At 43.4% G+C, this 72,089-nt stretch overlaps 3 protein-coding genes across 4 annotated transcripts; 2 read left to right on the top strand and 1 right to left on the bottom strand.

Moving 5' to 3' along the window:
* Positions 1-17,713: 17,713 nt before the first annotated feature.
* LOC103716361 (T-complex protein 1 subunit theta-like) lies at positions 17,714-21,006 on the top strand. 2 transcript variants are annotated; one of them, XR_605510.4, is made up of 3 exons: positions 17,715-17,993; positions 19,571-19,609; positions 19,713-21,006. XR_605510.4 is itself a non-coding variant. In XM_008804323.4 (2 exons), exons 1-2 carry the CDS (start codon positions 17,876-17,878, stop codon positions 19,061-19,063), a joined length of 330 nt encoding a protein of 109 aa, XP_008802545.1. In that variant the 5' UTR covers positions 17,714-17,875; the 3' UTR covers positions 19,064-19,706. The 2 variants fall into 2 exon arrangements, 1 of the variants encoding a protein (XP_008802545.1); XM_008804323.4 differs by lacking the exon at positions 19,713-21,006 and having other exon boundaries at positions 17,714-17,993; positions 18,852-19,706.
* A 2,630-nt stretch (positions 21,007-23,636) lies between these two features.
* On the top strand, positions 23,637-45,435 carry LOC103716373 (beta-carotene isomerase D27, chloroplastic-like). Its single transcript, XM_026808192.2, has 7 exons — positions 23,637-24,226; positions 24,977-25,116; positions 27,763-27,855; positions 28,984-29,045; positions 29,474-29,580; positions 44,860-44,949; positions 45,038-45,435. Exons 1-7 carry the CDS (start codon positions 23,965-23,967, stop codon positions 45,076-45,078), a joined length of 795 nt encoding a protein of 264 aa, XP_026663993.1. The 5' UTR covers positions 23,637-23,964; the 3' UTR covers positions 45,079-45,435.
* Positions 45,436-61,237: 15,802 nt separating this feature from the next.
* On the bottom strand, positions 61,238-64,783 carry LOC103716362 (protein LONGIFOLIA 1-like). Its single transcript, XM_008804324.4, has 4 exons — positions 64,448-64,783; positions 62,997-64,358; positions 62,713-62,917; positions 61,238-62,171 (listed from the first exon to the last, which is right to left on the bottom strand). The coding sequence occupies exons 1-4, from the start codon at positions 64,595-64,597 to the stop codon at positions 61,576-61,578; spliced, it is 2,313 nt and encodes a 770-aa protein (XP_008802546.2). The 5' UTR covers positions 64,598-64,783; the 3' UTR covers positions 61,238-61,575.
* Between the last annotated feature and the right edge of the window lie 7,306 nt (positions 64,784-72,089).

Below are 72,089 nucleotides of genomic sequence, written 5' to 3'. Positions count from 1 at the left end.
CTCCGCAGCCCGACCCCGGGTCGGCTGCCCTATGATCCAGCACTCCGACTCCGAGTCGGACCTCCTCGGCTCCGCAGCCCGACCCCGGGTCGGCTGCCCTATGATCCAGCACTCCGACCCCGAGTCGGACCTCCTCGGCTTCGCAGCCCGACCCCGGGTCGGCTGCCCTATGATCCAGCATTCCGACCCCGAGTCGGAGATCTTTTGATAACGACAGGCTATTCTCCAGAGGCACGCCGCGGCCTCCTGCTCCACTACTCCCTGCAACGGCTGTACCCGATGCTGCCCACGATCTCCTGTATCAACCGTACAAAGCGGAGCTCCACTACGCCCTGCCATGACCGTACCCAGCGCTGCTCCACGACGCCCCGTAACGGCCATGTCAGTGGCCATTCTATCGTGCCCCACGACGACAAACCCCCTGAGAGACCTCCCAGCCAGGTATATATGCGGCTGGGGGGAGAAGGGGGGGGGTAAGCAATACCTCCCAGAGCACTCTCTCCCACTTGTGATTATCATCTCTCCTCCTCCAATCTCCTCTGACTTGACCGTCGGAGGGCCATCACCACCCTGGTGGTGGTGCAAGGCTTGTTTGCAGGTTCCTTGGCGGAAGGTGGAGCGCAACCAGCACCAACCAAGACAACTCAGGCGGAACCCCGTTCACACCGTCGTGTCAATCGTTCTCGGTTTGGACCACCAGCAACAGTTGGCGCTAGAGGAAGGGCCCGAATCTCAGAACGATCGTAATGGCACGGCGAGGTGGTCGCGGAGCTTCCAATGCTTCCGGTCGCGGAGCCTCTCGCGCCTCTGGCCGGGAGGCTGCTGCGTCCCCAACACACTCTCAGCAGCATTCCACCGCTTCTCCTCCCATTCAGACGGTCGAACCTGCTCAGTTCGACCAGCTAGCCCAGCAGGTTCGCACCCTCGCGGAGGCAGTGCAGAATCTGCAGGGTGTGATCTCTCGGGTGCCGCAGCGGGCTCAGGAGCCGCTGCTCCCCGAGCCCTCGCCTCTTCCTCACAACCCGCGCTCCTTCCTCTCCCATGGAGAGGAGCGCCGGCGCGGGAAGGATTCTCGAGTGCGGTCCATTCTGCCAGGACCTTCTCATCGGAGCTGCGCGGGGTACGAGAGGCGGACCCGGGCGCGTTCTCAGACACCCCAGTCCTCGAGGGGCCCGCACTCCAGTCGGTCCCCCTCGCGCCGCTCCTTGTCTCCCACCCACCGGTCGCGCTCCCTGGACCGGCGGGTGGACGATATCCACAGACAGCTCCAGGTCCTGAAGGGCCACTCCAAAGATCCCTTCGCCGACTTGGAAATCTCCTCCCAGCCGGCGCTTGCCTCAAGGATCCTGCGAACCCTAAACCCGCCGGGGTTCAAAATGCCGGCGATCGAACCCTACGACGGGGCGGCGGACCCACGGGACCACGTGGAGAGTTTCAGGACTCTTATGCTCCTCCATGGAGCATCGGATCCTCTCCTCTGCAAGGCCTTCCCGGCGACCCTCCGCGGCCCGGCAAGGGCGTGGTTCGCCGGCCTGGAGGCTAATTCCATCCAGTCCTTCCACCAGTTCACCCGTCTCTTCATCAGCCATTTCGCCGTCAGTAGCCGGCGAAGACTGGTCTCCGACTCCCTCTTCGATGTCCGGCAGAACGAGGGAGAGAGCCTGCGGGATTATCTCACCCGCTTCAACAAGGCAACACTGGAGGTCCGGAATTTGAGCCAGGAGGTGGCTCTCTCAGCCCTGAAGCGAGGCTTCCGGAAGGGCAGACTCACCTTCTCCCTGGACAAACGCCTGCCGCGGAGCTTCCCGGAGCTGTTGTCTCGGGCAAACCAGTATGCAGACGCCGAGGAGGCAGCCTCCCACCGGAACAGGGAGGCCGCCGAGGCCCCTCTAAAGCCCGGGAAGAAAAGGCGAAAAGAGGCACCCCAGAGGAGGAGCCCGACGCCTCAACGCCGGCGCAGAAGCCCGTCACCAGCAAGAAACCACGGCGCCACACGCCCTCGTTCTCCGCACCGACGCTTCAACCGGTACACCCCACTCCTGGCCCCCCGGGCCCAGATCCTCATGGAGGTCAAGGGGCGGGAGGACCTCCCGGTCCCGAGGCAGATGAAGAAGATCCCTGGGAGGAAGCCTTCTCGGGCGTACTGTGAGTACCACCGAGACCACGGCCACGATACCGAAGACTGCTTCCAGCTTCGGGACGAGATCGAGGCTCTCATTCGCCGAGGGCGTCTCGGTCGATATGTAAACGACCGACGTCCCCCCGCAGACCCGCGTCCAGCCGACCCGGCCCCTCAGGAGCCTCGGGAGCAGAATCGACCCGTTGCGGGAGTGATCCACACCATCACTGGGGGCTGCTCTCGGCCCGTGAGGAACGCAGGGGGCTCGGCGGAAGTATCAGGAGTGGCCGTCGCGAAGAGGCAGCGGGTCGGAAATGTAATCACTTTTTGTGATGAAGATGTAAAGGGGGTTCAGACTCCCCACGATGATGCCATGGTGATCTCTCTCACTATGGCGGACTATGATGTAAGGCGTGTTCTTGTGGATAGTGGAAGCTCAGCTGATATTTTGTATTACGAGGCCTTCCAAAAGATGGGCTTTTCCCGACAATTGTTGCACAAAACATCCACCCCCCTCATAGGATTCACTGGAGACGCTATCTCGGCCGAAGGTGTCATCGAGCTGCCTGTGACTGCGGGCATTGCACCCGCAGAAGCCACGATGCGGCTCGGGTTCTTGGTCGTCCGTGTCCCCTCGGCCTACAACGCTATCCTCGGACGACCCGGACTGAACGCCCTTCGCGCGGTGGTTTCTACCTACCATTTGCTCATGCGGTTCCCCACAGCGGCCGGGATTGGAGAGGTCCGAGGTGACCAGCCGACCGCACGGCAGTGTTTCCTAGCAACTCTCAAAGGGAAGAAGCCCATGGAGGCCCTAAGCGTCGAGTCACTTGACGCCAGAGACGAAGTGGCCTTGCGGCACGGGGAGCCGGCCGAGGGCGTAATCGAAGTTCCCCTCGAAGAAGGCCGCCCGGACCGCACGGTCCGGGTCGGTGCCAACCTCGACTTGGAAGCTCGGCTCCGGTTAGTGGAATTCCTCCGAGCCAATGCAGATGTGTTTGCCTGGTCGGCGGCCGATGTACCTGGGATCGATCCGGAGGTCGTTTCTCACGCCCTCAACGTCGACCCGACCCACCGACCAGTAAAGCAAAAGAAGAGACACTGTGCCCCGGATCGGATCCGGGTGGTCGACCAGGAGGTAGACAAACTCTTGGAGGCAGGTTTCATAAGAGAGGTGAGCTACCCCGAGTGGCTGGCAAACGTCGTACTTGTCCGGAAGGCGAGCGGGAAGTGGAGGATGTGCGTCGACTACACCGACCTGAACAAGGCGTGCCCCAAGGATAGCTTTCCGCTTCCACGGATAGACCAACTGGTCGACGCGACTTCCGGATATCAGCTACTGTCTTTTATGGACGCCTTCTCCGGCTACAACCAAATAATGATGGCTCCACAGGATGAGGAGAAAACTGCCTTCATAACAGACCGGGGGCTGTACTGTTACAAGGTAATGCCCTTCGGTCTGAAGAACGCTGGCGCCACTTACCAGCGCCTCGTCAATAAAATCTTCAAGGAGCAGATCGGCCGGAATATGGAGGTGTACGTGGACGATATGCTGGTAAAAAGCCGCCATGCAGACCAGCACATTGCAGATCTGGAGGAGACTTTCACCACCTTGCGAAAGTTTCGCATGAAGCTAAACCCAGCGAAGTGCGCTTTTGGTGCTTCGGCCGGGAGGTTCCTCGGTTTCATTGTCAACCAGCGCGGGATCGAGGCCAACCCGGACAAGATCAAAGCCATCCAAGATATGTCCCCTCCGACCAAAGTGAAGGAGGTTCAGGAGCTCGCTGGAAGGGTCGCCGCGCTCGGACGATTTGTGGCAAAGTCGGCCGAACGCTGCCAACCATTCTTCAAGGTGTTGAAGCGCCCAAAAGACTTCCTCTGGACGGCCGAATGTCATGCGGCGTTCGACCAGCTCAAGGAGTACATGGCGTCTCCTCCCCTGCTGTCCAAGCCGCAAGAGGGGGAGATGCTCTACCTTTACCTGGCGGTCTCCCCAACCGCAGTCAGCGCAGTACTGGTTCGGGAAGAGGCAAGACTTCAGAAGCCTGTATACTACATCAGCCGAGTCCTCCGGGATGCCGAGACGCGGTACACGAAGGCTGAGAAGATCGCCTTCGCGCTGCTGACTGCGACCAGGAGGCTTCGCCCCTATTTCCAGGCTCATTCTGTCACCCTTTTGACCGATCAACCACTGCGGCAGATTCTCAGCAATCCAGAGAATGCGGGACGGCTGGTGAAGTGGGCAGTAGAACTTGGTGAGTTCGACATCCGCTACCAGCCCCGACCAGCCATCAAGGCCCAGGTGCTCGCGGACTTTCTCGCTGAGTGCACTGTGCAGGAGGCGGAACCTAAGCCGCCGGAGACACCCAGCCTCGATCTCCTGATCTGGACGCTCCACATTGACGGGTCGTCGAACCCTGAAGGTGGAGGGGCTGGGCTGGTCCTCACCAATCCCGATGGAGTGATAGCCGAGTATGCCTTGAGGTTCGGATTTCCAGTGACCAACAATGAGGCGGAGTACGAGGCCCTAGTCGCGGGACTCAAACTCGCCAAGGAGCTCGGCATCCGGCGTCTGAAAGTCTTCACCGACTCCCAGCTGGTGGTCGGGCAGGTTCGAGGGGAGTTCGAGGCGCGGAGCCCGACCATGCAGAGCTACGTCCGGAAGGTGCAAACACTCATTCCCGACCTCGGCAGTGTTGACATTCAGCAGGTCCCGAGGAGCGAAAATGCCAGGGCCGACAGGTTGTCCCGCCTAGTGGACGCAGACGCGCACAACTTGTCGAGGGCAATCTACCTGGAGACCCTGGATGCCCCGAGCATTGACGGGGCTGGAGCGGTGATGGCAATTGATCCGGAGCCGTCTTGGATGGACCCGCTCGTCGCCTACCTCGCCGAAGGAATCCTCCCTGAAGACGAAGATCAGGCCCGGCGGCTTGTAAAGAAGTCCGCCCACTACGTACTTTATGAAGGGAGGCTGTATCGGACCTCGTTTACCGCCCCCCTCTTAAGGTGCCTCCGCCCCGCGGAAGCGGCCTACGCCCTCGGCGAAGTCCACGAAGGCATCTGCGGATCGCACTTGGGGGCTAGGTCCTTGGCGCATAAGATCATGAGGCAAGGCTACTATTAGCCGACCTTGTTGGAGGACTCGAAGGACCACGTGCGGAAATGCGACGCCTGCCAGCGCCACGCCAACGTCCAGAGAGTCCCCTCTGTCCCCTTGGCGCCAATCACCGCGCCCTGGCCCTTCGCACAGTGGGAAATGGATATCCTCGGACCATTCCCCGTCGCTTCGGCCCAGCGGAAATTTTTGATTGTCGCCATCGACTACTTCACCAAGTGGGTGGAGGCAGAGCCACTGGCCACCATCACGGAGGCACAAGTCCGGAAGTTCGTGAAGAAGAACATCATTGTCCGATTTGGAGTACCTCGGGTCCTCATCTCGGATAACGGTCGACAGTTTGATAACAAGCACTTCCGGGACTTCTGCGAGGAATTCGGGATCGAGCATCGGTTCACATCCGTGTCGCATCCCCAAACCAACGGCGAGGCCGAGGTCACAAATCGGACAATCCTCCAAGGTATCAAAGCGCGGATCGGCCGGACGGGGCAAGCTTGGGTCGAGGAACTCGAGAATGTCCTTTGGGCGTATCGGACCACACAACGGACTCCTACTGGAGAGACGCCTTTCAGCCTAACCTATGGCACGGAAGCCGTTGCCCCCGTGGAGCTCGGACTCCCCTCGCCTCGGGTGGCCGCGCACCGACCCGAGGCCAATTCAGAGCAACTCCGAGGGAACTTGGATCTCTTGGAAGAGGCAAGGGAAATGGCTCAGGTACGGATGGCAATGTATCAGCAGAGGGTGGCCCGATATTACAATTCCAAAGTCCGACCGAAGCTTTTCAGAATTGGAGATCTGGTGCTGAGGCGAGCTAAGGCATCTCAACCTACGGAAGGTGGGAAGCTAGCGCCAAATTGGGAAGGCCCGTATAAAGTTCGTTGGGTAAACCGACCTGGCTCCTACCAGTTGGAAGCCCTAGATGGCCGAGGAATTCCAAGGGGCTGGAATTCCGCTAACCTGCGGATGTATTACCAGTAGAACAACAAGGCCAGAAAGACAATTTAAAAAGGACGATCCGGGTGACGTATACCCCTAGGTCCACGTGTCTCCGCTTGCGCCCAGGCCGCATCCTCCTCGAAGAACCCGCGTATCGCGGCCGCTCAACTAACACTCCTCACCAGCAGCAGCTGGCGATCCGATTTCCCAGGTAACGCATTAATTAGCGTTTAATACCCTTCTCGTGTTCCCCCCAGGCAACGCTTGGAGGAGAGGAGAAACACGGTCGCGGCTGGGCACAGAGAAACCCCGATGGGCGGCGAGCGACAAGTGGCCGACCAACGAGTGGAATGTCCCGAGGCTCGGCCCTCGGATGCCTGGCTAACCCGATGATCATCCCGGGAGCAGACTAGCCGGAAGCCCCGACCGGTCGCCTCGGCTTGCGCCAGCCTAGGCCGACCAACGAGTGGAATGTCCCGAGGCTCAGCCCTCGGATGCCTGGCTAACCCGATGATCATCCCGGGAGCAGACTAGCCGGAAGCCCCGACCGGTCGCCTCGGCTTGCGCCAGCCTTGGCCGACCAACGAGCGGAATTTTCCTGAGGCTTGACAACCCTCAGATGCCTGGCTAACCCGATGATCATCCCGGGAGCAGACTAGCCGGAAGCCCCGACCGGTCGCCTCGGCTTGCGCCAGCCTTGGCCGACCAACGAGCGGAATTTCCCTGAGGCTTGACAACCCTCAGATGCCTGGCTAACCCGATGATCATCCCGGGAGCAGACTAGCCGGAAGCCCCGACCGGTCGCCTCGGCTTGCGCCAGCCTTGGCCGACCAACGAGCGGAATTTCCCTGAGGCTTGACAACCCTCAGATGCCTGGCTAACCCGATGATCATCCCGGGAGCAGACTAGCCGGAAGCCCCGACCGGTCGCCTCGGCTTGCGCCAGCCTAGGCCGACCAACGAGTGGAATCTCCCGAGGCTCGGCCCTCGGATGCCTGGCTAACCCGATGATCATCCCGGGAGCAGACTAGCCGGAAGCCCCGACCGATCGCCTCGGCTTGCGCCAGCCTAGGCCGACCAACGAGTGGAATCTCCCGAGGCTCGGCCCTCGGATGCCTGGCTAACCCGATGATCATCCCGGGAGCAGACTAGCCGGAAGCCCCGACCGGTCGCCTCGGCTTGCGCCAGCCTTGGCCGACCAACGAGCGGAATTTCCCTGAGGCTTGACAACCCTCAGATGCCTGGCTAACCCGATGATCATCCCGGGAGCAGACTAGCCGGAAGCCCCGACCGGTCGCCTCGGCTTGCGCCAGCCTTGGCCGACCAACGAGCGGAATTTCCCTGAGGCTTGACAACCCTCAGATGCCTGGCTAACCCGATGATCATCCCGGGAGCAGACTAGCCGGAAGCCCCGACCGGTCGCCTCGGCTTGCGCCAGCCTTGGCCGACCAACGAGCGGAATTTCCCTGAGGCTTGACAACCCTCAGATGCCTGGCTAACCCGATGATCATCCCGGGAGCAGACTAGCCGGAAGCCCCGACCGGTCGCCTCGGCTTGCGCCAGCCTAGGCCGACCAACGAGTGGAATCTCCCGAGGCTCGGCCCTCGGATGCCTGGCTAACCCGATGATCATCCCGGGAGCAGACTAGCCGGAAGCCCCGACCGGTCGCCTCGGCTTGCGCCAGCCTAGGCCGACCAACGAGTGGAATCTCCCGAGGCTCGGCCCTCGGATGCCTGGCTAACCCGATGATCATCCCGGGAGCAGACTAGCCGGAAGCCCCGACCGGTCGCCTCGGCTTGCGCCAGCCTTGGCCGACCAACGAGCGGAATTTCCCTGAGGCTTGACAACCCTCAGATGCCTGGCTAACCCGATGATCATCCCGGGAGCAGACTAGCCGGAAGCCCCGACCGGTCGCCTCGGCTCGCGCCAGCCTAGGCCGACCAACGAGTGGAATCTCCCGAGGCCTGACAACCCTCAGATGCCTGGCTAACCCGATGATCATCCCGGGAGCAGACTAGCCGGAAGCCCCGACCGGTCGCTTCGGCTTGCGCCAGCCTTGGCCGACCAGCGAGCGGAAGAGTTTCCTGAGGCCTAACCCTCGGATGCCTGGCCTAGCGCCGGAAGAGTTTCCTGAGGCCTAACCCTCGGATGCCTGGCTCAGCGCCGGAAGAGTTTCCTGAGGCCTAACCCTCGGATGCCTGGCTTAGCGCCGGAAGAATTTCCTGAGGCCTAACCCTCGGATGCCTGGCTTAGCGCCGGAAGAGTTTCCTGAGGCCTAACCCTCGGATGCCTGGCTCAGCGCCGGAAGAGTTTCCTGAGGCCTAACCCTCGGATGCCTGGCTTAGCGCCGGAAGAATTTCCTGAGGCCTAACCCTCGGATGCCTGGCTTAGCGCCGGAAGAATTTCCTGAGGCCTAACCCTCGGATGCCTGGCTTAGCGCCGGAAGAGTTTCCTGAGGCCTAACCCTCGGATGCCTGGCCTAGCGCCGGAAGAGTTTCCTGAGGCCTAACCCTCGGATGCCTGGCTCAGCGCCGGAAGAGTTTCCTGAGGCCTAACCCTCGGATGCCTGGCTTAGCGCCGGAAGAATTTCCTGAGGCCTAACCCTCGGATGCCTGGCTTAGCGCCGGAAGAATTTCCTGAGGCCTAACCCTCGGATGCCTGGCTTAGCGCCGGAAGAGTTTCCTGAGGTTTAACCCTCGGATGCCTGGCCTAGCGCCGGAAGAACTTCGGGAATCAAAAGTCAGCAAGAAGCAACCAAGAGCTAAAAAAAAAAAAAAAGAGGAAGAAGGAACGAAAGAGAAGAAAAGAGCTAAAGAAACGATGGCGGACTCACGGTCGGTGGGGACCGAGCTCAAACCGACGTTCACCAAGGTATCCTCAGAAATAAGGCGGCCCACCGGGGGAAGCTGGCCCTCGGCGACCAATCCCTTCAAGGCGGCGACGCCCTCGGATTCCTCCCTCGACAACTTCGACAGGCCAATTGGGGACTTCACCGGCGTCCCCCAGATTGCCCTGATTTCCCAGGAGGGGTCTGCATCAACGAAAAAGAAGCGCTCCTTCCAGTGGTGAATGGAGGTAGGACCCTCCTTGACAAGGCCGCACCCTCGCCGCGCTGCGAAGCACCACCACCCTTTGTCCTGGGGGTGGCCGCTCAGGCCGTAGAGCTCCCAGAAAACGTTCAAGGTGGCGGGAATCGCATGCAAGCGACAGAGAACCTGGAAGACCGTCAGAGCACGCCACGAGTTCGGCACCAGTTGCGTCGGTGCCATTCCTAAACCCCGGAGCACCTGTAAGACTAGGTCTGAAGGGGGAAAGCGGAACCCGGCCTGGAGGATGCCCTCATTGATGGCGATCTTCCCTCGAGGAGGATGAGACATCCTCTCCTCAGGCCCTGGGAGCGTGACATTGCAGGCCTCGGGAAGGTGGTACCGAGCCACAAATCCGTCTAAGTCCTCGGCGACCAGTTTTGACTTGATGCTATCTGCTCCCACTTCGCCCATCCCTAATGGCCAATCTACGGTCAGGACGGGGTCAAGAAGGAGGGAAAGGCCGGAACGACTGGGGTGCACTAGTACAAAAAGAAAAAGTATGAAGAGCTCAAAGTAGAAGAGTGGGAAACTCACTTGAAGAGGAGGAAGAACGGCTCCGAGAGCGTCAAAGGAAAAGCAAGCGAACGTTTCGGCGGCAACAATGGTAGCGCAAAGGAGAAACTCGAAAATGTCCGTAAAGAAGAAGACGGACGGGGGAGGGCCCCCGATTAAATAGGCGAAAGGGCAAGTGACACCTCGATGACGCCAGAAGACGCCTGGCCGCCGAAGGGTCGCTCGCACCCCAAAGGCGAATCGACACCATTAAGGAAGGATGTCCGCCGAAATCCTCAGGTTGCCAGGTCAGCAGCAACCGCCATACGCCATAAAGAAGGCGGGAAGCTTGAAGCGCGCGCGCCTCTCCGAAGGATGGCGGCAATCTCGAAACATCACTCCCTTCACCTGTTCCCCTTCTGGTTCCAGGCTCGGAAGTGGGGGGCTACTGTTATGGGGGAATTGAGCCGCCATGCCCCACGTGATCGGCACGCGTATCCAGGAAAGCTACAGCTGCCCTATGATCCAGCACTCCGACCCCGAGTCGGACCTCCTCGGCTCCGCAGCCCGACCCCGGGTCGGCTGCCCTATGATCCAGCACTCCGACTCCGAGTCGGACCTCCTCGGCTCCGCAGCCCGACCCCGGGTCGGCTGCCCTATGATCCAGCACTCCGACCCCGAGTCGGACCTCCTCGGCTTCGCAGCCCGACCCCGGGTCGGCTGCCCTATGATCCAGCATTCCGACCCCGAGTCGGAGATCTTTTGATAACGACAGGCTATTCTCCAGAGGCACGCCGCGGCCTCCTGCTCCACTACTCCCTGCAACGGCTGTACCCGATGCTGCCCACGATCTCCTGTATCAACCGTACAAAGCGGAGCTCCACTACGCCCTGCCATGACCGTACCCAGCGCTGCTCCACGACGCCCCGTAACGGCCATGTCAGTGGCCATTCTATCGTGCCCCACGACGACAAACCCCCCTGAGAGACCTCCCAGCCAGGTATATATGCGGCTGGGGGGAGAAGGGGGGGGGGTAAGCAATACCTCCCAGAGCACTCTCTCCCACTTGTGATTATCATCTCTCCTCCTCCAATCTCCTCTGACTTGACCGTCGGAGGGCCATCACCACCCTGGTGGTGGTGCAAGGCTTGTTTGCAGGTTCCTTGGCGGAAGGTGGAGCGCAACCAGCACCAACCAAGACAACTCAGGCGGAACCCCGTTCACACCGTCGTGTCAATCGTTCTCGGTTTGGACCACCAGCAACAATTACAATTTACCCACATTTTGGAAATCTCCAAAACATGGTGAGGTTGCTGAACTGGATGTTTTGAAAATTTAAAGTAAATTGTTGGTTTGTTAATTAATCAATTGTCCGATCTTTATAATAAAAGAAGGAATGCAATATTTTTCTTGTTCAAAAACTATGTAGAGACTATTGCATGGTAGAAGCACTATATAAGATAATTTTATAGATAAATGGCATTCTTTAGCAGTAATAGCTCATTCAAGCTCACATTAGCAGTAATGTTCATCCTAAAGATCTTGATCAGAAAGACGTAATAGTACTCACTAACCTGTTCGACTTATGGAGATTTGATGGGACTTCATGTGGTAGAAGATGTTAATAGAGGCATAAAAGTCAAGTATAGTTGGGGGGCAGCCATCTTACCATAAAATATTTTTTCTATATAATTTTGAGTAATCCTAATCATGTTGTAGATTTAGATAGTGGGCTCTTCTTCATCTGACCCAATATAGAAACACTTATGCCATTGTTGGAGTTAGATTAGAGGGCTCGACCCTTGTTTACATTGATGGCATGGTTGATGCTGCTTCTCCTTAGGTTGTAGCCTTATCGCTATCAAATGCCTTTGGAGCACTGATAATGCTCATGCGAAAAGACGGTCATAGCTACCATCTTTTGATCCATTGATCACATGGTTGTTCTGTCGATTAAGGCATGAAGAAGGATCCAAAGGACTAACCATTCATCAATTACCAAGAATTCTCAATTATGATTTTTCTTTAATATATATATATATCAGGATGCTTTGCCCTAATCCTAATTAAAACGTAGATCGTAGCTGCAACTTGAGAATATCTGTTCAGGCTTAATTATAAGCCCTATTTAAAATTTTGGAAAATGCAGGTCATGCAAGAACAACTATATATAGCGTTTAATTTAAAAGTCAAAACCACGACATTGCATTTAAAAACAAAATCTCATGGATTATGCTTAAAATAGAAGCTCAAAGATGACTATAATTTAACAAATGATTATAAGCTCGAAGAGGGAAAAAATGCATCGAGTAACTCAAAAATGATTATAGGCCTTGAAAAGCTCAAATGTTTATTAATTTAACAAATAACTGATAATTTTTCTCAAAGAAAACATATGGTCATAGGAGTTATTTCAACAAAATAGATTGTACCGACCAATTCACTTGAATTGCTCTAAGGTTTTGACACCTTAAACTGTGTTATGAAGTGTGGTTTCCCCATTGTGTTGCAATGCGCAAGCACAAGGAGTCAGCATAGAAAAACAACCCTTACGAGAGACATGCATATCATGCATATTGGACTTGTAAATGTATATGTGAATATTTTGAAAGGATAATACTGGATGTCTCTCCTGTCTCCTGCAAGTAAAGGAAGCCGTGCTTATCAGGCCTTATTTTCCACTTTTCTGGTAGATTGTCACAGAATCCAGCGTGCTTGATGACATTCATACCTACATACATATATACAGACACAAACCTAACACATATACATACATACCTACATACGTATATATCTACATATATGCATACATACATGTGTGTATGTATCCTATGTATGTGTAGCAATCCTTTCTTTAGCATATGTGGATACTTATTACATTGTTGCTATGCCAATAAGAAACAACCTACCTATTGGAAAAGTCTTCCATTTTCATCTGAAGTTCCAAATAGCACTAGATCATTCTGAAATCATTTTATTGTGCCTGTAATTCATGTTTCTCTTAACATGATGTGGTCCATGTTTCTGAAATCATTCGGACCATCTTCTGACACAGGAATTCAAATTGAACGGTCAACTACATCTTCTGATGTGACTCAATGTGATAAAAATGTGGGACTGGTTGTGCGGGAGCCTCATGAACCAGGAGCAACTGCAGGGTTTTATCCTGAGGTCCCAGAAAATGCTTGTCAACAGGATGAACCGTTTCAGAAAGTTGCATCTACAGCATGTCGGGTGGTGGTATTCTTCCTCCATGGTGACTAGTTTCACTTGCAGCAATATTTATATGCTCATTTGATGCATGATGTCTCTCATTACATCCATTACTCATTATCAGTGGAGTAACATAGTATACTCCAGGTGGAATCTCCAATTCCCAGATTTGTTCGACTTCATATTCCCCCGAGGTTGTTGGAGTGCATGATACATCATGGAGCTCCATGCAAGGAAAGGAAGCAAATGTTACATCACTTGAGTCTTTTAACATGGACCAAACAGTTTCCGATCGGAACCATGAACCAGGAGAACCAGAGTATGTCTCGCCCAAAACCATCCTGTTTCTGAGAAGCAACTGGATGGTTTTGTTGAGGATTCTCAGAAAACAGATGCTGTTAATGTGAAGAATGAGGATCATTAAAATTCCCAGGTAATTGATTCTATGGAGGATGGTGGAGCTTGCCAGGAACTTAGTATAACTGAAGCAGAGGATGGAGATTGTGATGACAATGCTGTTACTGAAGCAGAGAGTGGGTTCTGCGGTGGTCCTTGCGGTGATCCCAACCGTGCATGATCTCCTTACTCGCGCAACGGTTAAAACATGTGTCAAGTTTATCCTACCAAAAGAAGCACTCTCTGATAACAAGTGTAGGTCTTTTATTCTTCTCATGATTAGGAAAGATTTCCTACATTAATTACTAATTCTCTTTCCGAACAGAACTAGGACTCCTTCTCACCCTCTCTATATATATTAGACCGGCCTCGAGGCCTTTTCTTCCTATCAATCTCTCTTGATTCCCTTCATCTGAGTTCTGCCTCCCTTTCTTTGTTCCGTTCGTTCTTCCACCGTGCAAGAAGCAAGAAAGCGTCCAAAGATGACGAAATCCAAGGGGAAGAAGGCCGATGAAACCCATCTCCCACGGATGATTCCTGCATGGGTTCTGGAGTTGGCGCAGAAGGGAAAGGGCACGGAGCCATGCTTCATCATGGCCAAGACCCTGGCCAAGACCGACCTCCGCGCCGGGCAGAACCGCCTCCTCATCCCCGCCGCCTTCGTGAAAGCCCACCTCATCCCTTTCCTCTCCGACGAGGAGAGGGCCGCCGCCAACCTTCTGGACCGCGAGCGGAAGCGCAAGAGGCCGAGCACCGAAGACGGAGACATCGAAGGACGCAAGACCAAGAAGATGAAGCTGGCCGAGTCCGGCGGGGGCGTTCTTCAAGAACCAGGCGAAGGAGAGGCCTCCGAGGACAAGAAGAACGAGAAGACGAGCAAGAAGAAGAGGAAGGAGGCAGGGAGGAAGCACGGCGGGCTGCATGTGCCGGTGTACGTGGGAGCCAACAAGTGGAAGGCGTACGTGATCATCACCCGTTGGGACTCCACCAATGGCACCGTCCTCAAGGGCGGCGAGTACTCGACGCATCTGGCCCGGTGGAGCGGCGTCAAGGTGGGCGACAAGGTGGAGTTGTGGGGTTTTCGGGAAGGAGAGATGGGGAGGCCGTGCTTCATTCTCCACAGGATTACGGAGGGTGTAACCGAGTGCGTTCAGGGTGGAGGAGTTCGGGTTTGATCTCAGGGGAGCAGAGCTGCAGAGGAATTCTTGATTCTTTCCAACCAACGGTTGGCTTGTCATTATAATTCTTATTCTTGATTTTTTTGTCTCAAGAGGAAACGTGTGCTTTGTATGTGAAAGAGTGGGAACATATTGTGTTTAAATCTCAGATTCTTTTATTAGGATTTGTTCAATGTATTTAGGAGAAGACAATGTATTTATGATGAATATTGGACAAATAATATTATCACACCATCATGTGTTTCAATCAGCATTAATATTGTACAAATGCCATATATTGTTGCGGTTAGATTTGCTATACGACATTTTTAGTGATGCTTATGATTTATATTATATGTTTAATCTTATCTGCAAACATTTTCTTTCATTACCAAAAGGTCTGGAAAAAAAGAAGCTAGAAGGTTGTGATGTGACCAGTACGGGTGTTGTTGTTGTTGTTTTTGCTATCATCATTATTATTTATTTTTTTAATATCATCCTTCTTCAAATTTGGACTAAACTGCTTCCTTTTTGCTTAATATGGATATTCATTTATTACTTCTCCTGTTTATATGGAACTTCATTGAAATCGAGATTATTTCTGGTGGTACATGATTGCAGATATTTGAAGCACAAGATTGAACCTAATGAGATGCATAGGTTCCATTTCTCCATCTTCTTCCCTCCTCCTCCGCCTCGTGTTCTTGTTCTGCTATTTCTTCTTCCCCTAGTTTTATCCTGTTTAGAGTTGCTAGTCTAAGTGCTTTCTCCTACCATTACATTGTTAAGGGTGAGTTTGGTCTGAGTACGTAATGGTGTAAACAGCTCTGATTTTGGTCAGTCTCTACAAAGATCCAAATAGAAATCCAATATGGGTAATTCAAGATCCAAATAATGATGCATTTTTTCTGTATTTGATTTTGGTAAACATGAATATCTTCAAGTTGAAGTACAGGTTCAATGAAAACCATCGAGTAATTGAGAACAGATTGAGAGGTTCAACGATTCTTGTATGCATTTCTTGTGATGTATTCGGTCATGTTATGCAATTTATTTTCGATATGGTAATAGGAACCAATGATTTTAGTAGGCTTCTAATATTGCTTTTATGGAGAAAGTATATCTGCATGAGACTTTTTATGTTTCTGCTTATCGAACATGGTTTTCTATATCCTGCTATGAAAAATAAAAACAACAATGACCACCAAACTTGTATGTTTTGTCAGAAATTTAAAGACATAAAAAATGATAACGATGCCAAACACAAGCTTAGTTTCTAACATCCTACTTTTGAAAATTGAGCAATTATTTTGCTTCAAGTATGCATATTGCCATTGGATGCGACAATTGCATTATAATGATGGTGGATAAGTGATCTCTATTGATGATGGTGGATAATGAGTAATGGATGTTATTGTTACTTTTTTCACAAAATATAATCAATTACATAATTACAATTTACCCACATTTTGGAAATCTCCAAAATATGGTGAGGTTGCTGAACTGGATGTTTTGAAAATTTAAAGTAAATTGTTGGTTTGTTAATTAATCAATTGTCCGATCTTTATAATAAAAGAAGGAATGCAATATTTTTCTTGTTCAAAAACTATGTAGAGACTATTGCATGGTAGAAGCACTATATAAGATAATTTTATAGATAAAGGGCATTCTTTAGCAGCAATAGCTCATTCAAGCTCATATTAGTAGTAATGTTCATCCTAAAGATCTTGATCAGAAAGACGTAATGGTACTCACTAACCTATTCGACTTATGGAGATTTGATGGGACTTCATGTGGTAGAAGATGTTAATAGAGGCATAAAAATCAAGTATAGTTGGGGGGCAGCCATCTTACCGTAAATTATTTTTTCTATATATCTTTGAGTAATCCTAATCATGCTGTAGATTTAGATAGTTGGCTTTTCTTCATCTGACCCAATCTGGAAATGCTTATGCCATTGTTGGAGTTAGATTAGAGGGCTCGACCCTTCTTTACATTTTATGGCATGGTTGATGCCGCTTCTCCTTAGGTTGTAGCCTTATCGCTATCAAATACCATAGGAACACTAATAATGATCATGCGAAAAGACGGTCATGGCTACCATCTTTTGATCCATTGATCACATGGTTGTTCTGTCGATTAAGGCCTGAAGAAGGATCCAAAGTACTAACCATTCATTTCAATTACCTAAAATTCTCAATTATGACTTTTTTTAATATATATATATATATATATATATGAGGATGCTTTACCCTAATCCTAATTAAAACGTAGACCGTAGCTGCAACTTGAGAAAATCTGTTCAGGCTTAATTATATGCCCTATTTAAACTTTTGAAAAATGAAGGTCAAGCAATAACAACTATAGCGTTTAATTTAAAAGTCAAAGCCATGACATTGCATTTAAAAACAAAGTCACATGGATTATGCTTAAAATAGAAGCTGAAAGTTGACTATAATTTAACAAATGATTATAAGCTCGAAGAGGGAAAAATTGCATTGAGTAACTCAAAAATGATTATAGGCCTTGAAAAGTTCAAATGCTTATTAATCTAACAAATAACTGATATTTTTTCTCAAAGAAAACATATGGTCATAGGAGTTATTTCAACAAAATAGATTGTACCGACCAATTCACATGAATTGCTCTAAGGTTTTGACACCTTAAACTGTGTTATGCAGTGTGGTTTCCCCATTGTGTTGCAATGCGCAAGCACAAGGAGTTAGCATAGAAAAACAACCCTTGTGAGAGACATGCATATCATGCATATTGGACTTGTGAATGCATATGTGAATATTTTGATATTGACCTACATGTTTTGCATGTATGGTAATCGCTCCTAAAAGAAAAATAAATGAACGAACAAATTGCACCTTCCAAATGCTGCATTAATTGCACCCTATTGGAACATTGATTGGTTATGTGAAAAGGGTTGAGTTTTGGAGTACGAGGAAAAACCAACGGGTATCATAGCTCATTGCGTCTTGTACCAAGGGACGAGCACGGAAGAAAGGACCAGGTCCGAAGATTAAATCCTTGGGTCCGGATTTGGTTCGGTTGACTCGAACCCGATGTGCAGTTTCTTCCACTACATCACGCCCACATCACGTGATCGCTCTGCATTGTTTACACTTAACCCCCTCTATTTTGTAGTAACTTCTACTTTTTAGAGGAGGGTGATTGGGTGAAAGTGAAGTGCTTAAGAACGTTCCGGGGTTCTCATTTCTCGCTCCTTCCTCTACGATTGCAAACGCCCGATTCTAGGGTTTCGATCGCCGCCTCTCTTGGGATTCCAGGTACGCTGCTCCTTCGTCTCAATTCCATTGGCTTAGGGCGGAGTAGAGGAGGAGGCCAAGATGGGGTTTCAGATGCGGCCGTACGGGATCCAGGCGATGCTCGACGAGGCGGTGCTCAAGAACATTGGCGCTTGCAAGGAGCTCTCCGTCATCACCCGCACCTCCCTCGGCCCCAATGGTGAGAGTTTCCCCGCTTAAAATCTCGTCAAGAGTTCTGTTTTGTGGCCCTAGATTTGATCTTTTAGCGATTTAGTTTGGGTTTTTACGGTTCCATCGATTCTTCATAGTGATTCTGTGAGTGCATTGCACTTGTTCTGTGATTAGGTTTCAATTTGGTCGTGTCAATCTACACGGTTTCTGTTCTTTAATTACTTGAAGAAATGAAGATAAATCAACAGAGAATGGAACTCCAAATAACGTAAAGTTAAATGTTTTCTAACCCGAGTTATTGTGGGAGTGTTTTTTTTGTTTGCTTGGTCTATATATTTCCATCCAGCATTTAACGCAGAACTTACTTGAGTTTCGGACAGTGGCAGCTTATATGATTTTGGTTTTGTTCTGTTGTTCGCATTGTGTAGCGAACGAAAACTGTTATACTTGATTTGTACCTCAGGAACTTTTTTTTTTCTCTTGTGGTTGAGTTGACAAGTTGAGGAAGGGTGTATTATTGATGAAAAATATTATTTTTGATTTATTTCTGGATCTTTTGCTATCCAATTCAGGCACTTTTCATGGAATTTATTTGGCTTCTACACGCTTAACCTTGCCATTCTGTACCTCATCACTTCCTTTTTTGCTGGAAAGTTGGGAAGAAATCTGGTAATTTAGGTTTAGTGGGATTTCTTGAATTTTTGCATGACATTAGAGCAGAAAAGTTGGTATATCATTTGGAGTTTTCCCAAATTTTCATCAGTTTCATTCTTGCTTTGGGCACACTCATGTAGTGGTGTTCTTTGATTATTATGGGCCTGGTTATGGATGCATTATGAGTTGGATTTATGGTTGTATCCTTTAATTTTTGTAATAATTTATCTGGGTATGAATAAAATGATCATCAATCATCTGGACAAGCTCTTTGTAACAAATGATGCAGCCACTATTTCGAATGAGCTTGAGGTCCAGAATCCTGCTGCCAAGATTTTGGTGCTGGCAGGAAAGGCTCAACAGGAGGAAATTGGTGATGGAGCTAATCTTACAATCTCCTTTGCTGGGGAGCTCCTTCAAAATGCAGAGGAGCTTATTAACTAGTAATTTTGACTTTCAACTTTTCCCCAGACTTGGCTTAAAAAGAGTGTTAGTTATTTAGTGAGCTAATTTAAGCATTACTAATGATATGGAAACAATGTAGCCAACTTACTTGACAAGGTTTTTTGACTTTCTGCTGGTCCTATATTATCACACGATCATGTGTTTCAATCAGCATTAATATTGCATATATGCCATATATTGGTGCGGTTAGATTTGCTATACGACAATTCCAGCATTGCTCTATGATTCATATTGTATGTTTAATCTCATCTGCAAACATCTTCTTCCATTACCAAAAGGTCGGAAAAAAAGAGGCTAGACGGTTGTGAAGTAACTAGTATGGTTGTTGTTGTTGTTGTTATTGCTATCATCATTATTATCATCCCTCTTTCAAATTTGACTAAACTGCATCCTTTCTGCTTAGTATGGATTTTCTTTTTATTACTTCTCCTGTTTATATGGAACTTCATTGAAATCGAGATAATTTGTGGTGGTACTTGATTGCAGATATTTGAAGAACAAGATTGAACCTAATGAGAAGCATAGGTTCCTTTTCTCTCATTATTTATGTACTTATTTGATGCATGATGTCTTTCATTACATCCATTACTCATTATCAGTGGAGTAACATGGTATATTTGTGGATTAGGAACATGTGGATAGGAGTCTGCATTTTGTTTCCTCGAGCCTAGACAAGGATGCTTGCCGACCACCAGGTGGAATCTCCAATTCCCAGATTTGTTCGACTTCATATTCCCCTGAGGTTGTTGGAGTGCATGATACATCATGGAGCTCTATGCAAGAAAAGGAAGCAAATGTTACATCACTTGAGTCTTTTAACATGGACCAAACAGTTTCTGATCTGAACCATGAAGCAGGAGAACCAGAGTCTCTCGCCCAAGAACATAGGATATGTTCCAGATAGCCCTTCTCTTTCTTCTGAGAAGCAACTGGATGGTTTTGTTGAGGATTCTTAGGAAACAGATATTGTTAATGTGAAGAATGAGGATCATCAAAATTCCCAGGTAATTGATTCTATGGAGGATGGTGGGGATGGTGGAGATTGTTAGGAAGTTAAAAGTTCTGAGGCCAGGGTTGGGGATGGTGGAGCTTGCCAGGAACTTAGTATAACTGAAACAGCGGACGGAGATTGTGATAACTGCCAGGAACTGGATGCTACTTGGGCAGATGGTGGAGATGTTGAAGAGGGCCAAAATAATGCTGTTACTGAAGCAGATGGCATGGATGGTGAATGCCAGAAAGTTGTCCCCACTGAAGCAGGGAGTGGGTTCTACGGTGGCCCTTGCCAAGAGAATCTTCCTCCCACATACTGTCAAGATATCATAATAGCTGATGATGAGAGTTCGTTAGATGACGAAGATAATGAGAGGCTAACTGCAAAGAGATTAGAACAGCAACCTTGCAAACGTCAGAAGGTTATGCTCCCTGAAGGCAGAAAGCCGAAGGCGCACCCGAAGCTTCACAGGAGACTGCCCTTGAATGGCTCTACAATATTTAGTCATTTTTGCTTGATTAATGCTCCTTGTAAATTTTTCTGTGACATACTAGCAGTCTGTATCTGGCCGCATAGGATATGGGGTGTTCATAGGGGTGTCTTTTAGTATCTCCTCTCTTTACCTGCATTGGTGATTTTGTTTGTTAGCTGCATCATTAGATAACCAATTGAGGTGTCCTTGCCTTTCACAATGAATTATTCTCCGTTAGTCACTGTTTAGCAATTCTTGTGCTCTTCATGAAACATTGTGTCAATACTAGGGGGACATGCAGGGCAGATATTAATTCAAGAATATACTCATGAAAAGTACAGGGAGAAGCATTTCCATTATCTTGCAGAAATTGTAACTGAAAGCACAAAAGCCAAGTGAAGCAGCTAATGGGCACTGTTTTCTGAATGTCGAAGATTACAATACGGGATTCCATTCAATTTTTTCTCCTAAGGTTGTCTCTATACGGTCATGTTTTTTTTCGAAATGATTAATACCTGAGATTGCTTGTTGATTGGTAATCATCATATTTGGATTTGTTGAAAAATGTTATGACTACAGGTGCACAAATCATGTGAAACAAGGTCATGCAATATTAGCATTTACCCAGGGAAAAGGAACAAGAACTTTACGCCCTTGTCGAGCCTAGAAGTTACAAAGCTTTCCATGGAAAGCCATGGGGTATGACTTTGGACAATTTTAAATGTCTCGAGAATTGGAGATCTTTCCATTCGAACCCCCACACATCTAACAATCACTCTGCAAACAATGATGTAAAAAATTATTGATATAATACTACTACTATAACACCATAGAGTGCTTGGTTGAGTGGGATCATCCCTTGTTACTTGGGCAAGACGATGGGATTTGACTCTGATTGGAAGTCAGCCCTCAGAGAGTTGGATAGGTATAGGATTCAACTGGTGGAGATTAGATTCTCCTAGCATCAAAAATATTACCATTATAACATACTTTATAAATTATATGGCTATGAAATTACATAATTTTCTGCTTTCCTATCTTCAACATGCTCAAGCTCCTCGGTGACAACGAATATCATATGTTCTCAAACTCATATCCAAAATCATTGGAGACTTCTGAGTATCCTTGCATTGCTCATTATATATTTCCATGGGACAGCCCTTTTTTTCGATTTAACACTCATCCAATATCACATGTGCTATAAATGAAGTCAGAAATAAAATTTCATTATAGTTGTAATGTTATATTTATGTTTCCCAATCTTATTATAGTAATACATAGCATGTGCTGGCATCATATCATGTACTTCAAATTAAAGTGATAAGTCACACTTATGTGTTATATTTGACATCAATTCAATATTCAGGATTGCGATAAATTGTAGCATTATTATGTCAACCTTGACCTAGCATATTGCATGCCATATTTTACTAATAAACATGGACCGCAGTTCATGCATTAGATGTGGGATATTTTGAATCTTGAAGTATTTGTATATAAAGAAAATCTGTGGGAAAAGAAAGCAAAAATTCTGGTTGTTAAGGTTCTTGGATTGCTAGAAGTTTGGGGAATTGAAGGATAAAAAGTTGTGCTTCCTAGTTGATGAAAAAAAATAATTTTTTTTTCTTTGATGCTTTTTTATCAAAAAGATAAAAATTTTGTTTTATTGGGACTCATGAAAATGATTTTTTTTTCTTTTTGCCCCTATTTTATCCTTCTATTGTGAACCATGCAAATGGAAAAGTATATGTCGAAAGTATGAACTAGTTTTCGGGTCCCCCTGCAAGTCCTCGTAAATGACCATCAAGAATTAGAGTTTCCTTGGCCATGGATTTTTTTCAAATTATATACGTGCCTTAAAATGTAAAGTGGTTGCATTTAAGGAGCATCATGCAATTCAACTCTTAACTTGTGTTGCAAAATAGAATATATGATATCTAGTGATAACAGACACATGTATTTCTCTAGGATAAGGGTTGTACCTCTTACGTGAAAGAAGGATTCACCTTCATTCATATGCAGCCACCATTAGATTACCTACCAATCGCTTTGAGATGTCTGCAGGTGGATGAAGATGGAGTTCATAGCATTTTGAGATATGTGTGGTGGATGATACAATGATGGATTTGCGCGAAGGAAGATGAATCCTTCTTTCGTGCGAAAGATATAACCCCTTCCCATTTTTCTAGCACACGAAGACTATTGTCATGTGATGATATAGAACACGACCACCTAATTATGCTAAACTTTACTACAAGATTCATTTAGCATTACTAGTAAAGATTCAAGTAAATCAAGTTGAAATAAATCCAACCAATATCCATCTTGGCGTAGACGTCCCAACCAACACATCATGTTAACCTATCGATTCGGAATGGATTAAGACTTGATCTCTAATAATGCAAAATACGGATATCATGAAAATGAATGTTTACCTTATCGAACCCATCTACCCCCAAAAATCCAAATTATCTGACATGATTGGACCGAAATAATTCTGATTTTACCAAACAAAAATTACATCCAAATGTTTAAGTCTAGTCGCTCAAACTTGGACTACCCAAACCAAAAAAAGAGGTGATGGGTCAAATTTGGGCAATAATAGAACTTAGGAAATATTTTAATTGCATCCAGCCTAGACTCGACCTTATCCATTTTTCAACCCTAATTCCTAGAAGATTACCTCTTATTTTCTTTTCTTTCTTTCTTTCTTTCTTTCTTTTTTATTCAGAAAAGCTTAACTCTTTATATATCATCATCTAATGCTCATGGTTTCTTTTGACCTTTCATTGATGGAAACCTTAACTCGATTTAGTTGGTACAACCAACATCTAACAAGTCAAAGCAATGTGCAACAAAGTAAATTTCCTACGCCTTTAGCTCTCCTTATTCAACATAGAACCCATTGTCACGATGGAGATAGTCTCATCAATTCCCATCGTTCATTGTCCATTAATCGGTGCATGTTCCACAATTCTGCCGGCCGATGGTTTAACCTTTCCGATTACTACTAGAACTAGACAAGAATGGAATCTTAGACTAAATCTCTCCCGTTCCAAACGCTCCCATTATTCCTCGAACCCCCTTCTCGGATATGCTCCTAAACCTCATTTGTTCTCTCTCCCCTTCCCTCTCCCCACCCTCCTCTCTATGTTAAATCCATACACAAACTAGTATATAAAATAACACCCTCCACAGTCACCCCCCACCCCCCTCTCTCTCTCTCACTCTCTCTCTTCCGTCCTCTCTATATTAAAACCATACACAAACTTGTTTACATACTTACCTAGAGTCCTCTCTATATTAAAACCATTGCACAAACTTGTTTATAAACTAGCCTCTCTCTTTTACAGGGAAAAGAAAAACTGGTACCGATCCCCACCCCACCCCCTCTCTCTCAGACATCTAGTTCATATGGGATACAGTCTTTTCCTTTTTCCCTACGGGGGGCTTAGAGCTCTTCCAACAAAGGGGAAACTGGTGCAACGGACGGAGTCAGGCCACCCGGTGCCGGCCCTCAAGCTGAAACCACCTTCTTCGGTCGTCGCAGTGATGGTTGAGCCCAAGAAGGTGGTTGGTGGAGCGGCACCAGTGGAGGAGAAGACAGTCTACAAAGACAATTGGTTCGACCGTCTCGCCATCCACCACCTATCGGAGATGCTCCAAGTAACCACAGGTTTGCCTGCCATGGATTTTTGGTTAAATTATTTTGGTGACATGATGATAACAACTCCCTGCAAATCAAGTTGGCAGTATATATCTAAATTACGACAACCATGAAACTAAAAGAAGGAAAGCTCTTGATTGTTTCCATGTTTCTTTAAATATCTTCATAACGTTAATTATTATGGATTTTCTATAGTTTTTGAGTCCACATTATGACGACACTATCACTGTTAACAGTTGCAGCAGTTGTTTTAGCAGTGATGTGAATTTGTCGGCAAACGATGTCTAGTCTCTCTCTCTCTCTCTCTCTCTCTCTCTCTCTCTCTCTTAAGACAACAATGTCAAGTTATTTGAAAGAAAATACTAGTTTTGGTTTATATCCACTGTTATAGATTATAACCGTTAATAATGGCCGTAATACAAACCAAAGTTACTACAGTCTTAGTTTCCATCATTTTCTTTTTCTTCGGGAGAATTTAGGTCCCACCATGTCAAGCTTTCAAACGTCTAGCAGCATGCACCAGTATTGAGAATTTCAAATGACAGTTCATCTTAAATGAAAGATCACAAAAGTCTGGGATAATTTTCTCAATTTTTTTTTAATGGATTGCGTTAAAAAAGGGTAGAAAGATATAGTAAAGGTTCATAATTAAGAATTCTCTCATCCAAAATAATTATAACTATAGTTATAATTAATTATAATTCCTTATATAAATTCTTATTTGCTTAGAGAGTCTACTAATAAATTATACTTTCGCAGGGATGAGGAACAAGAAGAAAGGGTATGAAAGTCTAGTGGAGGCGGCAAGCATGGTCATGAGGAGCTATGATGCCAAGAGACAGCAGGAGCTGGTGATCCAAGCACTCAACAAGGCCTTTCCGGGGTTCATGCTAAAAATGGCAAGTCCTGCCTTTTGCTAAAGTCAAAGATCTAATAATGAAGTTGATACGGTAACTTTGCTTGCCTCTGTGGCAGTTTTAGAAAGATTTTTAACAGCACCCGTACGCCGTAGCAGGTTGGGCCCGCTGGGTTCGACGTGCATGGAACCATTTGGTGGCCTATGCAGGCGGATCCTTGGACAGATATGGTGGTATGTGCCAAAACATGAGGCACATACAACGTATTTCATCATGATCCAATCCAAAAAAGCTAGTCAAAAAAAACTATTTAGGTTCTTTAATTTTATATAAGTATCTAAGATCTATTCAATACATAACCAGTGTGGGACTATGCACACGCCTGCACGAATCTTCACATACTCTCCCATTTAAGCCATCGCATCTTCGCTAGGATAAAGGTTCAAATCTATTCAAATATAATCATAAACACCATGATCAGCTCGTGATCGGCTTCTATGAATCCGTGCTGCGGTGTTTTCTATTCCACATAGGCACCCCCGCTTAAGCCCTAATATCCTCGCATTCTCATCAGGTTAAAGATTCAAATCCATTCAAATCTAATCATAAGCACCACGATCAACTCGTGGTCAGTCCCCATGAACCCATGCTACAGTTGTTTCCTAGTCCACATAAACTACGACTCGGATCTGCTCTGATATCATTGTCATAACTGAGGATCTCACCCAAAAAGACTAACCGAAAGGTGTTATTTGATCCATTGGCCCTATATAAATATTCAAGATCTACTCAGAACATAGTCATATGAGATTAAATATATACCCACATAGATCCTCATAAGAATACTGAAATTATGTTTTGCATGTATCTCGATGCAGATTCAAGGACTCACAAAAAGGTACATAACAAGTTTGTACCTTTTGGGTGTTGCATTGTGGACGGCTGATCTTGAGCTATTGCATAGCGAAAATTTAATTCAACTGCAAGCTCATAGGCAAGACATGATAGGGGTGGCAACTCATCAGGTCGAATAAGGTACGGATTGGGTCGAATGCAGATCAATTGAAAAATTTATTGAACTATATGTGATATATTTATTAAGCAAGTCAAAAATTCAGACCTGAATTCAATGTATTTATTAAACAGGTAATGCAAACCGACTCACATAATCTATTTACTAAACAAGTCGAATCAGGTTAAACACGTTATATGTGTTTTTAACAAATTACCATATTTAAATAACCTGAATAGGTTCGGCGGGTCGGGTTATAAGGGATAGAAACAGGTTAAGAAAGTTTTAGACACATTAAATAACTCTTAAATAGGTTAAATGAGTGGAGACATGATCTGATCTAACCGTTAAGTAGGTCGAAATGGATTAAACGGGTCTAAAGTATAAACTTAAGCTTGATCCATCTAATAAATGAGTCTAGAAAGATTAATTTGTTTATGATCCAAACTTATTTGTGTGAAACTTTGAACTTACATAAAGTGGATTGTTTGTAGATTTGGTTGTTGAATTGAGTTATAAATTGTTGTCCCCAGCTAGACATCCTGTCTACATAATGGACCATGCTATAGTGTCAATGTTCTCTTTTCACTAGAGTACCATGCCCATTATAATATCTTCCTCTAGGACGACACCAAGTAGATGAATTTTGGCAAATCATATTTATTGAAAAGATGGAAGGAAATGGGCGGGATACACCCATCCACCTTTTCTCTCGGGTCATCAACATGGAAAAAGATTGATGGTGGATCGTGCATACTCTCAAAAAAAAAAATGGATGGTGGAGCGTGCATCCCCACACGTGCCACTATTAGTAGAGTGAGATTTAGATACAAAATTTGGGTGGCACTATCACGCTCTCATCCTTGATGAATTCCAACTTTGTTGTTATGAGAGGATGGTTAGGCTTGAGTAGCTTATTGCGCTCTCTCTCTCTCTCTCTCTCTCTCTCTCTCTCTCTCTCTCTCTCTCTCTCTCTTTCTCTCTCTCTCCACGCACACGCACGCACGCACGAAATTGCCACTCTGATGCGACGATGTCCAGCCTATCTCTATATCCTTCCTCCGTACGACAGAGGGATGGATGGATATATACATACAAACATACAAATATATACATACATATATATATATATATATATATATATATATATATATATATATATATATATATATATAAGATAATAATTGAAATAATATATTTTACATAAACATATATACTTTCTGTTTAATCAATGTGAGTTAACTCCGCTTGCTTGCTGACCAATGGAGCCAAACTTATCCTGAATTTTGAGCCAAACATAAGCTGGCTCATGAACATAGCTTACAGGATATCAAGCATCAAATAGGTTTGTCCATCTTCAAATCTGCCTTTGTTTTTTTCGGATTGGGGGACTTCTAGGAGCTCCAAACCGGGGCTAGTTATCCATGCATGTGAAGCGTATCATGACCTATCATATAAAGGGGAAAAGGTTTATGGAAAACATGATGAGAGGCAAAAAAAACCTTCAGTTGGGATTGGAATCCTTACAGAAAACTCCAAGAAACAAGTTTCAGTTGCTGACAATTCTTAAGACAAGACAATTGGAATCCTTGTATAAAAAACAACAATAGTTTTATAAAGCTTTTCATAGGTTAATATTATATCACTAACAAAATTGTGAATCCCTTGTGTTTCAGATAAAGTTTGTATTGCCATCATCAAAATTTTCAAGGGAATACTTCGCTACATTCACTACAATATTTTTCTCTTGGCTAGTTGGACGATGTGAGGTACATCAACTTGATGCTCTTTGAATTTGTAGATATTGAATTTATTACGCCATTATTTAAGAAATTAGAGGTCAATACATTGTAATTGACGTATAGGCCAGGAGTTAATCCTAGCAATGTAATAGTTTTTTTTAACTTATTGATAATATTGTTGCTAAATTTGTTATTACTTAATTTGCAGCTAGATTTTTGATTGTGCTATGAAAAGCCATGATAAAGATGTCCTAAATTCAATTGTTGCCATTGCCTCGAAACATTAAAAAACAATTTCCTTTTAGAAATTAGAAGAAAAATATGAGGAAGATGGCTTACAAGTGAATTAAGCTTCAACCATTAAAAGATATTTATGATAATACATAGGGTATATAATTAATGAAATTTTTATAGCATAAGTAACATGATCCATGTCAATGAATTTAGCATCATACTATTACCAAATTTTACACCAATAAAGAATATTCTAACATTATGCCTATATAGAAAGATAAAATTCACCACTAAAAAAAGAGTTACACAACTTGACCTGAAAAATTGTTATACGACCTTGCTTCTTTGATTTTCAAAGCCACTAAAATTATATTTTTCAGAAAATGTCTTCCAAATTAACATATCTGTTCAAAAGTTACACTCAATCAAATCATAACATATTCATACGTGTTAAAGAGAAAATTATAGTTAAACATAGTATCCAAACAAATTCTAGAAGCATTACATGTATGACTTTTCCTATATTCACATAAATCTTAGTATCAATAGAGATGTTTTTATATAAAAAAAATGATATTGATGTAATCGCCATCAATATTTCTCGACAATATGGTAAACAGATTCTAGTACATTATCATATCAAAATAATCTAATCAGATTCATAAAAATATTAGAAATATGGTATCAACATTTGCATATGCTTACATATAACATAATTATGTACATTCATATACATACATATCTTCAATTATAATATAGAAGTTGAAATTTCAAGGAGAGACAGAGAAATAAAGAGATAATTTACTTAAGTCTACATATCTTATAAATGGACAAAATTACATGCATGCATAAATACACACACATATTGATTTTTATAGTGGCTGCATCGATTTTGATATGAGTGGTGATGTTTTGAACAAGGTGAGGGAATCAGAAGTCCAAGGAAAAATAGAGAAGAGTGTAGTCTACATCTATAAATGCAGGTACTCTTTAAGACCTTTCTATTACCCACACATGCCTCTCTTTCACTGCATGCAGACACTGCAGTATATTTTGATGTTCGCATGAGCTATGCATTATGATAAACTACTGCTGCTATTTTTGGGGGAAAGTATAACTACTGATGGTTGGAAATTGGCATTAAGAGAGAGGAAGGAGAAGATGTGAAACACCAAAGCAGTCCAATGATCTCTGCAATCTCAATTTAAAAGGAATCTGTTATCCTAGAAAAAATTGGGATTCAGGGAGTTAATTAGCTGCTCTAATGCCTGCGGTCTTTGAACCCTGACCGGTTTGGAGAGGAATGGCAGGTTCAAAATAGGCTATGCTCCTCTTAATGCTATAACAATAGGAAAAAGAGGACTAGTTAGTTTGGCATTTGTATTATTTCTGTTCTGCTTCTGTTTTGTAGGTTGTTGGAGAGCACCAATTGTGTAGGGATGTGTACAAACCTATGCAAGATTCCATCTCAGAGGTTCATCAAAGATTCACTTGGGATGCCTATCAACATGGTTCCAAGTAAGCTTCTGCTCCTGTCACATTCAAATGTTTTAACTTCAATTAGACACACAAAAAAAATTCAAATATTTTGACATACATATACATAGTCAGAGTACTCAAAAAATCCAATCGATCAAGTTGGACTCCACTAATCATGTGGTTCTAAGGGAAAAAATGGTACAATGTGAACCAATACTACAGAAAAAGTGATCTTTCCCGGCATTTTTTACATCCTTTAAGCGTCGGTAAAGATCCGCCCGAAGCATCGCCAAAGCGTCGGTGATACCTGAGTGGAAAAAGTTTTTTCCAACGCTTTTGAAAAGCATTGTAAAAGGTCGATTTTTAGCGTCGCTTTAAAAGCATCGCTAGAAGCCTCAAAGCCGATGCTTATAAGCGTCGCTTTAGCCTTAAAATTTTTTTAAAAATAATTTTCTTCAGTAAACGAGCCACCGGCGAGGACGAAGACGAAGATGGAGACGAGCCGGAGCTTGATCCCTCAGCGGCCACCCTCACCTCGGCTTCGAAGCCAATAAAGTGGAGATCCTAAGGCCACCATCTAACATCTAGCATCTGAGAAGGGAAGAAAGTGGGGAATAGAGGTAAAAGAAGAGGAAAAGAAGGGAAGAACCTACTGAGAAGCATCTAGCATCCGAACCGAGACCCGCCATCCACGAGCACCGCCGGATCTCCGCCCACCAAGCCAGGTCCATCCTGCGATCGGATCCAAGAAAAGACTTAGACCTAGATTTAGGGCAAGAGGGAAGAGGTCGACGAGATGGGGATACCCATGTCCGCCGGCTGCAGAGCTCTACCTCTCCTGGGAGCGGCAGAGGCTGGGGCGCTCGTAGCGTCGGCGCCAGACTCGCTGCATACGAAGGAGAAGCTGTGGAGTGATTGATTAAAACCCCATTTGATTTTGATGAGCTCAAAGCATTTGAGTATAATTCTTGTTTACTAATGAATTCAATTAAGTGTTTCAGTGAAAATCCTGTCTACGTGTCTCTAGACTTGGTTCATAGTATTTTGGATAAGTTAAGAAATCAGCCTGAACCAAAGTCTGAGACTCGAGTCGACTCCAGAGTATCACGAGTCGACTCCAAGCGTATCAAGTTCACTGGCACGAGCTCGAGTCGACTCCAGATCAGTACGAGTCGACTCCGACTGAGAATAGACAGAAGAACAGAAAGCTTCAACTCAGAACCTGTCAACGAGTCGACTCCCAAAGTGCGCGAGTCGACTCCGATGTTCACCGAGTCGACTCCAGGGTAGTAAGAGTCGACTCCAAGAGGAACACAAAGAAAAAGTCAGAGAGCAGTTTTCGGGTCTGAGATTCGAGTCGACTCCAGTGGAACGCGAGTCGACTCCGATGGTTGGCAGGTCGACTCCAAAGAAAGCAAGAGTCGACTCTCAGCGGTACACAAAGAAAAAGTCAGAGAGCATTTTATTGACTCTGAGATTCGAGTCGACTCCCGCAATATGCGAGTCGACTCCAAGACTCCGCGACCATCAACAGACAGAAGACCAAGTTACTGCCTCTGAGATTCGAGTCGACTCCCAGACAGCTCGAGTCGACTCCAAGACAGCTTCACATCAAAAAGGCAGAAGACCAAGTTTCGGAAACTGAGAGCCGAGTCGACTCCGAGGAAGCTCGAGTCGACTCCAAGACTGGACGAGCCAAAAGACAGAGGATCGGGAGTTCGGGCTCTGAGATTCGAGTCGACTCCCAGGACAGTCGAGTCGACTCGAGTGGATCAAATTCAAAATTGGATCCACGGACTTCAGTGGATGAGCCGACTCCGAAATTGCCAAGTCAGCTCCAGAAGTTGGCGAGTCGACTCCAGGTCAAGACGAGTCGACTCCCAGTCGTGAAGGCAACTTTAATTCAAATTTGGAACAGTTGCCGAGTCGACTCCGGAAAAGCTTGAGTCGACTCCCGCTACAGCCGAGTCGACTCCTGATCGCGCGAGTCGACTCTAACCAACGGACACATTGTCAGGGTGCGCAGAGTGTGCAGAACGGGCAGAAAAAGCTCTCTAACGGCTAGTTTCCGTGGGGGTTGGTTTAAATAGCCATAGAAGACTGTAGCAAGGCAGAGAAGAACTATTCCACTCCAACTAATCAAGCATTCAAGCTCTGCAACGTGTTCTTCAACGAAAAAGAGGAAGATCTGCATTTACTGCATCCACCTACATCTTCCCAGCAATTAAAGCCTTCTCCTCCTGCATTCAAGTCGACTACTCACTCAAGAGGAGACCAGAAGTTTAAGAAGCCATTCCTCTTCTCCAACCTAAAAGCGTTTGAGGCTTCTTAACTTCATTTATTGTTCATATAGTCTTTTATCTGCTTTTGAGAAGCTGTATTTTTCTGTTTCTTCTTTTTATTTACACATTGTATTTGCTTGGTTCAATCGGAGGACTGAATCAAGGGGTTTGAGGTTGGTTGGTGAGCCGAGTGTAAAACCAACGTGTGTAAGGGTTCGATTGTGATCCCGAGAAAACAATCGGGGTGGTTCTAGTCGGTGAGCCTGGAAAAACCGACCGAGTTCGTTATGAGCTCGTAAAACAACAAGTTTGGTTGTGAGCTTGGAAAACAACCGGCTGTAATCCAAGGGGGTTATAGTGAATTCCCAAGTGAGACTTGGGGAGTAGACGTAGGAGCAAGGGTTAGCTCCGAACCACTATAAAACTTGGTGTTTGTGATTGCGTGTCTCTATTCTTCTTCCTTTCATATCACTCACAGCACATAGTAATTAATTAAATAACTTACACTAGTTTTAATTACTTATCCACATCGTTTTAAATATCCAAATTATTTTAAAACCCAATTCACCCCCCCTCTTGGGTTGTCTATCTGGGCAACAAGTGGTATCAGAGCCTAAACTCTTCCACCCAAGAGTTAAAAGATCAAAATGACAACCCCATTTGGATCTTCCCATATTGAGGGTCAGTCCACCCAAAGACCCCCTTTCTTTAATGGATCCGACTACTCATACTGGAAGGCTAGGATGAGAATATTCATCCAAGCCCAAGACTATGAGATGTGGACCATTGTAGTAAATGGCCCATACATCCCATCCACATATGTAGAGGGTATCACGGTACCCAAATTAGAAAAGGATTGGGATGAACATGACATGAGAAAGGCACAACTAAATTCTAAAGCTATGAATGTGTTTTACTGTGCCTTAGACAGAAATGAATTCAATAGGGTCTCTACTTGCAACTCTGCAAAAGAGATCTGGGATAGACTTGAAGTGACCCATGAGGGCACAAATCAAGTTAAAGAATCCGAAATTAATATATTGGTTCATAAGTATGAACTATTTAAAATGGATTCTAATGAGACAATCACTAGCATGTTCACTAGGTTTACTGACATTGTCAATGGCCTAAAAAGCCTTGGCAAGAACTATACTAACAGTGAGCTTGTCAGGAAAATCCTTCGGTGTCTACCAAGGTCGTGGGAAGCTAAAGTGACGGCAATCCAAGAAGCCAAGGACTTGAACAAATTACCACTCGAGGAGCTTCTTGGATCCTTAATGACGCACGAGCTAACCATGAAGCAACACAACGAGGAAGAGTCCTCCCACAAGAAAAAGGTAATAGCTCTAAAATCTACTTCATCTAACAAGGAATTATCTTGCAGTAGCAGCAGTGAAGGAGAAGAACATGAGGAAGATGATGGTGAGGCACTTCTTGTGCGCAAGTTCAAAAAATTCATCAACCACAAGAAGGCTTATCATCAAAGGAGAGGCCCCTCAAATTCCTACCGCAAGGACAAAGGTAAGGAAAGGGAAAATGAGGGGATTGGGTGCTATGAGTGCAAAAAGCCGGGACACATCAGAGCTGAGTGTCCCTTACTAAAGAAGGGCAGCAAGTACAAGAAGAAGAAAGCCCTTGTCACCACCCTATCGGACTCCGACACATCATCTTCATCATCGGATGAAGAACAAGAAGAGAAGGCCAATTTCTGCTTCATGGCCAATGAAAATGAGGTAACTTCCGAAACACAGCTTGATTTTACATTTGATGAACTTTATGATGCTTTTAATGAATTAATGATAGAATATAAGGCAATAAATCTTAAGAATAAAGAACTAAAAATAACTAATCAATCATACCTACATAAATACGATAAATTAGTTAAGGATAAGGATTTAATCACCAAAGAAAATATAGAACTTAAGACAAGCAACCAACTTTTAACTCAAAAGACTAATACCTTAACTAAAGATAATGAAAAACTAACTAAGGAATTTTCAGAATTTAAAAACCATAAACAAATCTTAAACAAGGATCTAACAAACAAACTAAATGATCTAAAAACAGAAAATCAAACACTAACTAAAGAACTTAACAAATACAAACCCTTAGTTGAAAAATTTACATATAGTTCTGAAAAGTTAAATATGATACTCAATAGTCAACGAGCAGTATTTAATAAAGCGGGTTTAGGATATAAACCAAGAAATAAACAAAAACTTCTTTGTAACTTCTTTGTTAAAGCTAGGGAAACTAAAACTAAGAAAATAACCTGCTTTTGTTGTGGAACTATAGGTCATAAAGCAAATGTGTGTAATTTTAGGAAAGGTAAATCAAGAAGAAAAATTAAAAGGGTATGGGTTCCAAAAGGAACCAACTTGACTAACCATGAAGGACCCAAGAAAACTTGGGTACCTAAGTTGACATGATTTGCTTGTGTAGGAGTGTCTTGCAGCCAAGGTCAACAAAAACTGCTGGTATTTGGATAGTGGCTGCTCAAGGCACATGACGGGTGATAAGGATCAATTTTTCACCCTTGAAGCTAAGAAGGGAGGTGCTGTGACTTTTAGAGACAACAACCAAGGTCACATCATTGGTATTGGTAAAGTTCAAATCACCCCTTCAACTTTTATAGATAATGTTAGATATGTTGATGGTCTTAAGCATAACTTGTTAAGCATTAGTCAATTATGTGATAAAGGATATGATGTTATGTTTAAACCATCACTATGCATTATAACAAACCCTAATGACAATAGTTTAGTTTTTAAAGGGATTAGACGTGGAAATGTATATGTTGTTGACCTAGAAGATCTTGCAAAACATAACCAATGTTTAGTTGTTAATGAAACTAAAGATAATGATGCTAGTTGGTTATGGCACCGTAAGTTAGGTCATGCAAGCATGGACACAATAACTAAACTAGTTAAAAGAGATTCCGTGATAGGTTTGCCAAAATTAAAATTTGAAAAGAACAAAATATGTGAAGCATGTCAATTTGGCAAACAATCTAGGAACTCATTTAAATCCATAAAATGTGTCTCTACCTCTAGGCCTCTAGAATTATTACACATGGACCTATTCGGACCAACTAGAACAACAAGCCTAGGTGGAAATAAATATGGTCTAGTTATTGTAGATGATTACTCTAGGTACACATGGGTCATGTTCCTAGCACATAAGGATCAAGCATTTTCTGTTTTTAAGAAGTTCCATAAGGAAGTAACAAATGCTAGAGAGTCTTCAGTCATAGCCATTAGAAGTGACTATGGAACTGAATTCGAAAATCAGTCATTTGAGGAATTTTGTAGTAAAAAGGGGATAATCCATAATTTTTCTGCACCTAGGACACCACAACAAAATGGAGTTGTGGAAAGGAAAAATAGGACTCTAGAGAAAATGGCTAGAACTATGTTATGTGAAAGTAACCTCCCTAAGTACTTTTGGGGAGAAGCCATTAATACTTCTTGCCATATATTAAATAGAGTTTTATTAAGACCCATCATAAAGAAAACACCTTATGAACTGTGGAAAAACAGAAAACCAAAAGTTAATTACTTTCATGTTTTTGGATGTAGGTGTTTTGTTCATAATAATGGGAAAGATAATCTAGGTAAATTTGACTCTAAATCGGATGAAGGAATATTCTTAGGTTACTCTACAACTAGTAAAGCCTATAGAGTCTTTAATAAAAGAACCTTAGTTATAGAAGAATCTATACATGTTGTATTTGATGACTCTAGTGACATCTCCTCTAGTAAGAAAGTTAATTTTGATGATGATGTTGAAATTCTTGAAGAAAAGATAGATGAGATGGCATTACAAGATGATAATCAAAAGTTGAGTGAAGGAGCACCATCAAGCCAAGAGGTTATTGTGGATCATGGGCTAACTAAAGCTTGGAGGTATGCTCACGGGCATCCTAAGGAACTAATTCTAGATGATCCATCTCAACCGGTTAGGACTAGAGCATCCCTTAGAAATTTAAATAACCATCTAGCTTTTGTCTCACACTTTGAGCCCAAACACATAGAAGAGGCCGAAAATGATGTAAATTGGATAAATGCAATGCAAAAAGAATTAAACCAATTTACTAGAAACAAGATATGGAATCTAATAGAGAGACCTTCTGAATATCCTATTATAGGCACGAAATGGATTTATAAAAATAAACTTGATGAAAATGGAATTGTTATAAGGAATAAGGCTAGACTAGTAGCAAAGGGTTATAATCAAGAAGAAGGTATAGATTTTGATGAAACCTTTGCTCCTGTAGCTAGACTTGAGGCTATTAGACTATTATTAGCATATGCATGCTCTAAGGACTTCAAACTTTTTCAAATGGATGTAAAAAGTGCATTTTTAAATGGGTATATTAATGAGGAGGTATATGTAGAACAACCTCCTGGTTTTGAAAATCATCAATACCCTAATCATGTATATAAACTGAACAAAGCACTTTATGGTTTAAAACAAGCACCTAGAGCATGGTATGAGAGACTTAGCAAATTCCTATTAGAACATGAATTCTCTAGGAGAAATGTAGATACAACCCTATTTCTGAAAAAGCAAAACAAAGATATGTTATTAGTACAGATTTATGTTGATGATATCATTTTCGGTGCTACTAACAATCGCCTCTGCGAAGAATTTGCTGATTTGATGCAGAGTGAGTTTGAGATGAGCATGATGGGAGAGCTGAACTACTTCCTCGGGCTTCAAATCAAACAGTCTGAAGGAGGCATCTTCATCAATCAAGCCAAGTATATCAAGGAAATGCTCAAGAAGTTTGATATGGAGGGAAACAAGTCAATCAGCACCCCCATGAGCTCATCATGTAAATTAGATCAAGATGAATCAGGTAAATCTGTAGATCAAAAACTTTATAGAGGTATGATAGGATCCTTATTGTATCTTACTACAAGTAGACCTGATATTATGTTTAGTGTTTGCATGTGTGCTAGATATCAGGCTAATCCTAAAGAATCACATCTAGCTGCAGTTAAGAGAATTTTTAAATACTTAATAGGAACTAAGAACATAGGGCTATGGTACTCTAAAGAATCTAGCCTAAACTTAATAGGATACACAGATTCAGACTTCGCTGAATGTAAGCTTGATAGAAAAAGTACCAGTGGGTCGTGTCAATTTCTAGGAGAAAATCTTATCTCATGGTTTAGCAAGAAACAAAACTCGGTTGCATTATCTACTGCTGAAGCTGAATATGTTGCAGCCGGGAGTTGTTGTGCTCAAATCTTGTGGATTAAACAACAATTAGAAGATTATGGCATTAAACAAGATAAAATTCCCATTAATTGTGATAATACAAGTGCCATTAATCTAACTAAAAATCCAATTCAACATTCAAGAACTAAACACATTGAGATAAGACATCACTTCATAAGAGATCATGTATTGAATGGTGATGTGACACTCCAATTTGTTTGTACTGATAATCAATTAGCAGACATTTCTACAAAACCCCTAAGTGAAGAGAGGTTTAGTGTGCTTAGGAGGGGATTAGGAGTGATTGATCCATCCTAGTGGTGGTTTCCACTAGATTCATTGATTTTGATGACTAGATTGTGGTTAAAATAGAGTTTCTTTTCAATAATCATCAAATCAGATCATACTTTAGTGTTTTTCCCTCATTTGGCACGATTATAGCATGATTTTTAGGTGCGTGCCAAGGTTAGAGACGACTCGAGTAAGTTTCAGAGTCGGCTCCTAAGGGGGAGTCGACTCGCGCATTTGCGGGAGTCGACTCGCAAAGATGGCAGCAGAGGGGGAGTCGACTCGCATATAGTCGGGAGTCGACTCGAAGTCTACAGGCGCATAAGGAGAGTCGACTCGCGCATATTCTGGAGTCGACTCGAGGTCGAGTCGACTCGCGACTCAGTGGAGTCGACTCGCAGTCGAGATCCGACTTTTTAACCCTAGATTTGTCATTTCGAAAACACTTTTCTCTCAAGCCGCCACTGTTCAAAAGCCCTAGAGCCGACTCCTAGGTCGTCCCCGATCGTCTCCAACCCCTTTTCCGTCGATCTTTCACCGGTTCTTCGGTTTTTCATCCCTTCCTAGGTCGCCCCCGGTCGGTCCCAAGCCTCCTCCGTCGACCTTTCTCCGTCCTTTAGGTTTTTCATTCCGTCTAGGTCATAATGCCGCGTAAGACCGTTGTCCGGAAGAGGTCCCGACCCGAGGCCGGTCCCGAGCGGCGCTCCAAGGCGCGGCACGATCCCGCGAGGCAACCACCTCCGGCTCGTTCCCCGCCTAGGGCGGTTCCCGCGAGGCCATTGGCCGGGAAGGCCGTCACCACCGGGAGATATGTCGACTTCGACTATCTCTCCCGGGAAGGGTTCACCATAGGTGATAGGCTTAGGACACAGGGATTAGAGTACTTCCTCACTTTAGATCTCCCCACTTACCCTGGCCTTGTTAGAGAGTTCTATGGTACCGTCCATCGGGGAGATGGGGGTATCGAGGGCACAGTAGCCGGTGTCCCTCTGTTTGTTACGGAGGATCTTATTGCCCACATCCTCCACCTTCCATTAGTAGGGGTGGCTCCCACACACCCTGAGGACAGGGTTGAGGCCCTTACGGCCGTTCTAGGGCATCCACCCCAGTCACCTCTAGACGAGGTTTCTGCTAGCTCACTTCCGATTGAGGTGAGAATCCTTTTGAGTATACTGTCTAGGTCCATCTTCCCTAAGACAGGGAGATTTGATTTTGTAAATGAGAGAGACCTAGCTCTTATATTTTATATTCTTCAGGACACCCCGATCAACTTTCCCAAACTCATCTATAGGTATATGTGTGAGCCCCTAGATAGACCTAGGCTCACCCTCCCATACGGCATGATATTCACCCTTCTGTTTAGGGAGTACGAGATTCCCATTCCTGAGGGGGAGCCCTTTCGCGCATTGCGATGGACTGATCGCACGCGTGCAGGGACCCTACACAGGATGGGGTTTCGAAAGAGAGAGGGGATCTGGGTTAGGAAGTCGTCCCTCACCTCACAGACCACCAGACCTTCCCCCAGTCCTGAGCCCGATTCAGACTACCCAGACCTTCCAGACCACCAGACCTTCCCCCAGTCCTGAGCCCGATTCAGACTACCCAGACCTTCCAGACCATCCAGACCTTCCATCCACTCCTCCTGCTCCTACCACCTCCGCCGGACCCTCCTCCTCAGCTCCACCCACTCAGCCTATGGAGGTCCGGATCTCGTCTGAGCAGCTCCGGGAGCTGCGGCAGGAGATAGTCCGAGATCTGCTCCAGGAGCTCCGAGGTTCGGTGCCTGCTCCCACTTCTGCACCCGTATCTTCTCAGTTGGTCCCTTCCTTGACAGCCGTGACTGACATGACGGCTCATGTACGGGAAGAGATCTACAATGTCCGGAGTTTGGTCCAGGGTCAGTCCTCCAGTATGAGTGAGGTCACGGGCATCACTCGGAAGATGCGCGATGACATCCGGAAGGACATGAGCACCACCACCCAGGGGGCCGAGCGCTTGTCGAATGTGCTCATCGACAAGCTGGATACACTTCAGACGTCGGTGACTGAGCTCTCCACTACACACAGCAGGGCCACCTCATCCATCATCACTCAGCTCGGGCATCTTACAGATGCGGTCACCCTCCTCATGGAGGAGAACAGATTGAGAGGAGGAGCCACATCCTCGAGAGGCGGAGCCACATCCTCGAGAGGAGGAGATACATCCTCGAGAGGAGGAGCTACATCCTCGAGGAGACCGTAGCTACTTTTTGTATTTTGCTTTGACATGTATTGCTTTACGTTACTTATTGTATTCTGAAATGTACTTACATACAAATTAATACAATGAGTAGCCGCATTTTTCTTCAATACTGTGCCTTTTGATTTATGTTTGATTGTGTGTTTTGATTACCTCCTTTTTGATATGATGACAAAAAGGGGGAAAAATATGTATAAAATATGTAAAAGGGGGAGAAATATGCATAAAATATGTAAAAGGAATCAATGAAAATCAATAAAAAGATAAACTCTTAAAACACACAAATTTGTTCTTAGTGGATTCGGTACCTCGAGGCTCATTATCTCTCTTTTGGGGCTCCTAATGGAGTAATCTCCAGAATCTATTCAAGGGATATTCGGAGATTAGCTGAATCCTACTCAAGAACAAATTGACAGATTTTCCCTCTAAAAACTAAAAATTTCAGTTCATAAACTTCAAAGCATTAAAAGGAAATTCAGAGAATCAAAACATAGTAGAATGCATATGTTGAGGGGGAGAATCTGAATTTTAAGCAAGCTAAATTATTAAACATATATAAGCCAAACAATTGATTGCATGATATGAAGGCTTATATAATTCCAAATGAAAGGGGGAGCTTTGACTCCGAAATTTATTGTTTCACTCCTTTCAAGCTTGGATAAATTAAATTACCAGATATTTGAATTCATTTATGGATTTTATTTCATTGTTTATTGTGCAATTCACTTTACATATACTCAATGTTTTGTCATCATCAAAAAGGGGGAGATTGTGGAGTGATTGATTAAAACCCCATTTGATTTTGATGAGCTCAAAGCATTTGAGTATAATTCTTGTTTACTAATGAATTCAATTAAGTGTTTCAGTGAAAATCCTGTCTACGTGTCTCTAGACTTGGTTCATAGTATTTTGGATAAGTTAAGAAATCAGCCTGAACCAAAGTCTGAGACTCGAGTCGACTCCAGAGTATCACGAGTCGACTCCAAGCGTATCAAGTTCACTGGCACGAGCTCGAGTCGACTCCAGATCAGTACGAGTCGACTCCGACTGAGAACAGACAGAAGAACAGAAAGCTTCAACTCAGAACCTATCAACGAGTCGACTCCCAAAGTGCGCGAGTCGACTCCGATGTTCACCGAGTCGACTCCAGGGTAGTAAGAGTCGACTCCAAGAGGAACACAAAGAAAAAGTCAGAGAGCAGTTTTCGGGTCTGAGATTCGAGTCGACTCCAGTGGAACGCGAGTCGACTCCGATGGTTGGCAGGTCGACTCCAAAGAAAGCAAGAGTCGACTCTCAGCGGTACACAAAGAAAAAGTTAGAGAGCATTTTATTGACTCTGAGATTCGAGTTGACTCCCGCAATACGCGAGTCGACTCCAAGACTCCGCGACCATCAACAGACAGAAGACCAAGTTACTGCCTCTGAGATTCGAGTCGACTCCCAGACAGCTCGAGTCGACTCCAAGACAGTTTCACATCAAAAAGGCAGAAGACCAAGTTTCGGAAACTGAGAGCCGAGTCGACTCCGAAGAAGTCGAGCCAAAAGACAGAGGATCGGGAGTTCGGGCTCTGAGATTCGAGTCGACTCCCAGGACAGTCGAGTCGACTCGAGTGGATCAAATTCAAAATTGGATCCACGGACTTCAGTGGATGAGCCGACTCCGAAATTGCCAAGTCAGCTCCAGAAGTTGGCGAGTCGACTCCAGGTCAAGACGAGTCGACTCCCAGTCGTGAAGGCAACTTTAATTCAAATTTGGAACAGTTGCCGAGTCGACTCCGGAAAAGCTTGAGTCGACTCCCGCTACAGCCAAGTCGACTCCTGATCGCGCGAGTCGACTCTAACCCACCAACGGACACATTGTCAGGGTGCGCAGAGTGTGCAGAACGGGCAGAAAAAGCTCTCTAACGGCTAGTTTCCGTGGGGGTTGGTTTAAATATCCACAGAAGACTGTAGCAAGGCAGAGAAGAACTATTCCACTCCAACTAATCAAGCATTCAAGCTCTGCAACGTGTTCTTCAACGAAAAAGAGGAAGATCTGCATTTACTGCATCCACCTACATCTTCCCAGCAATTAAAGCCTTCTCCTCCTGCATTCAAGTCGACTACTCACTCAAGAGGAGACCAGAAGTTTAAGAAGCCATTCCTCTTCTCCAACCTAAAAGCGTTTGAGGCTTCTTAACTTCATTTATTGTTCATATTGTCTTTTATCTGCTTTTGAGAAGCTGTATTTTTCTGTTTCTTCTTTTTATTTACACATTGTATTTGCTTGGTTCAATCGGGGGACTGAATCAAGGGGTTTGACGTTGGTTGGTGAGCCGAGTGTAAAACCAACGTGTGTAAGGGTTCGATTGTGATCCCGAGAAAACAATCGGGGTGGTTCTAGTCGGTGAGCCTGGGAAAACCGACCGAGTTCGTTGTGAGCTCGTAAAATAACAAGTTTGGTTGTGAGCTTGGAAAACAACCGGCTGTAATCCAAGGGGGTTATAGTGAATTCCCAAGTGAGACTTGGGGAGTGGACGTAGGAGCAAGGGTTAGCTCCGAACCACTATAAAACTTGGTGTTTGTGATTGCGTGTCTCTATTCTTCTTCCTTTCATATCACTCACAGCACATAGTAATTAATTAAATAACTTACACTAGTTTTAATTACTTATCCACATCGTTTTAAATACCCAAATTATTTTAAAACCCAATTCACCCCCCCTCTTGGGTTGTCTATCTGGGCAACAGAAGCTTTCCCCCTTCCCATTACCACCAAAAGATTTGTCACCGGAACTCTCTCAAAACCCTAGATATCGCTCCGACAACGCTTTAAAAAGAGGAGGAGGAGGAGGCTTACCTTAGACGAGGACGAGGTCGACGGCGGCGAGGAAGCGGAACGGAGGACGCTGATCGGGGCTCGAGATGGAGGTGAGAGAGCGGGGGGAGGTGGTGGATTGATGTCGGCGCCGGAAGGAGGAGGAGAGGAGAGGAGACAAGAGGTGGTGAATGAGAGATTGATGAAGGAGAGGAGAGAAGAGATTGATGTCAACGCAGGGGTAGCTAGGGCATCGATCGAGAGAGTAAGGATGACTAAGGAGAGGGGGACGAGCGATTGTGAGGGGATTTGGCCAACTGACGCTTTTTAACCGTCGCCGATTCTGAAGATCTACCGATGCTTTTTAGAAGCGTCGGTAAAGTTTGGCGCTGAACCAAAATTTTCCGACGCTTCTCCCTAGCGTCGAAAAAAAATCGTCGGAAAAGCTTAGATTTTCTGTAGTGCAATGGTGTGACAATAGATCCAGTGAACCGGAACCCATGGCATTCGTGCATCCCCCGGGACCATATGGGTTCAATCTGGCAACAAATTTTGGAGCCCATTAGTGGTCTAATTAGAGCCAATCCAATTAGATCCACTGGATGATATCTGAAGTGATCATTATATGCGACTACTTGAATAGTGCTGTAAAGAAGAAAAATAGAATGCAAATATCTGACATCTAAGGTCTCAACCAAAACTAACCCAAAGGGAACAACTCAACTACAATTCCATAAAGCACTACTAAAACAACCAACCAGTAAAAATTAAACCTATAAAAATAGCACTTAATAGCAAAAACACTGTTCAAGTGGAGCTATAATGCTAAAACAAAACCTTTAACCAGAATATTCTTCCGTGCTTTGAGATCTTTATTATGAACCGGTCGATTTCTGAAGGCACGAAGTGGCAAAATATACACAAATTTTGGTACTTCAAATGAAGTCTTCAAAAATTTTATCAAAACTAGGATTACGTTACTACCAAAGTTTACCGCCTCGGTACCGGAACCCGTACTGGTGCTACACTAGCACTGTATCAGTAGAATATGGTACAACATCTTTTTTGTGTACTGAGTGTCAATATTGCCATCTGTACCGGATACCGGTAGGTATAGTATATTCCGTACTGTCCGATTCGAGCCGGTATGGCGAACCATGGTTTCTACGGTACATCAAGAGAAAGTTAGGCTATTTGAACAGTATATGCATCATTATTCATAAATTTGAGGATGCCTTTGCAAGGTGAGGGCCACAAAACAACCACTTGGGGAACAGTATAGATTGAACTGAGATCCATGCAGTGAGTGTAAGATATTTCACATCAGCTTGTTCATGTTTGTGCCAAAGCAAAGGTCTGCCTCCAGTCCTACAAATGAGTGTAGAACATTCCAGGCAGCAACCATTTTATTCCACTGATTTCCATCAAGTGTTGGGAAATATATTTTTTTATTAATTTGCTTCAATGTGCGCTCCATTGACAAGCCAACATCCCCAAATGCTTGTCTCCCAATACTGTCAGATCTCACTCATTACAAGCACTTTCATGGTTAGTATGAGCTCTGAATGACATGCATGCATTCAATCATGTACATGTATCTATGGATATAGAGTACTTATCTTGTATGTGATCCAAGTAAGACAACTTATGATTCAGTTTATTGAAAAAATGGTCATTATGGAACTGTGTAATACATGTATCATACAGGTAAATGCAGTTCAATTAAGACTCAAATCATGCCAAAGTTTTCTAGCTGCTAGCAGTCTAAAATTACTTGTGTGCACAGTGAAGGGAATTACCATGAAGTTGTACATGGTAAAAAACTTCCATTGTCATTGTCATAAATTGACTAGTGATAAGAAGATCACTAGAACTTCAGGGAAAATTGTAACTTCCCCTGAATAAAGTCAAAAATAACTTCACTGCTAATATACTTCAGAGGCTAATTTTGTGAACAATTATGTAAAACCTCTCATCATTCAAAGCCAAAAGTAATTAACTTTGACAAAGTTTTCAACAGATCTTATGACTTATTATGCGTACAATTCAACTTGATCTCCTCCAAACATCTTAAGCTATAATTCATTTTGTTCTAAATTTAATATAAATATATCACCATTCTCCCTAGTTGCAGAACTGCTGAGGAGATTAAAAGTATATATATCTAAACAGCAAACCAGTGATAGACATGTTGTAGTTTAAAGATCACAAAGATTGAAATCAAGGTTCGCCATACTGTACTGAACTGGATTGTACAGAACATACCGTATAATATCATTTCCAGACCTCATACCAGGTTTACTGACATAGTAATAGAGTGGCTCCAGTACATGACTTGGTACCGAGATAGTGTACTGAGATGGTGTACCTAGATTGAAATGCTTTCTGGCTGCATTTATGCAGTTAGCTAAAGATGATCACTAGAATAGTCCACAAGTAATGCGGAGTGCACCAAATAAATTATGAGGCCATTCTTGGTAAATTTCAGATTTTGAAGATATGAGCTGTGAGATGATCTTTGGCCAGAATCCTCCAGAAGATGATCCAGCACTGAAGCAACCTTGCTACCGTACATCATGTAATGCCACTAATTCTAGCACCCAGACAAGTAAAAGAGATTCACTCCTTGATTTCTAGGTGTTTAATGCTCTCCTTGTTCTTCGCAGGCATAGCAAAGCAAACACATGGTGTGAAATGTTCCAGTTAATCTGTTCTGGATGGGTTATGATGCACCAGGATTATGTATGAGCAAGAAATGATAAAGATATTGAAATGACCAATGCCATTAGGGCAAAATGCAATTAATTTTAGTTAATTGTTTTAATAGGCAGATATTGGTCAACAGCAGTTGTGATGTATAATTACTGACTTCTTATTGTCAGCACAAGGCCTAAGAGCATCTTTCCCAGATAAACCACCTTTGCCACCCAAAGTTAGTGAAGAAGTTCCTTCACGCTACTAAAACAGTCATGTGATGCAGAGATGCACTTCAATGCAGACACACACCTCCATAAGCATGCATGCATGCATGCATGACTCTGTGCAGGATCGGAAGAATATAAGATTCAGAGTGATATCTCATTGCAGTAAAAAAAAAAAAAATCATCTTATAAATCATGACCAAATATTCTTCTCATCACTGCCATCACCCAATTATATATTGGTGAAACTCATGTTAGACTTTGTGCAGGTCATTTTACATTGGCCCTGGTGGTCGCTCAGCTTTGGTCCCAGTTATCAAGAGAGCCATTATGGGATCCTCCAAAACAGAGACTGTTGTACTTCTAGGGTTTTGAGGTGACTGATATGCTCCACTAAATTTTCAACAAGATCTTATTCTTCAATATCAGGATTCAAGTGGAGCAGAGGCACACTGCCTCTCTCTCTCTCTCTCTCTCTCTCTCTCTCACTCACTCATGCAGTTCCAACAGCTGGATCCAATCTAAGAAAAGCTTTAAGTTAGCAAGCTAGACCCAGTTTCAGTCTTTTACACAGAATATGCACTACTTATCAGTGGAGAAGTCAAATCTCAATAATACCCTGGTGTCTTAGAATTTTCTAGGTTCTAGATGCTAAAAACATCTTGTAGAAGTAGAATATCCTAGGAGATATAGATCATGAGACTAGAATCTCAAAAATTGAGGTCCATAGAAAATTGTCCTAAACTTGCTCCAAGTCTAAATTAACTTGAGGAGGTGTTATGTGTCAGTTCTAATGTTTCATCCATTGAGCAGACTATTGACCGAATAATTACCCAAAAAAAAATGTTGGGTGAGAGATTTGATTAACCCAAATTCAAATGCCTTGTATCAATTTCGATTCATATTTCAGTCGTACCAAACCATCATATGAATTGGTTAATTCGAGTCCGTAAGTTTAGATTTAATAACAATGTCAAGTTTGGTTTCAAGTATATTTACAATGCAAGATAATTTTGTGTTTAGTTTAAGGTGAAGGTTAAATTTTATAAGCATGTGTGACTGTCATTTTGTTTCTCTTTTTCTTTTCTTTTCTTTTTTTTTGTCACCAGAAGTAAGTGCACAAAATTCCTCATTGCTCACTACATGAACTGTTTTAATGACAAATCCTCTTACATCTTTTTTCTTATGGAAATAATTGAAATGAGATCACCAAAATTCTATAAATTTGCTGAATATGTGTGCCATTAAACCAAAACTTAAACTTTAAGATGGTGCAAAAATTTTCTACATAATGATGCACTCTGAAAGTACGTGGACAATTTATAAACCATTCGTGCATTCATATGGAAGTTGGCTTGAGCCTGGTGCTTTTTGGTTAGGGTCAATAATGAAACCACAAGTTCCATTTCCAAATCACTGTCAAGTTAGGCTGAATTAGGGCCATATCATGGGTGATTCAGAGCAAACACTAAACAGAGATTTGACTCTAAATTTCAACCAGTCCAGCCCAAAGTCCAAATGGGTTGCACTCGATTGGGTCTTACTAGTCTGAGGTCTGAGCCCAATTTCAAGCCATACAGTGCCATATCATGGTGCACCATCCCTATGAACTATACACAAGGCCTATATCACTACATACCCATATTATTTTCCACATCTAGCACATTGTAATGGCATAATATAACCGGATTTGAGTCGATTCATTATTGGACTGCACATAAATACATTATAAGATATACTTGAAATCAATTATATGATCTAGGTGGTTCAAATATCAATTTTCATCTACTGAATCTCCATCTATTTTGAACTTTTTCTCTTAGTTATTACTTGCTCAATGAATACATATATTAGTGTTACTTATAATGATATAGTTTATATAGATGGGCACCAAAAATGGTGAGAGTTTCCCTGGCTGCCAATGCCAATCATTCTCCATGGAGATGCTGTGGGATACCTGCCATCTTTGAATACAACTGATATTCATCTTAAGGCTCCTAGAGTGCATCTCAAGGATGGATGGGCAGCATCAGCAGGCTGTGGAGAGACACTAATCCAGCCTGGCCAGGAGCCAATTACCACATCCCAAAAACTAGTTTTAGTGTTCAAAATTATCTATTTAGCACTAAGAGGCAACAAAAAAAAAATAACTTGACAAAAGAATACTCTCATATTATCTCTCAGTGTGCTTGTTATATATCTCAAGGCAGTCTTCTCCATCTTTCTATTTGTTCATGCATGATGTCAACATGGTATATTATAATTTACATACTATGTTGGCCCTTAACAGCTGAGGCATGAGAAATAGCACTTTAATGCCCATCTATTTTTTAAAAAAGAAATGAAAACTAAATAAAGTCATACCAAATGGAAATACCACAACCTTTTGAGTTAAAGGAAATACCACATGACTTAAATAACACAACCTTTTAAGTTACTGTTGTCTCTTAAAGTCTAAATTCAAGTTTTCTTACATTTGTTACTTCTTCAACTATTACACTTGAGCACATAGATTTTTGGATAAAAATCACACAAGCATGCACAAGACTTAGCTTGGCCAACATGACATGCTATGTGCGACACGAGCTCAATTGCGAGCACGAGCAAGTCATGCATGCTATGTATATGTATGCGAACTCTCATTTGCCTAGATTTACTTTCTTTGGTATAAAGAATGAGTTAACTGCAATCTTCATTGGCGACTAGCCTTTTGTGACCTATTTGATGGGTTGTCAACTGAGTCTAGCTGTTAATAGCCCGCATCAACCATAGCTGTCTATAATTTCCCAGCTATGATTTCAATATTGATGGTTCCACCTATCTTGCAGAAATGCTCTATTGCTTTTCCCTCTCTCTCGAATTCTTTTTTCTTTTCTTTTATTTTTTTACCATTTTATTCTTCTATAACTTTTGCCTTCTAAACATATTGAAAGAGTTGTTAATCATGGAGTTTCACATGCTCAAGTTGCACTAGAAGATTTTCCAGACCAAGCCAAGAATCAGATGTACCTTTGAAGTATACTTGTTAACAACTTGCATAAGGAGAGAAAATAAAGCTCTTGGGACAATGACTAATACCCATAAGATTTGGATATGTCAACCACCTTGTCTCACCCTTTGTATTTAACCACATCATATTATTTTCAAAAAAGACTTTAATAAAATGCTTTTTTCCAATACAATTTTCAAATCACAATTTTAGCTATCTTTTAAAAATACTACTAACAGCCTGAGAGCTACACTCAGTAGAGTTTTAAATGCTTATAATTATTTTTCAGAAAATATGCAAGGGCTAATGTTTGATTGAAAGGATCAATTTTTTTCCTCAAACTGTGAGGGCCTGATCCGCCTGCACATGAATTGGCCCGCAAGCCCATGTGAGCAAGGGCTCACGGCCCGTGCATGTGGAGAGGAAGAATCGGACTCCGAACAGGAGTCCTCTTCTTCCTAGAATTCCCCCAGGAGGAAGGGATTGTTGGCAACCGAATCCTACCAAGTTTGAGCCGATTTTCACTTATAAAAGAGTCTACTTCCTCTCCTTTAGCATCAACCGTGGAAGTTCATCCATTAGAGGCATAAAACTCTAGGTTTTTCGTGAGAGAAACTTGGGGTTTTTCGCCATCGACACAGTCGGAGGAGCTCGTCGGAGGCAACATAAGCCTTCTCTCTCCGTTCGTCGGTCTTTGGGGCCGCCGTTCCACCTTGAATATGGCTGGCGAATTGCTGGATTGATCGCGGACAAGCTTCCCCTGTCTCTCTCTCGTGTTGGTCACCGTCGGTGGCCGCTTTCGCCATCGTGACACCAGTCCTTGGCCGCAGCCGCCATCGGGTTGGAGGCCTTCTCCTCTCCTCCCCTGTCTCTCGGTTCGCGATGGAGGAGAGCAATAAAGAAGAAAGGAAAAGAAGAAGAGGAGGGAGAGAGAGAGAACCATCCCTCTCTCTGTCTCTCAAATTCCTCTCTTCTTTCTCCCTCATCTCTCTATTTCTCTCTCTAAAAGGATCCATGGATCAATGAATAGAGTCCCATCGGCTTGATCTCGAACTCAAGTTGACCTTATAAAGGGCCTTGATCCGCCTTGGTGCCCGGACCGCATAATAGATCGATTATCCCGGCCCTCTTGAATGTCCTTAAAATCTCCATTGATGAACCATAGTGATTGATCTTAGCTTGATTAATTCTGATTCATTGAGCAAAACGTCCAGACTTAACCCACATGAAACCATCATATGCTCGGTCAGGTCTTCTCGAATTATTTATTTAAATTTATTATTAATATTTCAAATAGCTCTAGTGGAGTTGTCTAGCGAAGTTTGATAGTCTAAGACAAAAGAGGTAAGTAAATCTCATACTCCTTACTAGTTTTCGAACTTGTAAGTTAACCGAGCACTCCTTATTAGTTTTCAAATTTCGACATATTTTCCATACTTATGATACTAAAATGTTGATATATCATATTTTCTTAAAATTAAGGATCAAGCATACGGTATTATGAAACTCATGATTTATTGCGAAATAATGATTTCATAAATATTTTAATATTAATGACTTGTTTATGAACTATGAACTTCATATTTACGAAAATTATATTTTTGTTTTGAAAAGAATAATTTCATAAGTATTCATTCCACTGTTAAATGCTTTTTTATAGACTATGAACTCTATAAAGTCATTTAGTATTTTATTCTTGCATGATTCAAAAAAATATGATTTAAGAAATATGACTTAAAAAAATTTGTTTTGAGAACTATGGCAAAAAGGCTCTCAAATAGTTATATATGGCCCTTGAAAGTGGGGTAATAGTAGTTGATGTTGGAATTTGAATGAATTTTGAAAAGTTTTAAAGAGGTGTAAATAAAAAAGATTTGTAACCGCCAAATTTTTAAAAGAGTTGTTGTAACATTTAAGTATTTCAAATTCCATTTGGAAGTTTCAAAAACTTCCCATTATCTTTCATTATGGCCTTAATGAGGCCATAAGTATTCAACCGTTATGGTTGGATTACACAAGGCCTATAAAAGAGCCATTCCCTGCATCTAACAAATATACAATACAAAACCCTTCTTCTTCCTCTCATTGTTTCTCTCTACCACCATTCTCTCTTTTACAATTTTCTATATTATTGGGCAACCGATATAGACTAGGTAATCTGCCTACTACAGACGTGCACTGTAGATTAGGCCCGCTGTGAGCCGTTTGGGTTGTATCTTGGAGCCGTCGCTGACCGCCAATACCTGCACGTGGGGAGGCAACAACGGTTTTAGGACAGTGCATCTTTTGGCGTGCCTCTCACACCTCACAGGCCAGATATTTTCTTACCACTATTTTATTATAATTGTTAGATTTTCTTTTTATGTGATTTAAATATTTTACAAAGCATCTTGATAGATCAACATTCTAAAACCGTTGTTATATTGTTTCATCTATATGTTTATATATTCTGCAAGATGCATAGTTGAACACTGTTTTTGTTCATCTTTGATAGAAATCATTGCTGAATATACTTTAAATAATAATATATATATAGTTTAGCTTTAGATTCTCAATTTTAATATTAAACTGTTTAATAAAAAAACAGTTTACTGCTTAATAAAAAAAAACAGTTTACTGTTTAATTAAAAAAAAAACAGTTTACTGTTTTACTGTTTTAATAAAAAAAAAGTTTACTGTTTTGATCAAGAAAATAGATTACTGTTTTAATTAAAAAAACAGTTTACTGTTTTACTGTTTTAATAAAAAAAAAGTTTACTGTTTTGATCAAGAAAACAGATTACTGTTTTAATTAAAAAAAAAAACAGTTTACTGTTTTAATAAAAAAAAACAGTTTACTGTTTAATAAAAAAAACAGTTTACTGTTTAATCAAAAAAAACAGTTTACTGTTTAATCAAAGAAAACAATTTACTGTTATTAAAAAAAAAAAACAGTTTACTGTTTCAACAAAAAAACAGTTTACTGTTTCAACAAAAAACAGTTTACTGTTTAATTAAAAAAACAGTTTACTGTTTTAATTAAAAAAAACAGTTTATTGTTTTAATATAAAAAATAGTTTACTGTTTTTAATTAAGAAAATAGTTTACTGCTTTAAAAAAAAAGTTTACTATTTAATATATATAAAAAAAAAGTTTACTGTTCTGATTTAAAAAAAAAAATAGTTTTGGTGAAGATATAAGTATTAAATCTAATTGGTGACATTAGGGTTGTTTTCCTTTACAATTATTAGTAAAGTTATTGTTACATAGTATATTATTAAGAGATACTCTTAGGAACATCTTGTTTAAATTTATTCATTAGTGACATTATTGTTATTATTTTTCCTCACAGTTGAATACTCTACTGCTCTTTTTAAACTTTAAAAACTTAGAGTTTAAAATTTAGAATGGCAAATATGGAAGAAGCTAATAGTATTAAGCCTGAAAAATTTAGTGGACAAAATTTTCGTAGGTGGCAAAGACAACTTAAATATTGGTTGACTGTGTTAGGACTTGTATCTGCAATAGAGGAACCACGGTCTAATCAAGAGTTACCTTCACAAATGACTAATGAGCAAGTAGAGTACCACTGCTATAATAGAATACTTAGTGCTTTGTCTGACTATCTTTATGATGTATATCATGCCACTACCTCAAGTGCAAAAGAACTTTGGGATGCTTTAGAGGCTGAATATGGGATGATAGATGCTGGCATTGATCGGTTTACTGTCTCAAATTTTAATAATTATAAAATGGTAGACAATAAACTAGTGGGAGATCAAATTCATGAGTATCAAGAACTTCTGAGAGGAGTTGAGAAAAAGGGAACCAAATTTAGTAAAGATTTTAAAGTCTCATGTCTTATAGATAAGTTGCCATCATCTTGGAATGATTTTGCTAGGACCCTTAGGCATAAACAAGGAGAGTTAACCTTAACCCAAGTCATAAACTCTCTTAGAGTTGAGGAAAAACATAGAGCCAATACTAAGAAAGAGGATGAAAAGACTCCTAAGGTGAACCTAGTTGAAAATAATACTAAGAATTTTTACAAGAGAAATAATTTTCAACATAGGGGTAAGAACTTCAAGAAAAATAATAGGTTCCACAATCGTTCTAACCAAAACCAAAACTTCCAATACCGTAATAATAATAATAATAAAACATTCAAGGGCAAAGGAAGTGAGAAAAGGCTATGCTTTGTTTGTGGGAGAACTAATCATATGGCGAAAGATTGCTTCTTCAAGAAGAATGAGGAGTATAAGTCGAAGCCCAAGTCAAATCACTATCAAAGAGATCCAAAGGCTCAAGTCTATATGTTGATGGATCAAGAGAATTCAGCTGAGCCATCCTTTAGGTATAACTTTAGTTCTTCTTCTATTAATTTTACTTATGGAAATAAAGATTGGTGGTTAGATTCTGGAGCTAATGTACATATTTGTTTTGATCATGGTTATTTTAAAACTTATCAGAAATCAAGTGGAGGAAGTGTAACATTAGGTAATGACCCTGTTGCACGTGTGCTTGGAGTTGGAGACATAGATTTGAAGATGACATCTGGAAAGATCTTAACTTTGAAAGGAGTGCGACATGTTCCAGAAATCAGAAGAAATTTAGTTAGTGGGTCATCCTTAGTCCAACAAGGATACAAGGTTGTTATGGAATCCAATAAAGTTGTAATTTCAAAAAATAATGTATTTGTTGGGAAAGGATTTATTAGTGAGGGGTTGTTTAAATTAAATGTACTTTCAGAAGTTAAAGTTATCTCTTCAAGTGTTTTCAATGTTGAATCTTCTAATGTATGGCATGAACGATTGGGACATGTACACTTAAAGAAAATTAAAAGAATGATGGATCTAGATTTAGTCCCTAAATCCAATCTAAACTTTAAGCATAAATGTGAAGTGTGTGTACAAGCCAAACAACCTAAAAGGCCTTATAAGTCTGTAGAAAGAAACACTCAACTCTTAGAGCTCATACATAGTGATGTATGTGATTCGAACAGACCACCTACTAGAGCAGGAAATAAGTATTTTGTGACTTTTATAGACGATTGTTCGAAATTTTGCTATGTGTACTTAATAAAAACTAAAGATGAGGTGTTTAATAAATTCAAGATTTATAAGACCGAAGTAGAGAATCAATTAGAAAGAAAGATTAAGAAACTCAGATCCGACAGAGGAGGTGAGTATACCCTTACTAATTTTAGCATCTTCTGTGAGGAATATGGAATAGTACATGAAATAACTCCGCCATACTCTCCTCAATCTAATGGAGTAGCTGAAAGAAAGAATAGAACTTTAATGGATATGGTTAATGCGATGTTGATAAGTTCTGGACTACCTGAGAATTTATGGGGAGAAGCAATTCTTACTGCATGTTTCATATTGAATAGAGTAACTGTGAAAGATAATGATAAGACCCCTTACGAAATTTGGAAGAAAAGAACACCTAATCTTAAAATCTTGAAAGTGTGGGGGTGTTTAGCTAAAGTAGCAATCCCTGAGCCTAAGCGAAAGAAGATAGGGCCTAAAACTATAGATGCTGTCTTTATAGGGTATGCTCAAAATAGTAGTGCCAATAGATTCTTAGTTATAAACTCTGAGATTAGTGAAATTTCAAATAACACAGTTATAGAATCTAGAGATGCTACCTATTTTGAAGATATATTTCCTTATAAAAATAAAATTTCACACCAAGTAATAGATAAATCATCTACTAATGATAAACCTTCCACTAGTACAAATGCATCTAAGGAACCAGAAACACAATTAGAGTTAAGAAGGAGTAAAAGGTCTAGAATAGAGAAAATTTTGGAGACGAATTTTATACCTTTTTAACAGAAGGAGATCCTACTACCTATAAGGAAGCTATGTCTTCTTTAGATGCTCCATTTTGGAAGGAAGCTATACAAAGTGAGATAGAGTCTATTATTCAAAATAACACTTGGGAGTTAACTAATTTACCTCCTGGAAATAAAGCTATTGGGTGTAAATGGGTGTTCAAGAAGAAGTTAAAACCTGATGGAACCATAGACAAGTACAAAGCTAGACTAGTAGCTAAAGGTTTTACACAAAAAGAAGGAATAGATTACTTTGATACATATTCACCTGTATCCAGGATAACTACGATTAGAATTTTAGTTGCTTTAGCATCAGTGCATAATCTAGTGATTCATCAAATGGATGTTAAGACTGCCTTTCTAAATGGAGACATAAATGAAGAGATATATATGGAGCAACCTGAAGGTATTGTAGTTAAAGGTCAAGAACATAAGGTCTGTAAGTTAGTTAAATCCTTGTATGGTTTAAAACAAGCTCCTAAGCAATGGCATGAGAAGTTTGATAAAGTGATATTAGAATATGACTTTAAGATTAATGAATATGATAAGTGTGTGTATTACAAAGAGAGTAATGGAGAACATGTGATATTATGTCTTTATGTTGATGATATATTAATATTTGGGACAAATTTGGAGATAGTAAATGATGTTAAGTCTTATCTTTCTAGAAAGTTTGACATGAAGGATTTAGAAGAAGCCTATGTAATTTTAGGAATGAAGTTGGAAAGAACACCTAATGGAATTACTCTTAATCAAACCAGTACAATAGAAAAGATGTTAAAAAAAATTAATTATTTTGATTGTAAATCTATATCAATACCATATGATCTAAATGTGCATTTGAAGAAAAATAATGGTGGACCAGTATCTCAACTGAAGTACTCACAAATGATTGGATCATTGTTATACATAGCAAATAAAACTAGGCCTGATATAGCATATGCTGTTGGGAGACTTAGTAGATATACTCATAATCCTAGCAAAGATTATTGGGTTGCTTTAGAGAGAGTCTTTAAATATCTTAGAGGAACCTTGGAATACTCATTGTGTTATAAGGGATTTCCGAATGTAGTTGAAGGGTATAGTGATGTGAATTGGATAACAGACAATATGGATGTAAAGTCCACTTCAGGGTATGTATTTCTTTTGGGTGGAGCAGCAATATCTTGGGGATCTAAGAAACAAACTATTATCTCTCGCAGTACTATGGAGTCAGAACTAATAGCTTTAGATACAACTTGCTCTGAGGCTGAGTGGATTAAGAACTTGATGCTTGACATGCCTTTAGTTAATAAACCCATACCTGCCATTTCCATACATTGTGATAGTAAGGCAGTAATAGAGTTAGTAAGGCAAGCACATACCAATAAGAAAATGAATAGGCATTTGCAAGTGAGGTATAAATCAGTTAAAAGCCTATTGAATAAGAATATTGTGTCTTTGGAATTTGTAAAATCTGAGAAAAATATAGCTGATCAGCTGACCAAAGCTCTTTCTAAGAGAGCTATCATTGACTTGTCGAGGGGGATGGGCTTAAGCCCATAAGGGAGTCACCTAGGGAGGTAACCCAACCTTTGTGATTGGAGATCCCATGAAGAAGGTTCAATGGGTAGAAACAATCCATATTGCGTGACTCATTTCAGCACTACTTTTAAGGAGAGAGTCTCCTGCTCATCCCTATGGCAATAGTGCTTTGATATGTGACATTAAGGAAGGGTATTACCCTGAATGAGCCCAAGGCAGGCATACTCCTGCAGGATACAGGTCACATGTATTCTTGGAGGACTCACCTAAATGAGAGTTGTCGTGAGGCCGCGACTGTGAGAATTGGGCTGTTCTCTAATAACTCTCATGAGAATCAAGATTCAGCGCATGGCTATAAATAGCGCTTACCCGCACCAAGTCTATATCAATACTATGTGTGTGGCATGTTAAAATCTGGTCCAAAGGGTCTAGTTCAAGACTTAGTTCACTATGATCCTTCAGGTTAGAACTGTCAACACTAAGTGTAGGTTCAAGTCCGGAAGACACCTGCACCCATTGCATAGTATAAAGCTGCCCAAATTCCTCTCTATATATATGTATATGATTTTATAAAGTTTTGAAACTTGTGGGGGACTGTTGGAATTTGAATGAATTTTGAAAAGTTTTAAAGAGGTGTAAATAAAAAAGATTTGTAACCCCCAAATTTTTAAAAGAGTTGTTGTAACATTTAAGTATTTCAAATTCCATTTGGAAGTTTCAAAAACTTCCCATTATCTTTCATTATGGCCTTAATGAGGCCATAAGTATTCAACCGTTATGGTTGGATTACACAAGGCCTATAAAAGAGCCATTCCCTGCATCTAACAAATATACAATACAAAACCCTTCTTCTTCCTCTCATTGTTTCTCTCTACCACCATTCTCTCTTTTACAATTTTCTATATTATTGGGCAACCGATATAGACTAGGTAATCTGCCTACTACAGACGTGCACTGTAGATTAGGCCCGCTGTGAGCCGTTTGGGTTGTATCTTGGAGCCATCGCTGACCGCCAATACCTGCACGTGGGGAGGCAACAACGGTTTTAGGACAGTGCGTCTTTTGGCGTGCCTCTCACACCTCACAGGCCAGATATTTTCTTACCACTATTTTATTATAATTGTTAGATTTTCTTTTTATGTGATTTAAATATTTTACAAAGCATCTTGATAGATCAACATTTTTATGTGATACGACTCTACCAACGGATAATATTAGTTGGTGTTTGTCGATTACGACCCTATCATAGGTATAATAGTGATTTTAGCATTTAATCTGCGAGTAGTAATTTGATCATGATATGGTTAAATGGTAGATGATTTATGATTTTATTTATGCTATATACCTGAAACCATGTTTACGACATATTGATTATTTATGTATGCATGATTGACTTTATAACTTACTTTATCATAGGATACTATGATATGTTCTATTTTACAATAATTATTATTTTCTCTATATAATGCATCGATTAATGCAAAAACTTATGCTTGATCCGGTAAGATAGTAAAAGATTTATTTGATGAGCTGTATCACTCATATATCTCTATTCTTATTTTTCTCTCCCCAAACAAATAGTGTTGTTAGGAATGAAGTATGGTCTAGGTTTGGAGTTCGTACAAACAAGTTTGACGATTTTGTAGACGAATTTTAGTATTTTAAATTAATTGTAAATTTGTAGTTAATGATTTTATGAATATTGAAGATTATGGATTTGGTATTTATGTTTGTATTTAGATGCTTTGAACCAATATTGGTTGTATTTAATGAAAAATAAAATTAAACTTTTATTTATTTTAATTTTATTTGAGAGAAATTTGGAAGTTAAATAAAATATTTAGCTTCGTGTTATCGTGGGTTGTACCCCTCAATAGCATGGCCATGTCCTTCTTCGGATCTGGTGTGTGACACAAACAATTCTTAAGATGAGGTATTTGAGTCTGCTTAATTTGGATAAAAGTAACATATGGAAAGTCACCCGAAGTTGGTTATCTAAAATATAATATAAACGATGCAGCATCATCATCATCTAGATCAGGCATTAGTTTGATTGTTAGAGATTATAGAAGACATCATGTATTTCGTGAGGCAATACCAATGTCGGTGTTAGGGGAAAAACCCCAAGTCATACTGTTACGGAGGCGCTCGGCCAAAGAACGCCGACCGGAAAGACACTCGGCCAAAGAGCGCCGACCAGAGAGCTGCTCGGCCAAAGAGTGCCGACCAGTGAGGTGCACGACTAAAGAGTGCCGACCAGAGAGGCGCTCGACTAAAGAGTGCCGACCAGAGAGGCGCTCGGCTAAAAGGTGCCGATCAGATGTCGCCAAGAAAAGGCGCTCGGTTAGAAGATGCTCGCTCAAAGGGCGCCGAGCAGGAATACTTCACCCCGCCACAGGGTGCCCCATTGGGTGATCAGCTCGGCTCGGCACTTCTGCCGAGCCGATGCCTTAACAAGCACTCAATCCTCTAGGGGATTTGACAACTCAACTACAACTTGCCGCCTGCCATTATCTCTAGCCATCAAGGCATAAGATCTCCGCAGGTATTCGGCACGACCCGCCATTAATGCATGGGACTCCCCCAAGTCTCCGATGCACTCAGTCATTAAATGAACACGGCTCAAGACGATCTCCGGGCAATGAACCGTCAGGGCGTATGGCTCTCCCTGACCACCGGTTCATTCAGCAATTAATGCACTCACCATCCACGAACCACAGGCTCACCACGGCCGGCGGTTCAACCACTCCAACAAGTCCGATCGACCGTGACAGCCCCCTGACTCCGGTCCGATTCGGCTTTATCCTCCACTACGCCATTAATGGGCCAAATCACGCCCAATTATTACAAAAGGGACAAGCTCCCCTGTCACCTCCCAGGTAACGCAAAACCCCACTATAAAAGGGGAGCCTGGGGGAAAAAGGAGGGGGGGACAGACACAATTGATGACATCAAAGCTTTCATCTTTGCTTCATCTTAACTAAAATATTCTGTGCATACACTCTCTCTTCCCCGCTCTCTCCACATACTTGCCCCCTCTAACTTAAGCATCGGAGGGCCGGCGCCGGAAAGCCCGGCCACCGGTTTTTCCTGCAGGACCGGCGCACCCCCACCAGAGGACGTCAGCAGCCAGCGTGCAGCCATCCGCCATCCCTGTAGCGGGACCCCCTCCTTCCTCGACTGTGTCCGTGCTGCTCTTTTCCACTAGGAGGTCCGGCACCCACAGTCCAGTGGAGGACGTAGCCGGCCGGCGCACCGCCGTCCGCCCCCTGTAGCAGCGGAGCTCCTCCTTCCCTGGCTTCGCGGCAGCCCCCGGGTCCAATTTCCAGCAACAGTCGGTATTATAAGAAATTGGTGATTCAAAATGCTCATATAGAGGATGATGCAAATAATACTTGCAAGCTTCTGTTTGCTCATCCACCTTGACCCATCCATCAGTCAACTTCGGGCTGCAAAAGCCTCCTCCATAAACTTTGGCATATCAAAGTAAACTATTCCTGTAATTCCAACAATGATTGTGCTCATATGCTTGTCAAACTATCTTATGCAATACTAATCCCTCCACTTGGAATTACCAAAGTATTCCTGGATGTATTGAACATATCTAGTTAATGAGTGGTTCGATGCAAATGTTTTTGATAATTGAATGAAATCAGGTCATGAGCAACCCTTTATATAACCCAAAAAAAAAAAGAGCACAGTGAACAAGAAATATTTATGGAAGTATAAATTTCATTTTTTATGCAGATTTTCTAATTTCATATTAATTGCTAGTAAGTTATATATTTTGCTTTGACATATGTGCGGAAATATGAGAATTTGTGACTAGATAATTGTGCTAGAATTGCAGCTCATCTGAGACCGAAGAACATCAGTACTAAAAGGATCCATCTGATTTTGCAAGTCTCAAAATGTGAAACCATGATCATGTTTCTGTTGCCAATGACCTTGAATATGCTAAGGAAAAAAAAGAAACTATAACAATGTACTAAGTGATTTGTCTGGAATTTCTCATCCCCTGCTTTGAAAGTGAGCTTTGCATTTGAAAGCAGGGGAAGTATTTGGAACACCTTGCCTTTAACATAGGAAGGCTCTCAGGAGTTACATGAAAAATCCCTGCTTTTCCACAGGCCCCCTACCTCAGCGAAGACACACCACGACCACCATTTAGTTATGAAAGAAATGTTTCCCCCCTTGGGGTTGACCATGCCTAAACTGCCTTTCTCTTGGCCTTACCTACTCTTCTTCTCCTATCAATTTTCTTCATTACTCATGCTAGGCGCATTCTTTTTTTTTTTTTCTTATTTTTTTGACTCGTTCCTTTGAAGCGATGATCTGTTAACTATAATACATGATAGTGCAAATACTTTGGACATCAGTAGTAGTAGACATATCATTGGGAGCATAATGGCCAAATACTCTCCATGCAGCCATTTGGCTAGTTTATAAAGGTGCGACAAGTCCCTTTATGGAGGAGTCAACATGAGTCCTGATTGCAAAAGGAATCTATAGAGAGAAACCACATAATGTAAATTAACCAAAACTATATACCTGAGGATAAGCCACCAGCCAATGCTAGAGGGGTCTGCTTGTTGGAGCCATAATTTAGTTTTTGTCATAATCCAAGGCTGACTCATTAATCACAGGGCCTAAAAGCTAGGCCGGCAAGCATGCAACAACACTGGGACCAAGTCCACACAAGGCGGAATGGAATTTGTGGGCCCGGCGGGCGACGAAGCCCATGTGCGTTCCTGAAGCCCTGCCTCAGGCTTAAATGTGGTAAAAAGTAAGAGCTACCTACTCGAAGGGTATGATCAAGAGATTCAAGACAAATCCGCACTATGCAAAAAGTGTATCCTAGTGAAGAATCTTCTAGCCAAGCCAGGGTCAAGCATGGCAAGATCCGTCAAGGCCGGCTCTCCCTTACGACCCTTCTTTCACATACCCATCATGGACTGCCTATATCGACCCCACATTGCCCTTTCCCCAGTTCTCTAGGCTGATGACTGAAAAGCCTCTGCCTTGTTGATGCCCAAGTGGAAAAAGGAAGTGAAATTGGTGAATCAAGTCTAGGCAATGTAGGCTAAATCATGCGCCGAGATGGCCAAATCTCACCTCATGTTCTTTTCCATTACCACCCATACGGTACCGACACTGTCACTAGTTAGTGTTCAGCTACAATGCCAATAGAGTGGGCCTACTGCGAAACAGAGACGGCACGACCGACTGCTGCCTTCTGAGTGCAAACTATTCTGGTGTGGCCCAGCCATGTCCCGGTCAAAAGGGGACATTTAAGGTCGATGCGGACCCGAAGCTGCCATCCGGCTCAGTGATCATGAGGCCAGTCCTGGCCCCCCACTGCAACCCTCCAAGCCAGTGGGATGGGGTTTGCACTCTTAGGGATAGCAGCCAAACTTGACTCTGGGCCCCCAATAATTCCATCATGTTCGGTCGGCCGAACCTCGAAATTTTGATCACTTGCAGAGCACGTGAACAAAATTAATTCTGCTCCTCATAGCCATAGTGCTCCACAATATTCGCAGATTATCGAGAAAGTATAGTTCTTACCAGACCATACACATCTACAGAAAGACAAATAGTACTGCTAACTGAATTGCCTTCTTTGCGGTTCACCATTATAGAGATTTTGTCTGAGTGGATCATATCTACAGAAAGGTAAATAGTGCCACCAACTAGATTGTCTTCTTTGCGGTTCACCATTATCGCGGTTTAGTGCTGGAACTGTAATGCAATCTTTTACTTTTACCCCATCCACACTGGTGATTGTACCAAAAAGAAAAAAAAAACGGATCCACCTTATCATCCCACCGTCAAATCACAGCAGACTGTTAATATTATACATCAGGACCGTTGCACCGGGATCCAACGGAGAGAACAACCGACGCCTTGGAAATATGTTTTAAGTTAAAAGAGAAAAGAAGAGGGAAAAGATTAGAAGAGAAGCTTGCGACGGGGGCGGGGAGGAGGCCGCGAGGAAAGGTCGGCGAGGTCGCGGATGGTCTCGGCGACGAGATCCTTGAAGATCTGCCGTTCGATGTGGAGGACGGCGTCGGACATCTCGGCGGAGGGGAGGGTGCCCCAGCCGCGGTCGCCAGCGAGGTCCTTGCGGATGGCGCCGCAGGTGACGTCGTTGAAGTCGTCCGCCGGGTGGACCTGCTCTCGTATCCGCCGCACCTCCACCCACACCTCCCGCGCCAGCGGGGAGGCGGCGCCGGGGAGGGACCTCGCGCGTGTGAAGGCTTCCCAAGGGGAAGCATGGCGCTTGCGGTCGAGGATCTCGGTCACGGTGTCGAAGACAAGCCGGCGGTGGAGCCGCGAGACCTTGGAGAGGCCGGCGGCTGACGCCTGGTGCTGCTTCTCGAGGACCGCGAACACGTCGGAGGGGTCACCAAGGCGATCGGACACGCGGACGATCTGCGAGACGTACACGTAGTCGTGGTCCTCCGCGTGGGGCCCATCCGCGCCAATCGATCCGATAGCCGGCGTTGCTGCGCTCCAGGGCTCCTCCTCCCAGTCCAACGTTTGACCTGTGGACGACCACACGGAGATACAAATCAACGGCCGCAGAACAAAACTGCGCCTAGTGCGCATGTTAGCATTTTTCCTATGCTTTTTTTTTTTGTTGCACGTTAGATATAAGTCATCGTACTCGGCTAACGTGCGCACCGGCTGGGCGAAACATTTCGTCGTACTTTCCGAAAAGAAAGTGACGGTTACTAGCATCCGCTGCCGTGCATCGGTGAGGGGAGCACGTTAGATTCAGGGAGGGGGAGTGCTCGGCGCACCTTACCGCACCCGGAATGAGCGCCAAAGAGGTTTTTTTTTCGCCCGTTTCGTCCCCGGCGGTTCTCAATATATATATATATATATATTCGGGTACGGGTGCGTCAAGGGGCACGCACGGCACTTTCCCTCAGGGACTCGCGTCCAGTTGTGATGCGCGCCGAGTGCTAACGTAAGCCGCCAGCTCGGCTCCAGCTGGAGCACGAAGCAGAAGGCGCGAAAGCAATGCTAACGTCGGCCGAGGCAGCGATGGGTTTCGCAGTTGGGAAAGGCTCGCTCGCTCACCTTTGAAGTCGATGGCGCGCTTCGTGACGGGTGACGGCGAGCGCTCGTCGCAGAGAAAAGACGAGTCCAGCACCGACACCGGGCTCGGCTGCTGTTCCATCGCGGTAACCTGCTCCGCCCCCGTGATCGCCGCAATGCTGTGCAACAGCTTGTCGCACCTCTCCAACAAACTCTTCCCCGTCCTGTACTCCTCCGCCGTCGATCTCTGCGGACCATCACCGTCCATTTTAAAGACATTTTAAAAACGCTAATAATGCATTTAGGAAATTAAAAAATAAAAATACCTCGAAATCTAATTGAGGGAAGGAACTCATGCTGCTGGTATCGTCCTCCATTAGTGAGCAGATCATATCCTTCATAGAGATCTCAGATGGTACTCTCCGATTCCTCGGGGATCGGACGGCCAGCGGGTCCGGCCCGACCCTCTTCGGGCTGGCCTTGGGGGATTGGACGCCGGAGATTATCCGCTGGGGCAGGGGGCTCGTCGGGAGCTCTGCATTTAAGGCCCTCCGCCTCGCCGGCGAGCTTGGTTCCGCCGAACTCGGGGTCCGGGTTCTCCTATTGTTGATACCTCTCGGGTTCCGGTCGACCTCCGCACGGTCCCCCCTGGCCCTCGCCGGCAGAACGGCTGCGCCCACGGCGGCGGCCCGGCGGGGGGGTGTGGACCGGGACGGAATGGGAGGGGACTCGCTGGCGGGTCGCCGGGAAGGCTTCGCCGAAGGCTTCATGACGACGATCGGGGAGTCGGTGGCGGAGATCTGGCGGTGGTGGTGGTCGTAGATGAGGTTGCGGCGCCCGTTGATCTGTTGATCGGACGGCTTGGAGCGGAGGAGGCCCTTGAGCTGGAGCGCCTCCAGGATCTGCTTCAGAGTCTCCAGATCCTTGGCCGGCTCGTCGATGCCACGCATTCGAAGGCGCCGCTCGATCGCGCCGTAGAGCGATCGCGTCCGCTTCGGCGGCTCCGGGAAGAAGTCCTGGGCGTCGAAGAAGCTCTTCCGCTGGAGGGGTGGAATTGGTGTTCTCGACGGCGGGTCGAGCTTCGCGTATTGGAGCCGGAACTCGCCGAAATCCGCCCCGAAGAACTCCTCGTCCGAGATCACGGCACCCGGATGAGGCTTCTGGAAGGAGCTGACGTCGACGAAGCGGTAGTCTCTGGGGACCCGAGACTCGGATGCGGATCGCCGAAGCTCGGCCCTCTTCGGCTCCCCTCCTCCCCCGCCGCCGCCGCCGCCGCCGCCGTCGCCTCCGGATTTCGGCAGCTCATCGAGCCCCATCAGCCGCGCGACAACGCTCGGGGACCGGCGCTGCCTCTCGCTCTCGTCCACCGCCTCCGAGACGCCGGATTGATTCCCGGAGACTGCCGTCCGGATCTCCCGTGGTCGGAGCTTGCCCCTGGCATCCACGACGGCACGGCTGTCGAGAGAGAGCCGCGGGGTTTCTCGTAGCTTACAGGAGGACCTTTGCTCGTCCTTGAAATCGGACACCGGGAGCAGGAACGGGAGCGAAAGCCTTGCCGGGGCCTGCGCCGGAGCGCAGCTCTCCGGCAAGGGCGGGCACGCCTCCGGAGACGGGGACCTCTGGATCTCCTTAACGAATGAAACCGACGAAACCTCGGATCTCTCCGACGGTGACGTCGATCCGGCGACCTGCATTCACTCACCAAATGCACCATTAGAAAACCCCGAAAACCCACAAAGTCAAATATTTTTTCAAGAAAACGAGCCCGAATTCGTACCGGAGAGGAGGGGAGGCGCTTGGAGGCGTAGAGCCGCTTTCCAGCGTGGATCTGGTGGCGATCGAAGAGTTGGAGGAATCCGGCCATGCAACCCATCTGCCTCTCGAGGCTCTTTTCGTCGGAGATCCCCCGACCAACGCCCGGCGTCATCTTCTCCGGCGGCGGAGCGCGTCTGCTCTCAGGTGAGATATCTCCCTTCTCTCTCTGTTTCCTTATTTCACATGCGTCGCCTATGCGAGCTTTCGTCACGGCTCCCGCTTCGGGGGTTTTAAAAGCGACGTCGTACGGCAAATGTCAATATGGCCCCTGTATAATTTCGGAAATGACGAACGTGTCCTAGTTTGGGGTCTATTTGGATATCGGTAGTTTGGTTTTTTGTGCGGGAACGGGGGTGAGGGAAAATTTTTTCCTCGCGGTCTTTTGTTGGGGGAGGGCCCGCACGGGCTTCCAGCTGCGGGAGCATTTGACCGGAAGAAGACCAAAGTGCCCTTGGGGGTGACGCACTCGAGTCCGACTCGTGTCCGATAAATTAATCCAATTGTTATCGCAAATCACATAGTTACAGTTCGAGCCTAGCAAGCCGGCAGATATTAAAGTAAGGGATGTTGAATAGACCGCTATTCTCGGTTTGCATTTTTACTAATCCACATGAGAAAATTAATTTTTCCTTTCACTATTGTTGCCACTAGAATTTAAATTGAAGAATTGAGATCGGTATACGATCGAGGTGGAGCTTTGGTATTGAGGTTTCGTGCTATAAAGCTAGGCCGGCGAGTTGGCGGAAACTGCCAATGGAAAAGGAACTTGAGCTCGAGCGAAACAACTCCTGGCTAACCTAAGAACAGCAAAAACAAGTTTTGTCGTAGGAGTTTGTCCAGCGGAAAACCCTCGGATGCTTAAATCAGTCGAATTCTAGGGAAAACAATGAAAAAATTGAGAGAGTGAGAGTTTTTTTAGAGAGAGAAAGTGGAGAAAAACCTACTTAAGGGTCTCTCATTTGTCTCCTTATATAGATAGGGATCAGTACCCATTATTGAGATTGATGAGACATACTTTAACTATTCAATAGTGGCTGCCAGATCATGTACGTGGGTAAAAATTAATTACCCAATCATGTTATAACGGCCTACCAACCATAATAGGTTATAATTACTGCTGAGATTATGACCATGCTCTTAATGGGCTAACTATCTTTAAATGGACTTTAATAGGAGACATGTGGCTCTTCTTAGAACGACACCGAGATTAGATACTTTGGCTCATATCATAGTGGGGTCAACAAATTTACACCAAATCACTTGCCCCACTCTTTCAAGCCTGAGGTTGCCTCCGATCAGATGAAGGAAGTAGCAATATTGAGTTGGTTGAGGTTATATTTGACACTTGTAGATCATTTCGGAAGCGTTATTTGATGTAGAATGGTGTCGATTGAGATCTCTCAAGCATCATTTTTTTGTCACAATTCTCTAGATGACGATGGAACTTTTCAAAAGGATTTGAAATGGCGATCCGGACGAATTAATAATAGCGTATCCCGAGCTGAGACATAGCACAATTAGCTTAAATAACTGTTAGGTTGCGTTGATCTGGGCTAGTCACGTGCCTATAAAAGGTATTAATCCGCTCCTTCTTCTTCTTCTTCTTTTCTTTCTCTCTTATTTCATGTTTATTCTTCCATTTCTGCCATGAATAAAGGTGGCATTTCTTTTGTGAATTGCACGTCCGACCCTCTTTCTCCTAGGTCCATCGTTCTCCCTCTGGTAGCTCGAAGATTGGGTTCGAAGCTTTCTTCGGACCTAAGAATAAGGAGTTCATCCTCATCCAAGAGGATCTGGACAGACTTCGAATCCAATATTTCATCCCTTCAGAATTCAATCTCAAGCTTCCCTGTCCCCAAGACTGAGTTACTTCTCCCCCTCCTCATCTTGGCTTGTACGAGGAAACACTTAAAGTGGGGTTGAGACTTCTACTCCATCCCTTCATCTCTAAACTAACGATTTATTATTATTTGGTTCTGTTGGGGGGGGAAATGGGCCACCCCACAAATACAATTAAAGCACCCAAATCCGACAGCGAGCCGAGCTCATAGGTCAAGCCGAGCTCAGAGGCCGAGCTCAGAAGGCTGCCGAGCTCAGAAGGCTGCCGAGCTCAGAAGGCCGAGCACAGCAGACCGAGACCAGAAGGCTGCCGAGCACAGAAGGCTGCCGAGCTCAGAAGGCCGAGACCAGAAGGCCGAGACCAGAAGGCCGAGCACAGAAGGTTGAGCACATAAGACTGCCGAGCTCAGAAGGCTGTCGAGCTCAGAAGGCCGAGCACAGCAGGCCGAGACCAGAAGGCTTCCGAGCACAGAAGGTTGAGCACAGAAGACTGCCGAGCTCAGAAGGCTGTCGAGCTCAGAAGGCCGAGCACAGCAGGCCGAGCACAGAAGGCCGCCGAGCACAGAAGGCCGAGGACAGCAGGCCGAGACCAGAAGGCTGCCGAGCACAGAAGACTGCCAAGCTCAGAAGGCCGGACCAGAAGGCCGAACACAGAAGGCTGCCGAGCTCAGAAGGCTGCCGAGCTCAGAAGGCCGAGCACAGAAGGCCGAGCTGACCTTAGAAGGCCGACCTCGTCGTCTATATGCTGCGGCCATGCCCTGCAGCAGCCTCACCGCACCATGCTTTACTTGCCGGCCACGCCACGACATATCAATCAGGAACCATACCCTGCTACGACTGTCAACGTCTCACCATTCCCAAGAATGTACTGCACTGCGCGCCACAAGCAAGCTCTGGCTACGCGTCATCTCCTCCCATGATGGGAACGGGCCATCCACGGCAACTCATTACTTCACACGCCCACGTCCAATCGTGACGGTAACCCATTAATTCGCCCAGTCATATCACAGGTAACCCTGCCACTCTCCCTATAAAAAGGGAGGCTTCCTCCTCCCAAGGGAGGGTTTTGGACTTCTACATACAGTCCCTCTCCTTCTCCAAAATTAAGCCCCCCTCTGACTTAAGCATCGGAGGGCCGGCGCCGGAAACTCCGGCCACCGGCATTTTGCAGGTCTCCCGGAGGACACCGCCTGCCGACGGACCGCCGCCCGCCATTCTTGCGCCGGAGCTCCTCCTCCTCAGCCGATGGCCGCCCCCGGGTCCAAATTCTAGCAACAGGTTCCAACCCACTTAGTCCCCAATCTCTAGCGGGTTATCATCGATTTTCTTGTTCTGTATCTTCTTCTTGATGTCTGACCCACCGTTACTCTCTTTCGAGCTTTTTTCACTTTAAAGAGGCATCTTCGGGAGAGGAATTGGTGGTATTTTTGTCTTCAAAAAAGCTATCAACTTATCTAAGGAACTTCTTTCTTGGTTCATGCGTGGCATTTCAACACGCTTTGGGAAAAGCCCCGTGCCCCTCTTGCGGGATTTGTTGTTCGAACAGACTTTGATCAATGTCGGCCTGAGCATAGTTGATCTCTAGGGTAAATACTATTACTTTTGATCGTATTCTGGTCTTTTGTTTAGGTTGTAACAGAGTCTAACATTTTATCTTCGATATTGCAATAATGAAGGCCGGTCTTACTATACTAAAGTAAATCGTCCTTAAGAGGATGACCACTCGGAGCAAGCCCCACATGAAAAGGGCTTAGAAGGCTTCTTCTTTTGTCCCTCCAAAGCTAATTGCAGCAGCCTTCGACTAGGATTGGGCAGCAATTAATGACGATGACAAAGATGGGGCAAAGACTTCATCAGAGTATACAAACTGAAATGCCGAAGAAAAGGGGAGAATGGTCGAAGATGGAAATGCATCAGCATAGTAGCCCTCAAGTCTCAGGTGAATGCAGCTGAGAGAAAAGTAAGGGGGTAAATACCTTTCATAAGCATGAAATAGCCTAGATTGATGCAACCTTATAGCCACCTGAGTTGATCGTGCCACATATCGGCTTAGGATATGCTGTTATCAACTTACCTGGATCGTCATTTCAAATCTTCTTGAGCAATCCTATCACCACCTAGAAAATTGCGCCAAAACAATGATGCTTCGGAGACTTCAATCAATGCCACTCTGCATTAAATGCTACTTTCAGACCCTTATGCATAGATCTAGAATCAGGCTTGAAAGTGAGGAACAAGTGATGTGGTTTATATATGCTGAGGAACCTTAATACAAACCAAAGTACCTAACCTCGATGTTATCCGAAGTGATTGATCTCAGAGATAGCTAAAGTGCCATTCTAATCAAACCAAACAATGGAGAAGGACCATGTGTCTCCCACATTAAAAATATGGTCATTATCTCAGCGATAGTTCCAACCCATTATGGTTGGTTGGCCATTACAGTATGATCGGGGTAGTTAATTTCTACCGGTGTGCATGATCTGGTAGTCATTATTGAGTTGTAAAAGTATGTCTCATCAATCTCGGTAACAAGTGCCGATCTCCCTCTATGTAAGGGAACAAACGAGGGACGTTCAGGTAGGTTTGTCTTCTCTCTACAAACTGTGTCTCTCTCAAATCTTTTACTATTTTTTAGAATCCAGCTGACTTAAGCATCGGCAGTTTTCCCACAAGCCAAACTCCGGCAAGAGGACTTTCTTTTTCTATTTTTAGGTCAACCATATGTCATTCTGCTCAAGCTCAAGTTTCTTTCCCATCAGCAATATCCACCAACTTGCCAACCTAGGTTAACAACTCGAAACCTTAATACTGGCCTCATCTTCATCTCGGTCATATACCGACGTCAATTCTTCTGTTCAAATTCTAGCGACAACAACTACAATTTTCATTAGTTCATTTTTTTCATGTATATTAACTCAAGATGGCAATCTTTGAGACAATTCATTAGCCTAACTTACTAGACCATGTTTGTACAATAATTGCCGTGATTGATCTACTTATTGAATAAATAAAGTTCATCATGAGATCCTTGCTATGAACTAGGACTTGCCTCATCAATCAAGTCACTTTATTTAGCCATTAAAAATGGAAAAGTGAAGTATGGGCCAGTCTTCCTCTCTATTTCGCTCAACAATCGGGAGAAAAGTCTTGATCTATAGGTGCCCATAGAAAAGTTGGTAAAATCACTAAGAATTTAATTTCAGTGGCTTGGATTCAATCCTACCTTTGTCCTTAAAGGGTAGGTTGGGCTCATGATATATCCCTCATAAACATTAAAATATAATAAAATAAGAAAAAAATCTTGATCTACATGGCCTAATTTGGTCTATTTAATAATTGGTTCCGGTCAACATAATTATGTCCCAAATCAACATCTAGCTAGTAACTTAAGACCTCTATGGTTGAATGAATTACATAGATCGGATTAGGTCATCCTCTTTTTAGTTAAATTTGTTAATCAAACATGATCTATTTATTCAATAGGTTACATGGATTAGTCGAGTTACCTGTTTAAGGCGTAGGTTGAGCCGTCAACTTTAGGTTTAATCTCACATATTTGTTAGACGAGTTGAGTTCAAAATGAAAGTTTTCTTGAATTACCCGGTCTTATCTTAACATTAACCCACCTTGACTTGTTGCCATCCCATTGCTATAATCATGTCTGCAAAGTAGAGTGTTCCTTTTATACAATGTACCGATATTATTACCCATTAACTTATCCATCAGATGCCAACACTATCGCTCTCCCATCAATGTTATACAGAAAACTGAGTTGATTAGTATAGCAGCATATTATCTTGTTTTATCCTTTTTAATTTCTAAACTTGTAGTCAACCTTAATTGTAATATCAAGGGGGTTTCAATAGTATGATGTTCAGCTAAATCATTTAAGATCTCCATTCAAGTTGAAATAACACAACTAATTAACTATATCCAGTGGCGAGGGACAATATTTCTAGTAGAATTATCTTGTGGCTTCTCTTGATTCTGTTTGTGCATGTCTAGGATAGGCATATACTAGTTAGTGGTAGAGTATCTGAATGAGAGAGAATTTAGTTACCAAAAAAAACAGAGAGAATTTCCTGTCCATTGGTACATGTGAGTTAGCTATACAATTATTGGATTTTATTCTTTAATGTGGTTTAGACAATCACAATTGTTGATTGTCTAAGACCAAATGATGATATTGCAATTTAAAGCTCAAATACGAAAGGTAAATGAATTCTTGTATAAGTAAATTAAGCTCATCAACAAATAAAATATCAGTAGAGCTCCATAAATTAGGATTTCTTTAGGATGCCCTATACGAAGAAGCGATCGGTCTTGAGCATATGTTAAAAGCTTATCTCACATTGAACCTAGTGTTCAAGGAATTGGAAGACTGAACTCATTTGAAATAGTGATTTGGTTGATCGTCAGAGCAAGTATATTTTTACCTTTCAGTCTAATGAACTGAGGCTTGTCCTGGTGGTCATGCCCCTCTGCGCAGCAACCAAAGAATCCAAGTTTGAATTTAGAATGGTGTATAGTCACAAATATTAGGAGCTAGGTAATTGTAGTAAAGATGGGTGCACCTGCCTTTTTCTCGAAAAAAATCTACAAATAAATTCCATCAATAAGATCATACATTTTAAAATGTATTAAAAATTCTGAATTTTTTATAAATAAAAGAATGATATTAGATGCAAATCAACTGGGTAATTTAGCTATGGAATGTGTATTGCTTGAGAACATCAAATTAATTCTTGATCTGACAGGACCTTGGAATCATATATCCACGTGCAAGAAAGGTATAAAAATTAGGGATGAAAATGGACATAATAATATCCATCCGGATCCATTTTCATACCCGAAGCTATCTCCATATATATAGAAATTTGAGCATTCGACTCATGTTCGTATCCATATCTAGACTTTTAAAAAAATAGATATGGATATACAACTATCCCATCTCTATCCGAATATCCAATCCTATTTTTAATTTTACTTAATTTTATATAGCACTCATAGATTTTTAATAAAAATATATAACTATTTTAATATATTGTTAACTGGATTTATCATCCACTTCAAAATATTTTTGATTCAAACTTCTAGTATCTGATTTGTATCGGTATCTACTAAAAATAAATATGGATATAAATTTTTGCATCTAATTAATATACATATCTATATCTATATACATCAAATAAAATAAATATAGATATAAATATACTAGTATCCAATCCGATTTTAGTCATAATAAAAACTGATTAATTAATTTTAGTGGTGGTTGTTTTGCCCAAAAAGTTAAGCTCATTGCTAAATTCTAATAACAGTTGTCCCGAAATTTTCACGGCAAAACTAGTTAGGCACAAGTGCAGTAGTTCATTAATCTAAGAGTATGATGATGGGTTGACTAACTTGGCTTTATATATATATATATATATATATATATATATAGAGAGAGAGAGAGAGAGAGAGAGAGAGAGAGAGAGAGAGAGTTGAACTTAGCTACACTCAAGTAGATCTCTATTCAAATTTGGTCAGGTCTACATTAGATAATAAGAGCTCTATATTGATGATCCGAACTGTTAGATGATCTTCTACCTCTAAATTACTTACACAATAAAAATTGTATGATTTGGTGTCGTCGTTGAGTGGATCTTTACTCAAATTCATTGGGATGTAGATTGGATGATGGGGTCCTACATTGGTGATCCAATTCTTTGGCTGTAATCTACTGCCTTTAAACTTCTTATATACCAAATATCATAAAATTT

This window comes from Phoenix dactylifera, chromosome 11 (genome assembly GCF_009389715.1).
Source record: "Phoenix dactylifera cultivar Barhee BC4 chromosome 11, palm_55x_up_171113_PBpolish2nd_filt_p, whole genome shotgun sequence".
NCBI lineage: Eukaryota > Viridiplantae > Streptophyta > Magnoliopsida > Arecales > Arecaceae > Phoenix > Phoenix dactylifera.
This window is presented reverse-complemented; position numbering and strand designations above follow the sequence as displayed.

Excerpts from the sequence above, each read along its gene's own strand:
- LOC103716373 (XM_026808192.2), top strand. The coding sequence starts at position 23,965 with ATGGGATACAGTCTTTTCCTTTTTCCCTACGGGGGGCTTAGAGCTCTT. Across the intron at positions 29,046-29,473 it reads GTCTACATCTATAAATGCAG|GTTGTTGGAGAGCACCAATT; the intron begins GTACTCTTTAAG and ends TCTGTTTTGTAG. Across the intron at positions 29,581-44,859 it reads GCCTATCAACATGGTTCCAA|ATTTTGAAGATATGAGCTGT; the intron begins GTAAGCTTCTGC and ends GGTAAATTTCAG.
- LOC103716361 (XM_008804323.4), top strand. The coding sequence starts at position 17,876 with ATGGGGTTTCAGATGCGGCCGTACGGGATCCAGGCGATGCTCGACGAG. Across the intron at positions 17,994-18,851 it reads CACCTCCCTCGGCCCCAATG|GTATGAATAAAATGATCATC; the intron begins GTGAGAGTTTCC and ends TAATTTATCTGG.
- LOC103716362 (XM_008804324.4), bottom strand. The coding sequence starts at position 64,597 with ATGACGCCGGGCGTTGGTCGGGGGATCTCCGACGAAAAGAGCCTCGAG. Across the intron at positions 64,359-64,447 it reads AGCGCCTCCCCTCCTCTCCG|GTCGCCGGATCGACGTCACC; the intron begins GTACGAATTCGG and ends GAGTGAATGCAG. Across the intron at positions 62,918-62,996 it reads TCCCTCAATTAGATTTCGAG|AGATCGACGGCGGAGGAGTA; the intron begins GTATTTTTATTT and ends GATGGTCCGCAG.